Below are 72,089 nucleotides of genomic sequence, written 5' to 3'. Positions count from 1 at the left end.
CGCAGTCTTCATATAACCGGACTACCATTGGTTACATCCATTGATCTAACAGCGTCATCCAAGAAAATAAGCTGTCAAGTGTCAGCTAGTTCTGTACAGGTTATATCCAAGACATCTATATTATCTTGAAGATTTCCTTATCCTTTAAAAATAAAAATGTTTAAAAGACGGCATTAACTTCTTCTTAACCATTTCCAGAAATATTCTATATATTCAGATTGCTAGAACATAGTAAATAAAGCAAAAACATTTTTGCCAGATGTGTGCAAAACAGGCCCTTTACAGTAACTTATGAGAGTTTTTCTTTTTACTTGAAATCCTACAAATCAAGGAGGGATGAGCGCCAATATTTAGAGTAACACCTCTATATTTTATGTCCGCGGATGAGTGTTTTAAGAACACTTTTTGAAGCTGAGGCGCTCATTTGATGAAGAGATTGACAATGTCATACATCACACCAAAGGAAGAGCAAAATGGAGCAAGCCACATTTCTGTGAAGTTTAAACATTTAAAAAGATTTCAAAAACAGGGTTGGGTGTCTCGGGGGTCTAGCTTTGGCATGGTCATTTATCAGCCACAATTAGGGCGCGATAAAGCTGGCCAAGACTTACATGCAGGTGCTGCGTTTTTCACTACATGTGGTTGCGTCATCAATTTAGTTGAATGCGATCATTTATCAGTGCACTTAATTTGTTTGTGTGGACATCTTTCTCCACTAAATAACCGGGAGCGGTTGTAAAAAATGGCTATCTGGACATATACGTATGATTATCGGGTTTTAAAATCAGTGTTCACAGTATCTACGTCCCTATACTTGATGACACTTCCTAGCCCCCAGCACTCTCGATAATTGATTTGAAGATACGATACGGATCTCTCCATAGAGTCCTATAGACAGAGAGGCCTGTTTCTTCTCTATATCTCTTTCTCTCTTAACATGTACTTGATGTTCAAAAATTATCAATTAAACCCACGTCTATCTTACCTGATCTAACGTTACTACTTCATCAAAATCTCATGTCATTAATAAAAAAAGAAGACGCAAAGTGTTACGTTAATTTCAAGTGATAATTTTTACTATGAATGCCGGAGAAAAAAAAGTAAATTAGAATTAAATATGAACCGTCATATTCAGCTGACAAGATATCTAAATCATGCTCATCTGCAGTACACTTGGAGATTTGAACGAACTTTGAACTTTATTATTAACTGCTCAAACAACACGTTTTTATCAGCATTTGTGTACCTGCAATGCTTCACTCTAAATCGCTGGTTGCGCAAACGTACCAGGCAGAATGCGAAACAACCTCCCAGTAACATGAACTCCAAACACTTTGGCCCAACTTATTAATCATACAGTTGAACATCCCGAGATATGATATTGTCAGAGCAGTAAGATTTCATAAATCAAATTTGTGTATTTTTTCTCCCTTCTCAGCGTTGGGTGAGCGGGATTTGGTTTTGTTATATGACCACGTCTAGAATTGGCGACGGTGGAGTGTGTACCGTGTGACAAGACGGAGACATCACTACTAGCTCTCACGTACATCTCAGGGCTGGAGAAACACCGGGGTCAGAGACTGGGGAAGAGCAAGGCCGGGATGCAGTTATTTTTAAGACCCTGCCAGATATTTTACTCTATAGCTGAACTTTAAAAAAAAATCAAATTCCTCCTTAAAAAAAAAGTTACTATCTCTCTATAAAAACCCCAAAATACACAAAGTCTTGTATGTTTTTTTGTTGGTGGTTCAAATCTATGTAGTATACAGCTTTTTAGTGTTGTTGGTGCGTGCACTGTATGCATGTGTGTGGTTCTTTTTACTCTTTGTATGTCTTAATCACCTTGTTTGTGGGTGCAAAGACCAAGAGGTTCACTTTTCGCCTCCATTTTGTAGATTTGTTGGAAAACATTGAGACGTAATTATGCAGTGTATTTCCTAGATAAATTCGGCGCATTCCTACCCTCTCCGTGTCGATGCTGCTACAATTCCAGTGAGCCAAATGGTCATTTGCGTGCTTTCTGATCGCTGGCAATTCAATGCGAAGCAAACCAGATGGCGTTTATTCTCAAAAAAGAGGTACTAGTAAACATGGAGCACGCTAGGTGTCTGCTTGATAATTAGCAAAAATGTTGTTCCGGATGGCATTCGGTGCCAGGTTTTCTTCAACGTGTCATTGCCGTGTACCTAAGCGGCCATGATGTGAATTCGACGGGCCTTGTTGCATGAATCGTCTACGGGTAATTGCCGAAACTTGTAAATCTCTCTTTCACACTTGGAGTTCAACCAATTTATGTAATAGTTGGAAATTTGTCATTCCAAGAACCTACTCTTTAAAACAATACCACATGTAACGGTGCCATCTGGTTTATTTGCCGGTAGAATACTTCTTACGTATTGTGAAAGAAATTATTAATAACTGTGAAAAGCCTATCCTATGCTGTTTGAAGCGCCGAGACCCGCACACGCACGCGACCATTGGAAGCCCAAAAATGCCATTCTCTCAGATACAGAAATTTCCATGGCGACTGAAACAGCAGGTTGTCCGACAAACAATTGTATTAATTAAATATTGTCATCTCCCCAATGTCTTTGCTAATTGCAAACTAGCTGGTTTACCGAAAACAAATACGTTCCCGCAACTCTTCACCATTCTTCTGCTAGAGCCGGTGCAAATTAAAGAACAAAGATGAAAAGAAAAGAGTAAATTAAATGAATGTAAATCCACAAAACGTGTAAGCAGAGAAAGGAAATAATCACGTCGTTTTTTTATTCAGAGAGTTCGAAAAAATTATACCAATTTTTAAAAATTGAAAACATTCGCGAACTAATGCTGAGTTTCATTTATTAAATCTTCATTTATATTTCATCGCCTATTGTGTTTGGATTTCCGAATCTCTAAAATATCCCCATTTCTTTGGATCTTCGATTATATGCTCCTCATCCTATCTATTTTGTTGTTTATGAAGGAATTGATAATGTCTTTGTTCAGATGTGTTTACACTTTCTGAAGAAAAATCTTCTCTATTTATGATAACAAATTACTTCTTTTAAGTTGATGATGTCGGAAATGTACTTGTATCTGCTAAAATATTTTTATAATTTATAAATTATTTATAAATAAAATCCCTTCATGTTTTGCTATCTAGGAACATTTGTCATTTTGGAATATCAAACAACGTTGAAGATAAAATGGCTCGCTCATCAGATATAGAACGTCAAAGATTGCACCAGATATTGATAGAACAATGCAAAACATATGATGGCCCGCTCTGAATTTGACAGCGTTAAATACGATGTCTGTTAGCGATTTGCAAAAAAACCGATTTGGTTGCAAAAAACCCGAAAGCACTTTGCAGATATTGGCATGAAACATGTCATTGTGAACAGGCTAGCCTAACTTATTGGTAGAAACCGATGCCATGCTGATAAATTGTCACATGATGACACTGTCCAGCCGAATTTTGTCCCGCGTGTTTTCAGTACATCTACCCCCTGTCGCCGCGCACGCGCCGATGGACCATCGGTGCCCGAGGCGTTCCGATCAAGGCTCTGGAATCAATTAGGAAGCTTCAATCTACAATCCAATTGTACATAATACAAGATGATGCTTCGTTTTTTCACGATAAACGTATCAACAATCCCCGATTTTCTTCAGAAGATGTTTTTATCAGATTAATGCCTAATCCCGACAGACTCGCATGGTCCGCGATTGAAGCGTTCAGTCGTATGATGAACGACATAGACAAGCCCTATTCAACATAAAACCAATCAAATTATGAACATCTTGGTTTTAGGGGAAAAAACAAAATCTTAACTTGTAGGGGCATAACATGACAAGTTTATGGGATTTTTCATCATACAAACTGTCGATGGCTAGAGGTCACGGGGGATTTATCTAGACAACAAAGAATACTCCATTATAAAAAAAACATGATTTATCATGAGGAGAAACGAAGTTTATAACTTGAAAAATATCAAATATAAGAAATAAATCACATAAAACAAGACAAATGAAGTTAAAATCTTCGTACAATTAGGAGTGAAAGCGTGTAATTGGGTTTAGCACGGGGGTATTGCAGACTTTTACATTCAAATGGGAGTATGTTTGGCCGTATTACCTTATGAAATTAAAAAAAAGAGTTCTTTTTTATCGCGAAATTTAATATCACTCGGAGTTACATCTTCAAAGAAAAACAGTCATAAATAAAGTTGCTAGTCCCTGATTATTGTTTTACAAGGGGTTTCTCTTTCATTTTGTCGCGGTTCATGTTGTTTTTTCCCTGAAGGAATTCACGATAATCTTAATCAAACAGACCGCTTAGCAGATTAAATAAACATAAAAAATTCAACCAAAAAGAGTACTAATTTATTTATGAATTAATCAAAGTCGGTAACAAAATTAAAAGAGTTAATTTTAATTTTAAGTTTGAGATTTAGTAAAAAGATACAAATCGTTTTTACTGCTTTTTTTTTTATCGGTGAAATCAGGCTGTGCGATTTTCTCCTTCAGCATTGAATTTGGTGTTAAACACTTTTACAACAATGTAGTGGAATTAAATTTACACGTGTACTTGTGTATCTCTGGTCCCTTAACAGTGTAATTAAGGTCATATAGATCAAAACTAAAGACTTTTACGACGATTTTACTTTCTTTTATATCTTTGCACTGAAATCCCCACGTCTGAGAAATGTTAGGTCAAAAGAAAACCGCCCATTAATTTAATTAATACCACTTGAGACGACTTGCTTTGAAAAAAAAATTAAAGGATTTTATATTTATTAAAAGAATGATTTCATTATCTGTAATGATACTTCTAAGATATCTAGAAATTACCGATTAATATGTAATAAAATTTAGAATTTATTAAGAATATAATTAATATATTAGATTCATAAAAAATGACAAATTGTTTTTTTTTAATATTAACGAAAATAATTTTTATTTTTTCACTGATTTTAAACATAGAGATCTTTCAATAATTATTCGTGAAAATTTCAATCAAAGAAGACACAATTTTTAAGAAAATGTTAAACGCAATTTTTCAAAAGAATTCTTAAAATTTATTAAGGGAATTTTTATATGAAAAAAAATTTGAATAAATAGAGAAATTATGGCAAACAGTCATGGCTGCCTCCTCTTTGTTTGGATATGTTGGGAGAAGCCTGCATGGTCATAGCCTTGGTCGACAGATGGGGCTATGGGGGTTTGACACACGGAAATCAAACACTACAATTCAACTGCAATTATTGTAGTATTTCTTTGCTGAATTTTGACAACCATATTTGAAAATACGGACACTATCGCTGTTAATAGTGTTAATAGGAGCATTGGGAGTTGGAAAAATTGTCACAACTTTGTCTTCGATAACAAAGGATATTCTGGACCAAAATATGGTTTTCATTTCAATGGGTTCAAAATTTACATGAAATTTCCCGCCCCTTCAGCCGCTGCTAAATCGCTACCCAATAACACATATTCACTGTTAACAATGTCCAAATTAGGAGGAAAATTGGGTCTTTTTAGTTCATTTCCATAAAACAGGACTTTGAAAAATTTGATACTGTGTTTAGCAATATCTTAATCCTTCCAATGAACTAAGGACGACACGCTTCTGGGAATCTTCTGTACGCAGATTTTCCGGATTTCATTGATTTTTTTTAAGTCAAGAGACTGTCAAGAAAAATTATCTGCTTGCTATAAGAATGAATCTTATAGATCAATATGTTTATGTATAAGTTAAAATACAAAAAAATCCCTACCACGCAAACTAATGTATTTCTACATAGAAATAGTCCATCTAACTACATGTTCCAATCTTTTAAATTGGTAAAAATAATATTAATTCTCATCATCAAAGTTATGATAGAAATTAAATAGATTAATTAATTCATCTTTTTATGACCTTGGTGTTAAAATTTAGTTGTCAACATCTTTTTTCATATGTTGAAAATTAAAAATATGTAATATGGTTTGATTTCTCTATTTTTGTTGTATTTTGTTTTTATTGACGGTTTGGTTTTTCTTAAAATAAATCTTACAAGAGTGAATGAAAATGGTTGAATCGACTAAAATAATTCCAAATTACATGTTCCTTGCTTGACATACAGCACACAGAACATATTGGCAGAGTAGAAAGGGTCATATTTTATCTGGTTTTTCCCTGTGAAGGGGGTATATTACCTAAGAATTCTTTTTTGGGGGCTATCATGTTACGACAAAATATTGCTGACCCGCACCATGCTACTATACAAACCCAGTTGTGGGCGAACCACCAAGAGCTTTGGGGGACGCCTCGCTGGTTCCTATTCACCAACCTGTCGATTTATACACCTGCAAAAAATTATCTACCACGTCCATTGAAACTAAGGTGAACAAATTGTAAACGACACGAACGGAAATCTGAACTCTAAATAGTCGAGCCATGTTGGCAAAGGGTTGAAGAGAGACCCTCTGATTTCTGGAAACAAAGGTCGCTACACCGAGGACTTCTATCGGTGTGAACATCGACCGACTCCAAAAGACCTCTTGCGCAAGATACGGGTAGATAAACAAAGATAGCTATAAAAGGTAACAAAAGACCTAATATACCGTACACTTGCAAGGTATGCAAATTAGCTTTACTATATTCGTATTGCAATTTTGAAACGGGATTAAAAGAATTTACAAACATTTAGTCTACTTATTTTCTTCAGACCACAGGTGTATCTCAAAATCTGCTTTTCTTTCATGTACCGGTAACGTATATAGTACTTCACAAAATCTAGAAAACTATACACGTGAACATAAAATTTTCTCTCTATACTGCTCTCTGTCTATCAAAATCATGATGTAACTTTAAAGCATCCTTTGAAATACAACTGTTAACAGCTAAGAGTTCTTAAAAGATCAACAACAGATTAAAACTGTGTATGTTTTCAGTACTTTTATTTTCATATTCAAAGGAACGAATTTATTGCACTATGCCCGTATGAATATTAAAGAGCCCTGTTACAACTCGGCAATATTGTTACGCCAAGTGAGAAGAGAACGTAATGAAATATAGTAACGATTTACATACACAATGGTAACAGAGAAAAATAAATCAATAACAATATACATGTATACTTATAGTAACAATTCGATATACAATTCCGAAAAAAAATATTCATACTTCAATCTATACAAATATACAATGCTCGTATGAACTATTTTCAATCTATCATGTTTCAATCATAATTTTTTAAAGACCTCTATCAAAGACTATTGACTAGAAAGCAACACAAAACATGACAATTATCATTTCAATGTATATCAAAACAAATCATTATACGACAAATAAAAAATCTTAGTTATGTTATATCACCCGTTGTTTTTTCAATGTAGAGATTATAGTGTAAGGCTTTTATTTTTCTAAATGGCTGTGCGGCATCATTTTGCTGCGATCGAGTCCGGTCAACATCCGTTCCATACTTTGCAGTTCACTACTTCTACTTTGAGTGTCAAAAGATGAGGGAATGTTTAGAGACACGGGACTACGATTTTGGGGTGAATGATGACCATATCCATGCGTACGTGGTGAAATCAGGTCAGGGGTACAACCAAGTCCCAAACCGGAAGTGTTTGGGGAGTTTGAACTGGACATTGTTGTTTTTGTGGATGGTAGGGAATAAGGTGTAAATCTTGGACTGGTGCGAGATGTGAACATTGGTCCGATTTGGGTCCCTTGTGCGTGAGGAGGAGAGAAAGAGCTGCTTCCTGTGAATGAACTTCCGGTAGAGTATGCCGGTTGTAAAAGAGTCTGGTTATGTGGGGAGAGGGAACTCAATGAGAGCGACAACGGGTGTGCGGGTGGTAAACTGCTAATGTCACTTTGTCCAGTGCTGAAAAATGGAAGCTGCGAAGAAAAGGGAGAGCTTCCGAACATGTGCCCAAGAGGGAAAGGCATCGAAGACGGTGAAGAAAAAAGCCCGTTGGATGGGTACATGAATGGAAACATTGCGTGTGTGGCGGAGGGTTGAACCACCGTAACATTGGGTGGTTTCGTTGGTTCTTTGCAGATGCTGTCAATGGGGGAAGCACTAGAGGATAAGTCTGGTGATTTCCGGCGATCATCACGGATACTTTCGTCACTACTCTCTCCTTCGTGGTCACTCAGACTCTTGAATGTAGAATTGCTGACGTCGGACCGGTTAAACTCGTCCCCCCGGGTCGGTGACGGTGATTCCTCCCTTTTGCAAACTTTTTCAGTTTCTGTGGGGGATGCTGGTTTCTCGCTGTCGAATAATTTGACCGGGGATTCAGGTCTCTTGGGTGAACTTGGAATTGCAGCACTAATAAGTTCTTGTTCTAGAAGAGAAAAAAATAAATCTTATTAAAATTTGTCAATTTTAAATCAACTTCTAATACTGTTTAAATCATAAAAAAATTATTTGAAGGCGAGAAGTTATTTGGATAACTTAATTACCAGTTTTATTTAGGTTTTTGAGCTGGTTAGCAGACGACACATCGGTATGCATGTCGTCTGTCTCATCGACACAGATCTCTTCGTTGTCTTCGTCGTCACTCTGGGCGTCATCTGAGCGGGATTTGTCTGGAGATACCAACACTGACTGGCCATTTTGTGTGATCACCCTTCTAATGAAGCAGAGAGAAAAATGATTTTAGTTATATATCTTAGCATATTGAAATATTTTGAATTGTTAATTATTGGTTCATTTTTTTGAAAACTGTTAAAGTTGCAATGAAGGCTTACTTCTTTTCTCTTTTGCCTGCGCCAGTATCCCTGAAACCTTTGGCGAAAGGGTTATGGTCAATTTTCAGCTGTGTGATCTGAAATTGAAAATATGAAATTAAAAATTATGAAAGAATTTAGCCATATGGGATATTATGGCTCACAATTCAACAAACAATTCAAATAATCACAATAAGCATTAAATGCAATCAGGCACACCAGAGCCTGGAATTTTCAATCAAATGGGGGACTGATAGCCGATTTGGTGCTTCAGAAAATATACATCTACTGTGTGTTCTAATTAGTTGGTCATTAGGCGCAATCACGGACATGCCTTGTATACGTAGCGCGCACGTGTCGGGCGCCTGGCCGGACCCAAGGAAACACATTGTGATGGGACTGATACCACAAATCGCGTTCGATTTGTTTGAACAAGGTGTCTGCCGATAAGGGTTCTTTGGTCTCTCTTTGTAAGAAATCATGTACACCATCCCCCCAAATGAAGCAGAGCCAAACATTTGTTTCTGTAAGTGATAACATGGCTCTGGTAGGGCTTCGTTAACCGTCTCTGTCACACGCTAATTTCTCGCTAATTAATTGCGATGATGTCCACTCCGAGTCTGGTGTGGTCATCAAAAGAATATTTGGGGGTCTTGGATCTGTGTAATGTAGCGGTTGTCGTGTTTATGATGGCGACCGGAAGATGGCGATAGTTACCTTTTCGTTTTGATACGCTGTGACTGCAAAGAAATCTGTCTCTTTAAAGACAAAAGTCTGGAACGTAGAGTAGGGAAGCTTCAGAATATCGTTGGCCCGGACTAAGTGAAAACGAGGCTGGTACTTGTGCATGGAATTCAGGATCGTCTGCAAAAATAATAAGTCAAAAAATAATAATAAATTGATATAAATATCTATGAAATTTGCTTCTAGGTAAAACTAAACATGATTAGCAAAGCATTGTTATTTCAGTGTTAGATTTTGTCAAAAGCGCATTAATCGGGCGCGATGTGTGATTAATCCCCCTAATGTTGTCGCTGGGAAGACTCTATTTGTTATTTTTTAGTTCACTTTCAATGAATCGAAATTCTCGGGGTGGCGACAAGGAGTATTTGTCCCTTACAAGATATTAAATTGTATTATTACTCAGAGGCGTCAACGTTAGTAGTCCTTTCAGCAGTTGTTCGGTCATTCGCATATATGTGGTAAAATTGGACGTCTCTCTAACACTGTTATCGCAGCTTTATCAAATCTTTGTAATCCGCCCGTCTCAACCCAGGCTAGCAGTTATATCAAATACAAATTAGGGTGTCATTGCCAAGATATTGTCCGTCAACGATATCATGTTAATAAACTCCCAAGCCTTTGATCGAATGGGAAGAGAATTATCCATACGCAGATGCAAATAGTTCGTCTAATTACGACAAGCCCGACACCCCGTCCATTGATTGGAGCGGGGTAGTCTTACAAAAAGCATATGCAAGCCTATGTAAGCGATTATTCTGCATGAATTCAGTCATTCTCCGGTCTTTTCATCTTGTACGATCTGTCACAATTTAAAAGGCGAATTGATTTGAACCCGGCACTGCATATGAGCCGTGTCGAATCCTGCTACCATCCAAACTTTATGCACAACCTTGCAAAAGATTTCCATTACCGATAGAACGTATTTCTCCCGCTGACCAACATCATCGCGACATTTATGGAGGTGGAATTACCGGATTGTTTTCTAGGATCTTTGTAATCTCGCAATCACATTGAGCTCGCTCCAAAAGCGCGATTTTCCCTACTCTTATTTGGTCTTAAGTGACGATACTCGGAATTATCAGGGAAACTCATTTGCTAAAGTTAACGGGTCTTTTGTATATAAATGACGTGTTTAAGGAAATTTGATTGGGCTTCTGACAATATGTAAATGGTAGAATTAACAGTAGCATGCAATGTTCGATTACATGTACTAGAGAGTCTTTTAACGTTTACACCATTGCTCTACGTTGATTCACAATATGAGGAAAGAAGAGTGGAAAATATTTTTTTTATATTAAACAGATGGATGGATATAGTAATTTAGAATCAAAAATAGAAATAGAATACATGTGTTACATTAAAGTTTTAAAATTCAGAGAATTTAAAACTATCTATAACAATTTAAATTCAAAATAAATTCGAAGACTATTTTAATACAAGATTAAAAAGTGGGCTTGCATCAATTTCTATTTCCGTGCATTTGAAGATTTTTTTCACAAGAAAGTTTCATTAAGAAAATCTTCTCAGGAAGCGCAATTTCTGCCTAATTTATACGGTTATTGCAAAAGCACATGCCTACAAATTCAATAAAGCTAAAGATTGTCTACAACATGAAAGGTGTATATTAAATTAATCCACCCCTTTGTGTTCCCAGGACCAAATTTCTTTTATCGTCCTTATGAGTACCGCGGGTTGTAAATAGATTTTGATTGCTGAGCGCATCCCTCCCTTTCGGGACTCGTTTGACCGCCATGGTGAACTTGGGTGTAGTATCCCTCCATTGTTCTAGGTGACTATACCACACGTAGGGCCGATCTATTTGCGGCATTTTTGTAACTGAATTATATGTAATATACTAACAAATCTTGCCCAGGTGCCAAATAGACCCTGATTGCGAAAACCGTTCCTAATCGAATTTCCTACGCTCAAATTAACAAATTATTCTTATGGGATCAAAGTATATTGTACTTACAAAGCCGTGCTTGTCCGAAATGTTATTGGTCAGTTTCAGCTTATGGAAGGAGACCACTTTCTGCATCCATTGTTCCCCCGTGCTTGGGGAGTCGGGGTGGATATACATTCTTTTGGGCATTTCTGGGTCGGCTTTTCCTGCCACCACCCAGCGGCTGTTGTGAAATTTGTATCTACAGTCATCAACGGGGACGATGTCCATCAACAGAATATATTTTGCTCTTTTGTCCAATCCGGAAACTCGGACTTTGAATGGGGGAAACATGCGTCTGTAAATAAACAAAAAATATATATACTATTTACTTTAGTTGATATATAAACATTTTAGAAATCAATGATAAAACATGTGATATATTTCAAACTAGATATATAATAGTAAGTAAAATAATATTTTTAATATTATACTAGTACTTCTCTTAGATATTTATTGAAGCAGATATTCTAAATATTTTTGTTTGTTCAATATTGTGACAGTATTCATAAAAGTACTTATTTTGAATTTGTAGATATTATTTAAATAATATTTTTTGTATAAATGTTTTCTCTGTGACTCTTTCGTTTACTGTAATGGATACATGTATAATATGAAAAATCTGCGACTTTTTTCACAGGGGATTTCGTTTTAATTATTTATAAAAAATAATCAATGTAATCGCATATTAATAATATAGACGAGATTTATGGTGCTGTAGTGAAATGAAGTGCCATTAACACTGGTTGCAGAAAGGAAATGATATGCTAATTATGCTCCTTAGTTTAGATATACCAAGTACATGTCAAAACTCCCCCCGCTGTTAAATAAGAGGCTGAGAGAGACATATCGTACGTTTATGATACGGTGTGATCGGTTGGCAATAATAGCGAGGATTATTTTACAGTCATATGGCCCTTCAGTCAAGAACTTGTCATCAATGTATCTTAAGTAAGAAATTAACTCGGGAGCGCATCCTTAATCCTACCCGGGCGCGATCTCCGATAAATCATAAACCCCATCCTCACCCCTAGCTCGATAAGAAATGACCACGGCTGGTACTAGTTACGACAGTATTCTGTGGGGTGACACTAAGCACAGTATCGTAAAATATTAACGAGATTAAGTATCACAGATCCTGTTTTTAAATGTGATTGTGCATTAAGCTTTTCATAGGATGAACGCTAATGTAAATTGATATGTATACTTTATTTTTCTGTGTCCATTAACCCTACCCATTTGCTGACATCAGATAAAATATAGATCAATCGACTTTTTCCATATTTGTTCATTCAATTTAAAGTTAAATAGAATACAACTAATGAAAAAATAAAGAATGCATACAATAAAAAAAATACTTTGCTTGGCTTTAATTTTCAAAAGAATTTAAAAAGCAAAACATGTTATTTAAATACTGGCTTGTTTTCATCATATGTTTTAATACGTATTTATGATTTTTACCTTATTTGATTTTTTGTTTTTGTATTTCACTGTTATTGTTTATTTATATTTCATTTTAAATATACAAGGAATTGTATTTCACGTGTAATATAATATATGCCCAGATATAAAATTAGAATTATATGATTTTGAAATAGAAATCTCATGAAATAAGATATGTATATGAATAAAGGAAGGAATAAATTTTTGAATTAATTAATAAAAACGAAAATTTGATGAAATGGTACATTGTAGATATGTAAATAAACAAACGAAAAATAAATAAATAAATAAATAAATAAATAAATAAATAAATAAATAAATAAATAAATAAATAAATAAATAAATAAATAAATAAATAAATAAAATAAAATCAATTTGTCAGATGCAAATTCAAACTAACAATAACTAATACAACAGATCAGGTTATACTAATTATAAGCTCTATATATAGATATTACTAATTCTATAAATGTTATACCTTCCAGATTTGGTGATGACCATTTCGGTGCCGATTTTGTGGAACTGGTCCCACAGGTCTTTGCCTTCTAACTCCACTTTTGGGTCGTCATGGACTTCAGTCTCTGGGGGTTCCATACCTCTGAGATGGCGAGACCCCAGAGAGTGCAGCATATCTGCACCCAGGGGATTGCGGCCCAGCTTTGGGAGGAGGGAGGCTGCATATCCCGGGGACTGCAGGGCTATGTTGGAGAGATATTGTTGTTGGGCCAGGAGTGACCCATAGTCCGAGGGTCGGTGCAGGAAAAACGGATTGTAGGCCATGGGTAGATTATCCGTGGTACTTCCTTGAAAAATCATGGAGAATTCTTAAGAAGTTTCTTTTTCACTTTCTCTTATGTCACTCAGTTTGTATTCAAAATCACAAGCATAAGTCCGTCATCACACAGATACGTCCAATTCAGAGAATGCACGATGAGCTTTCGTGTGTGGTATTTCAGTGGAAATATATCTGTATCATTAATTGCTACTAAACAATCATTTAAAAACACGAACTTGATAACATGTTATAAAGCTCGATACTTATACCACTGTTTTCGCTACATTGAATTTCAGGTGCAATGTTTTTCACTTGCTGATTTTTCATTGGTCGATAAACCTGCATGTTTCACCCCTCATTAAAAGTAGGCGGGGCGTAGTGCGATCTCGCGATAGCAGCACAGCGCCGCGTGAGATTACATTGTTTCTTTTGACAGGTGAAGAAAGCAAGAGAAACATGTATGCCACGCCCCCCTGTCGCGCTGGTCAACATACCGGAAAGCGAAAAAAATCACAACTTTCTATATTTCGTTTGGTTTGTTGTGTATCTATGTTATTGTTTGTTTACTGAAATAACCTAAATACATGTAAATATTATATCGGGAATCGTTTTCTCTCCATAGCATTATCGAGAGCATGAAACGAAAAAGAAATTTTTGCAACAATAACAAAATAAATATTTTACAAACAATTTATTTTTAATTTAACATATTTGTTGAAGATATTTGGTAATATTTGGTGTTTTGTATTTTGAAATTTTAAATATTTACATGCATGTACACCCACGATTTTTCTTCTTTTTAATTTTGACACATGAATTAGGAAACAAAATGCACAACTGTTAATGAAAATGCATGATCAATGTAGAAAAACTTGCAAATTTTTTATTTAATATATCATTTTTTTATTTTCAAAAAAAAAATGAAAAAAAGGATGGGATTAGACCACAGAAGGGGCAAGTTATCGTCGCGACATTATTAATCTTGGACGTATCCAGACTCGCCGTCATTTATAACTGTTACTTTTTAACCGTGGACATGCTCCAGACTTGAGCGAGACATGGAGATTTGCAGTATACTCTTCTCCCGATCAACCGGGCAATATTCCCTCATTAAAATCAATATTTCTCCGACCACATCAAAATATAAGTGTACAAAAATCAAGTTTGATACCAGGAGGTGGGGACTCATATTAAGCCCCGCATGTCAAAATTCCAACTCTTGTCAAGTGAGTTAAAAGCCCGAACCGCCTGGCGCCGAACGGCGTTAATTTAAATCCGTTTACAAAAAAAGATCTATGTCTGCTCATTCAAACTATAAAAAGTAACACTTTCCTTGCTCGCTTTTACTCGCGATAATCCATTATTAATTCACCTTTAATCGAGTGAGTTATCTGCATTTAAGAAGTTTTCTGTATAAAAAAGCGACAACCCTCAGATTATTGTGCTTTGCAGTAGTCCTTTATTAATCAAACGTATTGTTGACTTTATAATTAACAATTTAACAAAGGTGCAAATACTTTTAGCTTATCGTCGCCAGGATTTGGGTTTTTTTCCTCCCTGCTTTGGTTTTGGCTTTTATTTTCAGACTTCTTGTTTTGAGTTCGGTGCTGGGTAGCAGACTTTGATAATTGATAACCTTGTGTATAATAAACACTAGCGTTGACCACGGACCTATATCAGGCTCAGTCAGCCTAATGAAATCTAAATGTCTAATTGATACCCGCTACGTAATTCAGGAATATATTTTATAACCCGGATTGCTTTTCCACCAGACATTCTAGTGACAGAAATGTCACTTAGCAAATTTTTATTACCTTTTTCTAAATTTGTAGTCTATTTGAATTTATTACATACAACTAAATCTAAATGACTATATAAAGTCAATCAATGATTTTTTTTTTATTTTACCATTTTCCATAGACACAATTTGAAAAGTTTAATATAAAAATATTAATTAAGTGAAAATGAGAAATTTCGAATTTAATCTATAGTTAATATATATAGATAAATTAATCTTAAAAACACAAAAAAACTGTGGGGGTGGGATATGTAACCCTTTTTTGAACTGACACGTCCAGAAATTGCAATCGACATGCGATAATTTACATATCCGTGTAATATAAAGACTATTAACGCAATCGTATGATCTGGAAACCCGAGTTAAGGGCTTAATTTCCAGGAACCAAATAAAGACTGTGGGTGTAAATGACGGACAATCAGACCCCATTTCCCGGCATCATTTTGCCAGGTTTTGCGGGGATTCAGCACCGTGGGCTGACTGGCGGGTGACTAGCCTCACCAAGTTACCTGCAAACCCGAAAATGACTTCCCACCTCATTATAAAGGGCTTACTCCCGCGCAATCGCCAGCCGTAAAAGAAAATTACTTCATGGTAATTTGTGAAAATATCATGTAAATTTTGCCCTGAATTACTTTTCCAATAACCCGATTTACAGAAATATATGTGTCTGTTACTGCTGTTAAATTATTAATTTATTTAATATGCAATGATGGCCCATTTCTGGAACTGCATGAATACCCCCTCCCCCACAGACACACATGTACACTGTACAATTATTATTCACATTTTGTTACATAGATAGAAAAAAGAATGAAATTCTATAGCAATCGCATACTTGTCAAACATCCTTGACTATTAACATTGAACTATGCATTCACAAAATACAATTGAGCTAAATAGAATCAATATTTTATTCTGATACATAATCTAAGTATATTTTAAAAGAGCATAAACCCTAAATTGCCTAATCATTGGGGCAATCAAGAGATGATCCCTTAATTACTTTTCTACAAATCCCCTGTCATGTTTTTGTACATGTTTTGGCACATGAATTATGGAGACAATTGAGAGGAATTCTACATGTAAATTTTCGAACTAACGATCTAGAAAATATTTTTCTCACGATAGATAATTTAACCATGATTTATTTACCACCTCATAATCCATTTAATTCGTTCCCCCATTGTTCCCAGCACCAATAGAGAAAGGTGTTATTACTCGCGGGTTAATCATGTTGTTTTAACACCAATCATTATATATTTGCCATCACTGTCCATAATGACCCTTCATGCTGTTGACAGTTTGACCCCCTCGGCTACAAATAAATTTCAATTTATTTAAAGAATTTCATTTTGACAGCAATGTGAAATTCTGAACGTAAAAAAAATTAACATGTACATAATGTATTCAACTAAAGAGAGATAACTTGAATATAAATTATTTTTTCCCCTAAAATTTGAAAACATTCAAATGATGACGAGTTCAAATAAATATTTAGATTCAGGATTGATTCACAGCAGTAAAACTTCCAATTTATTTATTTTTTGAATCATTAATTTCTTATAAAATTTTAGAAAAATATAAACATTAATAAATCCACGAAAAAATTACATGGGCAACGATTATTCCCATTTCCCAAATGTATATTTTATTAAATTCATAAAACCAGTGTCACCTTAAAATGAAACAAAGAACTATTGTATGATGCTTTCTCACCATCAATATTTTCTTGAACTTTTATCATCCTTTTTCCTAAATGTAGTGAACTCTTGTTAAGTTTTTATTACTATATTTTAGAATGTATGTTACAGACGAATATTATCTAAAATATAATGAAGTTTTATATGATAACTTTAAGAGAGTAAACTTGATTTATTCTTTAAAAAAAATGAACATAAATTATTTAAAGGTTAGAGATGAAAATACCCCACAGTATTCAAAATAACATTTGGAATTATATGAAAATTAATACATTCAGAGGATGTGAAAAAATATGAAGAAATACTTTTGCCAAAAATATGTAATATTAGGATGTGATAATTTAGGGATTATCCGAGCGATAAACGACCGTACGCGAAATTCTCACCGGGAAGACCAATTATCACCATAATGGCTAATCCTTGACACTCAGAGTAATCCCTGGAAAGTTTGATTTGTAGAAACATTTCTGGAACACTAAATATATATGTACTCAATATACGCATAGCATTGATTAGTTTTTGATTTTTTTCTTTTGTGATTAAAAAGAAAACATTTGAAATATAACATATAGAATTAGAACTTTATTATCTTCTTTCTAAAATGCTTCTCTTACATGTATATTGCCATGGTTTAAACCGAATGATCTTCATTATTCACAGAAAGGATTAAGCCCCCCCCCCCCCCAAAAAAAAAAAAAATAAAAAATAAATAAATAAATATGAAAATGTAAACGAAAACGTCGTATAATTTCTTCTATTAAATGTTTTCTATTTTCGAAAGAATGAACAATGTAGTTGCTCTATTCAGCACCGTAGCTGGGATAAATGCGTTGATGAGGTCAAAAAAATACTTCTTTAAATGAATGAAGCCGGATCCATATTGCTGAAGACAAAGCAGTTGCCCAGATTAGGGACACTCCAAGTGTTGCCTTATTTATCAAGGCGTCTATGCAAACAGAGTCGCGCGCAAAGGTGGAAATATATTACACACTGACCACTTAATATATAAGTAAAAAATAAACGAGCGCAAGATTCAACGCCCAGTTTTCTGGACATCTCAAGAAACATGGGGTCAAACCACAAAATAAAACACCCAACTTCAACTTAAAGTATACTAGTATATTGTTATATCTATTTTTTATAAGAAGTATGGCATACGGAAACATTGACAGATCTGTTAAAAAATGGTGAGGAAGGGGGGGGGGGGGGGGTAATAGTGGTTTGAAGATGATTCTTTCTTCATATATGACAGTCAGTTCAAGATTGATAAAAAAATATAATCTATAACGCCAGACGAGAGAAGAGTGTCATCGAGATTACGAAAACAAGATTTTCATATTAGATTTCTTCCCAGTAAAATTGGCTGTATGTCTGTGGAATAAGACACCTTTAGACATGGAAGCGTTTTCTCCTACAGTTTAATCCTTTGTTAAGCTTTCAACACCTAAAAAAGGCGCGCGTACACAAACATTTATCTCTGCGGCTACCGCATGGATATAAGCGACTTGTCTCGCGAGACGTGAATACAGAAAAACGAGTGTTCGATAAGTAGCGACTGAGAGTCTCCGAACGTGTTGAAAACAAGCCAGTGATAAAAACATTAAAAATCGCAATCGAAACAACACACGGAAAATTACCGTGATTATTACGCACAGTGATGTTCAAACTTAAGACATGTAAAAGCGATGAAAACCAATACAATGGTTGATACAAAGTGAAAACTCCAATCATTGATAATTAAAATCTTATCGATGTCGCCATCGACTATCCGTAGGGGGGCCCGGGGTTCGACCACTGTATGGCGAAATAGTAGTACCACCCGGACGGACAAAGTAGTTTACAAATGACAGCATGATTTATTTGTTAACCGGTTTCCCCTTATAAAAATAAGCCCTGATGTGGGACTTTTTACACACGTTTTTGGTTTCGCGTGTTTTCCCATGGCATTTTGATTTATTTGCTTTAATAATTACCGTAAAGTTAAAGAACGAGTTATTCAAGAATTTAATTATTTTTGTAATCTGTTGAACAAATAGCCTACTAATATTTTTAATGAAAATATCCTCTAACTTCTTTCCAGCAATTAAGTACGTGAACAGCGTATATCTAATTTTCATTTCAAGACAATAGATTAAAATTTTGTTGTCAATAGAAAAAACGTCTAGGTAGTTAATTGGGCACCTTGCCGAATACCAACAACCAACAAAAAAGTAAAAATCACATGCATAGTGGGTTTTTATTCCAAGTAAAACACAATCTAACAAATGGTATACATTTCCATTGAAAAAAAATTACTCTGGACATCTACATGAAGATCGTACACGTGTACAGATACATGTAAAAGCAATAAAATTATACGACTGGATACCCATATTACCTCCAGTATAAACAAGAAAGGGAAATAAAAGAGCTAAAAAATACATGTAATGCTGTACGTGACACATTGCAATATATCTTTAATAAGGCTAGACTCCAGGGCTAGCGAAAATGTAAGAGCCCCAATGTTATGCGTTTCTTAAAATTTATTATGTACATAAACCACATCGAGGACATGCCCATTACGTGATAAGCTGAAATGCCACCTAGTGAAACCTTACAGACAATGCATCATTTCAGATCTTTCCAAGGTTTATTATCTAATCAATATTAAAAAAATCTTTCGCTGCATTAAAAAGAAATTACAAATTATGGAGATAATTAAGCCTGTTTCTATTTGGACTAATTTTCTATCTCCCGGTGCAAAAGAGCTGCAGAAGATGTCATGCAATCTCACTCCTTGTGCTAAGAGGAGATAAAATGCCTACACGTAATCAGCAAGAAATGATCTTTTTACGGGTAATGAGCTAATGAAAGGTTTAAAAAGTCTCACCAGGTTATGTTTGGCTTCTGTGACAAAGATACGTAAAAATTCTGGATCATTACGAACAAAGAATAAATGTCAGGACCATTGATGACGTCATTTCTGTTAATGAACGGACTGAAACAAAGAGATGAAGATAAACTCTAATCAAAAGTACATTAAGACACCAGTTCTCTGAAGTGTTAAAATAGTTATTGTTTGTTCGTTCGAAAAATTAATTCATATACATGTATGACCGTTATATTAATATGCATTTGTGCAATTAATATTTGAATTCGATATTTGATTTTTGTAATACTGTACTTGGCATCACCCTTTGAAAGGATTATGTTATATACCTCTATTATTTACATGTATTTGCTTATCCAACCCCTTTTCCCTGATATTTTCCAAATTGTTTAGTTGTTCATGTGTTTATTCCCTCAAGAAAAGCCTATAAAAATCTCGTGGATATGCATCACGAACTTTCTTTTCATTCTTGGTTGTTTCCTGAATATTATATAAGGGGAAATTCTTCTGTAAATAACAATATTCCAAAAAATAATAAACATGGACAATATAAGTGTAATAAAAATGCATTAGTTCTTACAATCTGTCAGAGAAGATCAACAAAAGCCGAGACTGTTAACAAACAAAATAGGTTTAGAAGTATTAATTATGTCCTAAGTATGATGTCCAAATTGATATTTTATCACGGAAAATGACCGTTACACGAGATTTCTACAACGGACATCCGTCTGCAACCTCGTGTTAACATGTCTCGCTACATCTCGCGAGAGCTTTTATCCTAGACGTGACTTTTTGTCACTCCTATGGTCAGCCATGTTCCCTGTGACGTATCCGACGCGAAACACGACCTTTGACAACTGCATATGATTGCATGTTAATGAGGACAAAGGTCGGCCCTTTGTAGTGCGCTACCTGCTAAGAGACTTCACACCTTTTGCTCATCCAGTTGTCATTCGGTGATCCGCTCCCTGTAAAGTAGAGTGACGGTGTTTCAGAGTAACGCTTGCTTTTTTTGGTCAGGTTGTTTTGTAATGGTAAATTAATAATCTCGGCTTGTGACTGTATTGTCGGTTATTCAATAAACATTAACATAATTAATGGCAATAATGAGCGGTACTTTTGATGTAACCGGCCGTTTTGTTGTTCATAATCACTAAACAAGAATTTGTGGGCAAAAAGACAGACAATATTGCATAACGGTAAACATTTCCTTATTCTTTTTGCGACATTTTGTGTTTAAGCATGTCGGAATCAGTTTTATTGTGCAAAATGACAAGTGTATTCGATTTCGAAATGCAATTTACATTAAGTCTTATTATTTGGTAAACATTGATTGAAAGATCACCAAATTTTTGAAAATATACCGATTTAAAAAATTACAAATGATTTCCTAATTAAACAAAATTTTAAAGATATTTTGCGCATGGTAGCTCACGTGCCATTTCTTTTTTGCGTACAACTTATGAATACGGGTTTGTAGAAATTGTTGTTCCTAAGCTTCATACGCCAAATGACAAAAGAAATCGAAATTTTCTAGAAGGTAGTTTGATTCCTGATTACGTATACATGGAAATGGTTGTTACACCCAAAGAAGATGAAATCATAATTAAAGATTGTTTACACTTGAACCATTGTACAGGGTGGTAGGTGGAAAATCCCACTGAATTTTAATCTTTTCCTCATGACTAAAGTGTCTAAAATCTATGAAGCCTTCTTCTCTATGAATTACATCAATGCAATTTAAACATTAGTTACGGCCACCGGATTCTCACTCGACTCCATTAGGGACCTCTTACAGGGTGACAACCTTTAAATTTCCGAGATGGATAATGCATCAGTCTGTATTCTATCCAAGTCGGGTTTTTCAGATGTTGTGAAGGGTTTGTCTCCAGTGACACCAAGATGGAGAGACCAGGAGATAGCTTTGAATTAGTCCCGGCTGAGGCGTAAATTCTGGTCCTGATTTACATTCTCTTCATTGCCAGAATTCTATGGGTCGTCACGAAAAGAGAGGTGCCAGTCAATTTACACCGGCAACTTGAGAAAATGTATCAATTAACCAATACATTACTAACCACGATTTCATTCCGAGGTTCTGGACAAATTTACAACTACATGCAATCTCTCGAGACGACGGGTACGAGCCGGGGCCACTTAGATCCGTTACGAATACCGCTTAAGTACTTGAAGATAATTCTGCGAGATTGATGGATATTTGTTTTGTGTAGGATCTGTGTATAAAGTACCAAGGAAAACCGTTAGTCTCCATCTCAAGAGAGTATTGTCGGTGACGAAAGCAATTTAGGTTTGTTTGGTGAAATCGCCCAAGCTTATGGCGAATTCCGTAAATAACACAGATCTGCTATCTCTTTATTTGGTTATAAATCTATCGATAGAATGCCGCTTTGAAATATTGCCCAAGAAAAATGAAGAAAACTTGATTTTCATAAATTGACTTGCATCATAAACATGACAGTTAGAAGCGAAGTCAGACACAAGATTGGAAGCGTCACGAGTAGATGGTCCACAATTGGAGGCATTCATTCTCGTGTAGCAGTCGATCTCCGGTGCGATTTACAAAGAATTGTTCTTGATTGTTGTCTTGAAATATTACTCAGGGTTTGGCAGAGTTGTAGGTAACCTTCACAGAATATGCACATGCATTGATAATTTGCATTTTATAACGCAGTGGATTAGGTATTGCAATTTACATCGTACATGTTATTAAACAAGTTCCAGTTGGGAAGTAACCAAAAAACCCAACAAAAACCAACAACAACAAAAACAACACTTTTTAAATGAACGAAAACAAAGCAACAACATACAATGGTAACGACAACAAATTATTACATAAATAAGTACCAAACTGCACGTATATCTATATAAAACTCGCTTTATTGTCTAAATATTAATTGTATGCAAAGTCCTCACTACATGTGATTAAAAATAATCTTGTACTAAAGATAAAGAGAAGGCAAGCTAGATACGTAAATAGAAAAATCACAAGTCTAAATCTGACAAAATCCTGCAGAGATCTGAAAATCTGACGACAATAGTACAAAATTTATGACAAAACAAATAAAGAGATCGCATTTCGCCTCGCAAATCGACATATTATGCAAAATTAATTACACCATGCAAAACGCAGATAAATTTTCGTTTCGTTATGCAACTATATTTTAAGAAATTGGCAAATTGAATCCAGCTTTCTCCGCCTGGGGAGTGTTCCATTCACGGGAGCATTCATTGTTTTAAACAAGTTTGGTGCGTGGACTAAACAGATTTGTTATCAAATTACTGAAAACTCTTTATTCTTTTTCCAGCTTTTCCGTTTCAAATCTGCATCAATGATGCACGAGGTTTTACGGGAGTACAATGATAGTCGACAAACACCTTGGTGAAGTTGATGAATTAGTGACAAACCTTTTTTCGCTACGTAAGAATGCCATTGTTTTTAGACTGTTTGCCATGGCATTGCAAGACCAGGATGTAAAAAATCTTATTGTCTGTATAGCTTTGTCTGCATCTCCTCTCAATCACGAATCCTGCTAAATTTACGGCGTGAGTAGCGCGTATTATTACATTCATTTACAAGGCAAATGCACTGTATATGTATTCAAGAGTTTCATTTTGATTCCCCAGGCGGAATCGAAAAAAAAATTATTCAATAGGAACTTTGAAATGAAATTATTATAAGCATATCATATTTTTATGTCTTTGTAATTTTGTAGATTGAAAATATGGTTAAAAGTTGCTGTGGTAGATTACCCAAACACTGCATGGTATATAAATTTCCATTTATAGAAGGTTATGCAAATCGTTCAATATTATTGCGTTTAAAAGAGAAAATAAATCATGGTCAATTTTTTTTCTTCGATGGTGTGATGTTGGGGTTGGAAAAAATCTTACATATTATGCAAAAGCTACTAAATATAATACCAACACAATAACAGATAAACAGGGCTTTGGTGTAAATGTAGATGTATTAATATAAAAAATGAAAAAAGTAAAAGAAAAGACAATAAGCATTAAATTCAAACTTATATCTATACACATAAACATATTGTTTGATTTTGTGCATGTCCTCTGTCAAGGGAATACATTTTAAAGGGTTGATTTTTGTTAAAAAAGAAAAAAACATGTGAAATAATAACTAAAGATTTCCTAGTAAAAAGACAAGAGTAAAAATATCACTAATATAACAAAACATGAATTTCATATATGAAAAAAAAAATATGTGAAATACATGTACTGTTAATATATAATATGAATAACATGAAAATATATACAGTAAAAATGACAGTAAACTAAGGGAAAAATTATTCGCCATTTTGCAATTCGTAAAAATTAGCTTTGTCCAGATTTGCGAAGTCACGTTCCAAATGATCAGAACGCCACAGAACAAATTTATTTCATATCTTCGGTGATGTATGGGGCCTGATGTTGGTCAGGGAACAAGTTTGTGTTGTAAACAAACTAAACTTTTGTTCGTTTCTGTGTGTTTTCATACGAACGCACCGGCTCGTGTGAATGGAAAGACAACGATAAAGTTGTCAAAAATATGTCATCACGAAGTTTTGGACGATTGAAATGACAGGCACCACAACCAGCGACAGGGGAAGTAAATATCTTAAGCGGCGGGAACATAGCCTGATGAACGGCCTTTATGAGATTTTAAACATGGTTCACCCCAATTTTAACATCTCTACTTCTGCAAATAACGGGGTTTCCTTCCTCCTCATTGTGATTCTAAACAAGTCATGTCGTCTGCTTTTCAGATCTAAAAGGTCACCGAGGTGCTTAGGTAAAAAACCCGAAAATTACGGTAAAAATTAAAATGATCGAAGGTAACTTGGTACAGGACAGGTTTCGATGACAAGGAGTTGTACAAAATAATCGGCGTTACTGTTGTTGAAACTGTTGAATTGTCTGAACTAGGATCCATGGTTCTAACAAACTCATCAAATTCATGAAATCTCTTGTTCAAACAAGTGCAACTTGGAGGGTACCTGTGTATGACAATGTCAGAGAGAGAGAGAGAGAGAGAGAGAGAGAGAGAGAGAGAGAGAGAGGGAGAGAGAGAGAGAGAGAGAGAGAGAGAGAGAGAGAGAGAGAGAGAGAGAGAGAGAGGGGCCAACAATTTAAAAGATGAACTAACACATTTATATATTTTGTCGTCGGCTGCATCTGTGTTTTTAAACAAAATCAATTACATTTTCTTACACAACAACAAGCTTGCATCTAACATTTTCATCTCTGCATTTTTTTTTATTTAGTTTACCAAAATAAAGCCACTAATTTAAAAAAATATAAAATGATTTGTTGCTTTAAAAAAAAAAGAGATGAGTTAAAAAGGAGAAATTCTTATTAGTGGTATTCATAAAATACATCATCCAATTTATTTTTTTCTACGTCTTTCTTTCGGTCACATAATTCCATCATTTTTAGAGATTTATGATGGCTCCTAAATGGTGATAATTAGATGATTTTAGAGATATTTCCAAAGATAACATCAAATAAGCGAAATGTTTTAAGAAAATGTCGCATCTCGTGGCCATTATCTCCCAGCATCAGAAGAAAAATTTAATCGACGCCGAGAAATAGAGCGAGTTTGGCGAGATTACCCGCTAAATTGATACTCTGCGCCTGAAATTTCCACTGCACTGGGTATTGTGTCACGTGACAAAGGCTCGTTAGTCGAAAAAAATGATGCAAGGAGCGGGGTTTTATAGGAATTAAATTGAAGTAGAAAGTATCTTCTCTCTAAAATGTGACTTCATTGTCCATTTGTAAGTCAATTTTGTGCTTTTGTTTTGGACAAGAAGCCGTAATTGATACATCATAAAGCGAAGGCTGACTTATGATGTACGATTGTCGTAATAATGTAAATGTCGTTAAGCCTAATGATCTCCCTTGATAGGGAAGTCTTTAATGAATCGGGGAAAGTTTAGGTATTACAAGAACAATAATGAAACGGTATTCCTTCAAACAAAAACACTATCTGAATGAGCTTGTTGCCGATCAATCATTCTTGCTTTATTCAATGTTTCCACTTATTTTCAATGCATCAGTCATTATATGACAAAGCGTGTTTCCCAGAAAATTCCGCGTTAACATTCTAACTGCCATGAAAAAAAAATACTACAAGTTATGAAATCAATTCTCTTTTCTTTCTTACCTGTTTCTAAGAAGATTATCTAAAGTAAATGAACACCTAAAAATGAAGAACCAAAAGAAGAATCATAGAAAAATAGAAAGAGAGAGAGAGAGAGAGAGAGAGAGAGAGAGAGAGAGAGAGAGAGAGAGAGAGAGAAAGACTAGAAAACCAAACATGCCATAAACAACTTTCAAAAATAATTATGCATAAGAATGATATCAATTTATCTCTAAATTGATGGAACAAGAGCTAGAAAACATCTGAGTATTGTTTGAGAAGAAGCCAGTATTTTTGGTCTTATTAAAGAAGATGAAAGACAGGATTAATCAAATAGAAGGAACTAATATTCTGATTAATTTTTTGTGTATAAACTAAAAAAAAAGTTCTAATTCATGATGAAGCATATTTGTATTTCGAAAAGAAAGCCCCCCCCCCCAAAAAAAAAAAATAAAATAAAAAAATAAAATAAGGAATTATGCTAGTATCATACAACAAAATATATATTCAAGTATTACTAATAATATATGCTAAAAAGTAATAGTTTAAGCGAAAAGGAATTCCTCTACACTGAGTAATGTACTGTGTGGTTATGTAACAAAGACTACAAGAGGCTGGGTGGTGCGTGGTCCACAACCCCCGTCCCCCCCATAAATCTGACAGATAGGGGTGACACTGAGACACGCTATCTGGCCGCCGATCCCTCACCGGACACTGAGCGCCCCAGAAACACGAAGTCCGTGTGTCCTTGTTTATTTTTTTGAAAATAACAATTTATCAACACTCGTAAAACATGACATATCATATGCGTTTTATGGCCCGGCCGATGATGTTATATATCCATAAAATCTCAAAACGCATTTGCCGATGTTGTGTGACACCGCATCGTCGTGAGTTGAGACGAACGCTGACAAAATGGACGGGTTTTTACTCCGGAATACAGATGAGGCTGATTAAAGATAAAATACATGTTGCTGGTGTCACTAGTTGGAGTAATGGTGAGGGCCCGGAACACACACAATAGGCTTACACGGTTATGTAAAGTAATTTTTATATGTTGAGGAAATGTTGGCAGAGATTGTAGAGAAAAATAATAAATAGTTGAAAAAATGTTTTAAAATATAAATATGAAATAATAAAAATAGATCAAACAAACAAACAAACAAACAAATAAATAAATAAATAAATAAATTTGATTTTACCTTAGAGATAATAACTGTAAAATATATTTTGTTACTTGTTTTTTATGATAAAACTTTTTATCATAAATGGCATTTTGATTATAGTATTACAACTAAAAATGGAAATGAATTTTTGAGGATCTCTTTCGTGAATAAAAAATTTAAATATGGCATTTTTATTCACAGCGTTTAAGTTACATTTTAAATTTTGAAATTCGTGAATTTAAAGAACGTTAAGATTATTCATCTGAAATATAATGTATAAACTTTGATAAAATCAATGTAATCTGCAGCGAATAAGATGGGGGTGTGTGTAAAATTATTCACATAAAGATACATAAATATATATTCGTCATAACAGAAATGCAGTTCATTACTAAGAAATATGCGACCAATGTGTGTAAAACAGTTGTAACTATGCCATAAATTATCAAATTGTCGTGAGTGTAAATATTGTGTGTAGTTTTTTGTTGTTTTCTATAAATCAGGCCTATGACACGCGGGGTGCGTTCGGTTTGACCAGGTCGGTGGAGCGCTTAGATACAGGGCGATATCGCCATCACGGTGCCACGACCATCAACTATAGGAGCTACTTACTGGTCCAGGGGAAAGACCTTTCTTACCCACTGAAAAAAATATAACAGAGACAATGAACTTGACAGGTCTGCACCAGTTTTCCCGTAAAATATCGGAGGTAAACCACAGCTTTGGTTTTTTTTCTCTAGTTACAACCAACATAATTGCTAGAAAATTATATCAAAGCTTAAATTATTCATAAATTGATTTAGAAACACGAAAAATGTTTATTTTAAATTATCTACCGATTCAGTAGTTTTACACTTTGACAAGGACCAGGAAAGACAACTCTGTCTAATAATAATTTATTTTATGATTTGATTATTTTAACTGCGCATCAAGAAATTTCCATAAGAGATACATGTATGATGTATGTTCTTGCCAAAAAAAAAAAGAAAAAAGAAAAAAAAAGGCAAAATCATACTTCTAATATGAATTTTGATTTTTACACCTACATTTTCATCCGTATTTCATAACTCAACAAATATTTCATATTTTAAGAATCATTATCATCAGGGTGGAAGTAAGATATTCTGTAAAAACGCTGTAAATGCTTGCTTTGGTCTGTAATAAAGCCATAAACAGCTCTCATTCTCTTCACCATTTTACCTTAATAAGCCAGAAACGGCTCTTATAACGGAAATCAGTCTGTGGCGGGTTTTCCGTTCGCATTAGCGAGTTTTGCGTACAGGGTAATTACATCGATGATGAGTGGCGAGGAATTGAAGACAGAATCTTTGAAAACTACCTACTTTTCTGAGGAAATTGACGGGTATCTGAGAACATGATGAATTGAAGATTGTGGACTGTCAAAGCTAGGATTTTGACGGATAGATGCGGCGTCTAATAAGCCATGTTCATTACCAGACAACTCGGCATCCGAACCAATAACTATCATGTTATTTTTCACCTGTGTGGATTAAAATGGTGATTTGCAATGGTATTTTCGTCTCCCGTTTCAACCAATGATCCGATTAGAAGTATTGGGGATATTATCAATTTGTAAAAGTCATTAGTCTGTACTCAAAATACAGTACTCCCCGGTCAGTATCTCCGCGAGTTCAACAGTTTCTTGGTGCTTGGTGCCTACCTATGTGTACACCTGTCTCCTGCTTAACCCACGCCAACAGTACCGACCGTGATCAAACCTGACATTAATAAGACTCAGAAGCATGACTTTACTGTTTTTGGTATCACATTTTAATAAGCATACATGTACGTGTATTTAAGAAAATATTTTTTTCCAAGAAAGTTAAAATAACAACCATGTACTTAATGATATAGACATGTATATTCACTAAGACTACACATGTAGCTCCTCTTCCATACACTCATGACAACAAATTGATTACCAAACATGTCCCTTTATATGCTATCACACAGGAAATAAAGTCTAACTTGTAACTGAAGTCATAACAGATTATATCTTTATATTTCGTATAATTTGAGATAACATAAATAATTTAAAATCAATGCAGACCAGCGTCATAAGATTACACGTGAAGTATAAATTTGTTTTTATTTTTTAAATCACCCTTATAAATATTTTTTAAAAATTTGAACACTGCCGCAATAAGCAAACAGTGGGAAATTTTTCACAAAACAACAAATGGCCCTATTTTCCACTCCAAAGCATCGTCCCCACCAGCCATATGAAAGTGACGTCATACGTAGTCAACGTCCAGTCATGACGGTGTCACTATACAGCTGACTTCTGGTTCCGGGTCGCTAACTTGAGTCCGGAGACTCGTTGCTGGTGCTGAACATTGGGTCCATGACGTGTTCCCGGGTCAGGCCGATACTGGACCCCGAGGACGTACTCAGGTTCTCATTGCTCCCCACAAACACATCTGTCAAAACACAAAAATCGGAATATTAAATCGCCATTCAAACGGACGAGATGAAGGAGAAGTTATGTTATAGCGTTTCAGCAGCTCATTATTCTACAGTTTAGTATTTTTTTTATGACAGTAGAAATATTCTTTCATAATTTCGTTTTACGACCCCTTCGGTAATGAAAGAAAAGTCTCATATCATAATGAAATGTCGCATACATCCTGGTAAAATTACGTGATCATAAAAACTGCTTCTTTGTCCCCATTTTTAATTTTGAGACGACCAACTGTCCTTAAGGGGCGGGTGAAACAATGTTTTGGAGAATACCCTCCTTAAGGGAGTAAAAAAATACCTTCCCCGGTCAGAGCCGGTGGCCATTAAACGAATGGCAGGCAACAATCTGACCTACGAAGCGCCAATGTTTTCTCCCCTGTTTCTTTTGTTACGAACGGCAATTAAAATGAAACCTTAATGACGAAGATTGACAAAGATGTTGATTACAAACTTCATCTCAGGTAACCGGTTCTTCCCTTCTTGTGTTCATTACCTGAGAGTCAGCTAAATAGGCTGTTAATCCTGAGCTCGTTATTGATGTACCCACCGAGTATACGGATAATGGAGTAGGGGGGCTCGAATTATCATGGCATTAAATAAACCACACACGGAATTAAGCCCAGAAGAATTGGACGCCATCAGATCACGGGGATGACTGATCAGGCGTCATTAAAAGATAGAGGTGAGTCGCTTAACATCTCTGGGCATCTTAAAAACCAGTCTATGTCTTTGATAACCGATTCCTCCTCTCTTTGCTTTGTTAATTATAAAAGAGTTTTAATGACTCTGCAGCGGACAGAAGCAGCTGAGGCCGCCTGGCGGCCTTTAGCGATACCAAGACGGATGAAAATACATAGCTCTCGTTCTAAAAAGCAACACCGTTTCCCACTGCTGTTAATGACCAAAAAAAAAAGACTGCAAAATATAAAACTCTGACGTGTTGCCTAAGAAACAGAAATGTTTCAAGGGTTTGTCTCAAGTACTGAAGGAACTAGTTGAAAGGACTATATATGGTTTGAGCCTAAAATGGCCCCCTAAAATGAACATTGTCATTTTACTGTAATTCTTTGTTTTATTTGTACAAATATACATTTGAAGTTTTTTCATAAATTTCATTTTGATTTTAGTGCCCACAATTTAGAAATATGACATCATAATGTTTACCCTTTCCCGCCATTTTTTCATTTTTAGCATAAAATGGCTTGTTTTGAGGCAGTTTTTCTTTAAGGAAACATTAAGCGACTACTTGAACAAACAAAATATTTTCACCAAAGATGTATCTTTCCAATACTTATAAGTGACAAAAAGTTCGTTCTTGTTCAAAGAGTCGCTCTATATTTCCCATTCGAAAAAAAGATAAGAAAAATGTCAATTTTTGGTTGATTTTGATTCAATTATAAAAATACCATCACTTCTGACGTCATATACTGCCAGTGAGTGCATATAAATCAAATAAATAGGTGAAAAACATATATCATGTCAACTCTTTTATAAAATAACACAACAAATTAATGTACCTGAATCATTTTAAAAATAGCGAATTTTGGGGGCCAAATTTGACTAAAATCATATATAGTTCTTTCAACAGATTCAGTTGATTTGACTATTATAAAGACCGTGAACAATAACGAAAACATCAATCAACTAAAAAAATAAACAGATAGTTACTAAAACAACAATATGAAGCAACTCAAAGTAGGATATTAAGGAAAATAACAGCCAACAACAACCAGCAGCAGCAACAACAACAACAACAACAACCAAGACTTACTCAAATAGAAACCAGAAACTTGAAAATCAACAACCAAAACCTGGGAAGAAATAAACAACAAAAAATAACATCAACCAAGACTTAGAACAACAAACACCTGAAACAATGAACACCAACAACCAATAAATGGAATAAAACAACAACAATACAGATGTAAATACAACATACACCCAAGCTAAGTGCAACAAACACCAGAAACTAGAAAAATTAACAACCTACAAAAAACAACCTAGAATCAAGACAACATCACAGACCAAGAACAACAACAAACAGAAAAAAGTTGACTAATTACCAAACTTTAAAACAGGAACAACAATCAACAACATCAACAACTTAGAACAACAATATCCAGAAACAAGAAACTCCATCAAAAAAAACTAGATTAAGACAACAACAATGAATCACAACAACCAAGACTAAGAACACCCCCCCCCCCCCCCCCCCCCCCCCGAAACTTGAAAATCCAAAAGCAAAAACTAGGACCACAGTCAGCAACTTCTAGTAAAGTAAAACAACAACACCAAGTTAATCCACTGTTCCCTAGGATTTTGCAATCTTTTTTTGACAGTAAATGTATATGGCATGAAGTAATTCTACTACAGTAATTTGGTTTAATCATTCATATTTGATACTCTTGAAAATAATACCCTGTAGTTATTATAAATACATGTAGGAAACTGGTTTTAAATAGAAACTTCGAATCATTATCCTCCTTTCTTTTTAAAAATTCCCATTCCATTATGATGATTTTAATATATGGTACTTACCAAAAAATCTCAAATAAGATAATAAGTTTTGAAACAAAAGAAATTCTAGTACAGAAATATAACATATATTTGAATTTTAGTCTCTCAAACATTGATACAGTTGACTTTTACTATCTTGGACACTGATTCCCAACTGACAGTTCATGTAACCAAGAATATATCAAATTGAGTTTGAAACAAGTCCCTATTCTAAATTTGTTGGATCATGGTTTTTTGCTTATTCGAGGGGATGTAATTTTGTGAATGCATGGGTTTTCAGTTTCAATAAAAAAGTAACTGACAATGTTCATTATTTGTTTTTGCTGAGGATGTAAAATGGCGGGTCAGGGCTACTCTTGATAACCACAAATTCTAATGCTTCCACAGTAACTTATTTTATTGATAAAATCATTGGCCACGAATTTAATATCCATGAAATTTTGATTTTTTTTTTTATGAAAACCAGAAAAATTGATGAAACCACAATACTGCAAATGAATGTGAGCTTTGTTTCACAACATACCATGTGATATACAGGAGGGTCCTCCTTCCTTCATGGGGGATTCCAACATGGCTTCTGCCAAATTTTCTTTCATCTTTTCATCAAATTCTTCACTTCCTCTTGGTTGCTTAGCAACAGTTGATTCTGCCCAACTGCTGTACACATCACATAAGTTTGGTGACTGGTCAAAACTACCTGGAAGCAAAATCAAATTAAATTTAGATTTACTAGGCAGGCACAATTGTTCACACAAATCTTCTTTTTTTACAGTCTCCTCCAACATTTTATGTACAGTAAAAATTATCCTTGATCTTGTACAGTCTTGTATTTTAAATCCAATAATCTTTCCTTTTATATCATTTTATAAATGCCTTAATTGGCACTAACCTGCTTCAATCAGTAAGGGAGTGGAGTTTTTTCCTGGAGATGAGGTAGAGTCACTTCCTGTCCGTCTGTACGCAGGACGAGCATTAGGCATGGCTACTGGACTCGATCGAGCTGGCTGTATCCTACAGATACATGTATTCCACATAACTTAAAAAATTCCTTCTATAAATTTTTTCCTTTCAAAATCCCAAACTTACAAATCACCAAACTATAAGATTTTAAGGTAAAGGTCCATACCCCACTTGATAAATAAAATGCGTACAGATTTTTTTCATATTTTTCAAACATATATATGAGAATATGTTCTTATCAAATTTTACTCAGTTGGCTGGTCCATCGGTATCATTAAAGCTATGGCCGTGGCTAAAAATAGAACCGATTGCGGAAAACGGCGCTTTTTTCAAACATAATGAATCTAAGCCTAAGCCTGAAATATTACTTTCACAGAATAATTTTTTGACTTGTATCCTATGTAAAATGAAGGAATTATCATTTCAAAACAAATAATTTTTTGTTCACTTGCTTATTTATTAAAATATAGATAAATCTGCTAACAAATGAGATAAAATGATTTAAATTTTCAAAGCGAATTTAAGCTCTTGTAATTTTTTTTACGTACAGAATTCTCTGAAATATTGATATTATTTACCCCCTAACGTCCTTAATCAATTGGAAATAAAATTACCCAAAGGACCGGCCTTTTCAGGATCACAATGGGCGTATTTTTGGTAAAAAACATTAAAATATATATTTTGAAAAAGATCCCTAGAAATAAAATTGTGCATAGGTTTATTATTTCATCACTCTAAAAAAATATGTTTAGTTTATTGTTAAATAGAAAACATGATTTAAACAAACTGTTGATTAATCTGTATTATTTAAATCGCAAAAGATGGTTTCTTTTGGAATCTTTAAGTATAATGGATCGAGATCGGTATTTAGAAATTGCAGTCACACACGTGGATAATGCTAACTACCTGATATGCTTTTAAGACAAACCTCTATTCAACCTTTTTTTAACTGGTTTAAAGACTGTTCTTAAAATGAAATAACTTTTCTTCAGCGTATGGTTTTAATTCTAAAAACATTTTTTGTGTGGAATATATATATATATATGCTCGTTGCTAAGCAAAAAGGATAAAGATGATATCGGTCAAATTATTTCCCCTTGTGTATTTATCTCCCTTATGCACTGGAATAGATCTCGGTCAGGATTTCATTTTGGGTGTTTATGGACTTTCGGGGATTAATGTTCAAATATTTGGATTAAATTCAACCTTATAATGCATTGATGTTTATGCAGGAAAACAGTAAGAGGTCTATATTTTCAAAACGAGTACGCAATCGACACAACCCAGTCAAGTTTTCATTTCGCTGATTAATAGGCCTAATTGATTGCAGTTGTCAGTATTTTGAATAGCTTTGTTTTGAATCAATTTCTAGGTCAGCTTGATTTCAGAACAAATTAGACCCAGCCTCGTTAAATTACACCTTTTAACGCTAGCTCTCACTTAGATCGGGCACGGACAAGACGTAATAACGCGTGAATTACGTCAGACGTTGTTTTGTGACGTATGGATAATTACCTTAATACAATTTTTGATCATTTCATTAGAAGGACGAAATTCTCACTTGAGACTTTCTAAGTCGACTTCATCGGAGGTGATGTCCATATTGGACAGGTTGACCTCGGGACTCTGGGATAGGAGCGCGGAGGACTGGGAGGACAGGACCGTGGTGTTCTGTACATTCTGATAGGTCTTGAACGAAAACTGGGGGCCCATCCACAGGCGACGATGAGGCCCCATGTGGGTAATTATCTCCACCTACAATGAAATAAAAAAATTGTGCAGTTGAGGTACAAAGATTCTAGCACTTGTATCCATTTGACCACCATTAAAACTTTTTGGGAATTGCAAATGGAGTCCAAATATTTAACTCAAGACCAGTTTACAATGAAATTCTATTGAAATTTTATATCCTTAGTATTTACCTTAATATTGTCATGATTATCATATTTGCATGAAGTATGTGTGGTACATGCAGATTCTCACTTTTGATCATTCATCAAGTGTCTATTAATTTATAATATATGCACCTGTGAGAGCCACTCCTCCTGATCAACCCCTTTCTTTTGTTCTGATGTAAGACTATCCCTGGAGTCCTGTCTGATGACTGGCAACAAGTCTCCTCCATCTGAAAACCCACACAGACATCAAACGTTGTACATAGAACAGAGAGAGAAAAACTTAAAAAGACTTGTGAGGAGAAATTAAATTGATCATCCAATATGTTTTTTTACATTCTATAGTCAGATAATGTATACACCCGTAGTAAAATGAGATGTGCATGTACCAAGGAAACCCTCTCTATCTTACACCAGTACTAATAATGTGGAAAAAATGTGTCCAGCATATAGGGTCTAGTACTTATATTAACATGTAACTTCTAATGCAAGTTCTTTCATTGTTGTTGTTGTGAAAGATGGCATTTGCTGTGACTGTATCTCAAACGGTTTATTAAAATAGAGACTACAGAAATAAACAATCACTTTCAAAACTTATAATGAGTATACACTATATGTAGAATCAAATGAATATTCACATCAAGTCAAACAATTGCCATGCTCCTTCCTGTTTTGTTAATAAATAAATCAGCCATCGGAAATAGGTAGTTCCCTTATTATAGCTTTAGTAACATCATTAATATGTTCTGCTACAAACATTTTTACATAACGGTAGATTGTTCTTTGTTTTGAATACACGGAATACTCTAACAGTAAAAAGAAATGATTGTAATTTCAAATGCATTTGCTTGTATATATTTTCTACTATTTGCAATTAGGAAATGAGGTTTGTGACCAAAAGACTGGACACTGTTGATTACCTGAATGTGAGGAACTAGGTCGCTGAGACATAACCGTGTCAGAGGCAAGGATGAGGGGGTTGTTGTTGACTAGAGGGGGGCGGACTTCATCTGAGGTTTTTGACCTGAATAAAAAAGATTATGATCAAAGTTCCCCTATCCCATGTAATATAAATGCAAACTACTGATTTCAAAAATACTTGAATGCTATAAAAATGCAATTACATGCACAATGATGCACAATGCAGCTTTATCATACTCCAACATTAGATATGAAGAGATGTTTAAATATACAAAGGTGTGTGCTTGAATGGCTGTAAATTGTTTGAACTTGATTGCTTTACAGCTAAAGGATGTTTACCTTTCAAAAAACAATTACTAGGTACTACCGGTACTCAATAGTCTGACATTATTTATTCTATCCCAATATGACTCACTGTGTGAAAAATACTTTTTGAAAAGCTGAAAATTTAATAAAAATAAAATTGTCTGAAATAGAATATATTTGACTCTTATGGGGAATCCTAAATAGATAAGACAAACTTGCCTCTGTAAATGCCACTGGGTATAACCAGTGATGGTTAAGTCCAGAGGGGTTCCGTCGGTCACTTTCTCTGAGAGTTGCTTGGACTTTGGGTCCAGTATATACTCCACTAGGGTCCCTGTCTGACTCATCAGGAACAGGGAGTCCGCTACTCTCTTACCCTCTACAAACAATTCTACAGTTTAATACATTATACAGCTGTAAATACTTTACTTTACAATTTAATTTATTCAACTCGCTGTAGTTTAACTTATGATCCAGTAAACATATTACATTTAGTACTTATGGTCTTTGAGGGAATTTTTTAAAAATGTTACATATATATAAGATTTTATTCAATCTGATTTAAATCAGCAGCACCATTTTTTCTTCCAGTGATCTTGAACTTGCACAAATGACCAAAGCTCAAGGTCAGATCAATAGCGGTTGCATATCAGAACAGCTGATTTTAATCAGATTGGATTTTATTAAGTGCATTTTTTAAAATTCACATCCATGACATTTGGTCATGTGCCGTTCTTTACTAGAAGCTGTGTCCCTATAAACTTAAATTGATTGATAACATAAAAAATGAAATATGTCTACAGTATCACTAATACAATTACAAGTACATGTATATATACAACATGACAATGTAAAAATTTGTTACTAAATATAAGCAATGAATTTAAAATGAAAATACTTGTGCATCTATAAATTTACAAACAACAGCTGTGCATGACACAAAAATTATGTAGTGAGTTACCTCGTTTATCCACAGCCAGACTTGGTGTGCCTCCCACCCACACTCTGGGGGTGGAGAAACAGGCCGTGACCAGGATCCAGTTGTCAGAAGCTGTGTGTGAAGGGCTCCCAGTCTTACTGCTGCCCCGCCCAGCCATCAGGGGCTGCTTGATCTGGGCCAGGGGGTACACTGTTATGGGGTGTGGGTATGGGGGGAGACGGGGGTTTCCTATGCTGTTGTTCAGGGCATTGTGTCTCAGCAAACTTGGGTAATTGTCATATTGCCCTAAAGAAAATGCACTTCATATTATTGTGAGTTTTTGTGACAATGATGCTTAGGTTGTCAACTTCATTAGTTAAGTATTTGATACATTTTTTTTCACTGTGAAGAATAAAATAAAGATGAGAACAGAACATACCCCCAGTAGATGTTGGACTGCCGGAGGCATTCAGCACCGGACTATTCCTACCAGCCCCATGATCCATATCGTCAAGTCCAGCACTCTTGTGGAAACGACTGGCCCGGTTCACAATCCGTGGACTACAGTGAGTCCTGGTGTTGACAGAGCCTGAAAATGTAAAGAAAGGCTATAGAAGACCATATGATGAAGACCTTAACAAACATTGGTTTCACTAAGTGAAGCATTCCCTCAAAGAAAAACATATCAGTTAAGGTCAAGTCAGATGTTGTGGCAGACAGACAGAAAGACATAAAGAGACATACAGACAGGCAAATGAACCAAAAACTATGTTGAAAGATATTTAATCTCAGGAAGACCCAGACATAAAACATACATGATACATGTACTTGGAAACTCATGCACATGTACATAAATAAACATCAAAATTCCTGCAATTTGTGAGGAGTATCAATGGTTCTCAAGTATTTTAATAATTAAAGCTAAATACATTTACTGTATTCTTTTGATGATGCATATAAATAATACCGGTAATAAAAATATTATTCATGTGCTCATTAAATCTTATTATTTTACCTCCATATGGGGTAATGGGGAATAGATGAGTAGTCCCCCTGTGAGAGCTAACAGTCACCCATCTACTGTCATGGCTGAAACACATGTCAATCACCTGTCAAAAAGAAGAATACAAAGTTAGACATCAAAGTTTGTACATGTAATCATTATTATAATGTGGCTTTGTATAATACAACTTTCTCAAAAACTGTAATTTGTTTAAAATTCTTTGCAAATAGTTCATCAGTGAGCTAAAATACAAGTTATGTCAGATTTGGTTTATGGAGGGAAAAATAACAAACTTTCAATGCATTTTGTCAATTAATTCATATAAAATCAATTTGATTTTAGTTTGCAAAGAAATAAAACTTGCTTTTCAGAGTTTAGTTTATGAATGATTTTAATCTTCAAAAAAGAAATAATAATTAAGGAGATGTATACAGAGAAAGATGATCAATCCCCTCCCCCCACCTTAGCAGTGGTCTCCCCTCTGTGCAGTGTATACAGGTGGTGGATGGCCCCCAGGGATGAGGCACAAGGATGAGCCATGATCCGGAACACATGGAAGTTATGACCTAGTTTACAGGCGGTCAGTAGTAGAGTTCCTGATGTGTCAAAGGTCATACAAGACACTGGTTCATTGGCGTGGGCATGGAAATGGGCAATCAGTCCCTCTGCATCATTGTCCTCACTCACACTGAACTAAAACCGAGACAGAGACGATATCACCATACATGATGTGAACAGCAAATCTGAGAAGTCCTATCGAAAGGGGGATAAATCTTGCAAGACAAAGACAATAGCAGTATCTATATGCAGTGAATCAAATGTTTCCCATGGAAAGATGAATAAATCTTGCAGAGATTTCAAATAAAACAAAGCTGCCTATGAGAGATATCTTATGAATTTCTTCTATAGAATACAAATGACTAAATCAATGACACAAATAATAAATAAAGTTGGCCTTTCATATTTCACTTATAAAAAATTGGTATTTCATATTTCACTTATCAACAAACCAATGTCTCAGTAAGGGCTTTTTTTTTAATAATGTATTTGCGTTTGGGTTTTTTCTAACGAAAATGTTGCACAGAAAAAAAAAATTTGTTGATAATAAAATACTTTTATGCCAGACAAATATATTTCATTTGCTATATAAATTACTTACATGATCCCCTGGCACTGTCTGTGTATCAATGACTGAGATAATGCCCGGCCTGTGACCGTTGTCCAAGGGTGGGGAGTCTGCTTTCTTAGGGGCAGAGGGAGTTTTTGCCCCCGTCACACTGTGGACCATGGCCTCTCCAAACATTGTCAAACCTTTAAATGCACCCTTGGAAAAAGAACAGGCAATTTTGAACAATGAAATTAGTTAATTAACAATATTAAACTAGAAAATTAGTTCATTAACAATATTTAACTATGGAATTAGTTAATTAACAATATCAAACTATGAAATTTGTTAATTAACAATATTAAACAGTGAAATTAGTTAATTAACAATATTAAACTATGAAATGTCTTGCTTTTCAAAATGTGTTAAAAGGCAAATCTGAAATTATTGCTTTGTACTTGCACATATACCGGTATATTATCATACAAGTTCTTTCAGAAGAGTAGTGTACCTTGGCAGCACTGATGACTGTAGCGGCGTAAGACTGTGACCCGTCCCCTGACATCCCCCCACACGACTGGTGTATAGGAACAAGCTGTAACACAACCAAACTCATCTTTATAAGGCTGATACAAGTACATCCCAATGAGAATAAAAATCTAAAAGTAAATATTCTTCCTTATGCCACCTTATGTTTGAAAAGATAAAACATTTACTTGAAATGAATCATTCAATCATATGTATGTAAAGTATTATTTATTTATCACATTAAAATATTATCAGAAACAAATTTAATTGATTTCAAAACAGCAAAGTGTATTTGTACACATTATACATAACTAACATGTAATTGACCATGCATTAGAATACTTTGGTATTTTAAAATACAATTCTCAGAGTTTTCTACTTACTCGCTTGTCTGCGTAGGCCAACCATCTTGTTCCAAGTGCAATGGGGTTAATAATGGGCCCAGAGTTGGGAAAACAGTCTGGAATACAATCATTAGCATGTAATTATTTCTGAAGTGCAGCATCCCTAATAACTTTTTTCTTTCAATTCTTACAGAATACCATAATGGAATATACTATTCAACATGAACAACTTTGTTAAAGAACAATTACTTCATGAGAATGTGCAAGTTTTTTTCATATCAAAAGGATATTGGATAGTTTATATTATTCATATTATTCCATCATAACAAACACAACAATATCAATTATCAAATCATACTAAACGCACTAAAAAAACACATGTATTGTAAGAGCTTTGAGTATATACAGTACTCACTCATGACCCAGAATAGTTGTCTCAAAGAACATGAGTCAAACACACTCAGCTTTTCTTGAAACACCACCACAATCACTCTGAAAACATACAATTTTATTACTCTTTGAAAATATATAATAGCAAATACTAGCATAATATAGTATGTAATTACATGTTACGGTGTATAAATTATTGCTTGTGTGTTATTATTCCAATTCTTATGACAATTCTTTGTAAATACCTGTACATCCTACTTTTATTGTTTATATACTGCTGTTTATGAACATAACTTTCGACAGTATTTATTTCTTAATACTAGAACACAACTAAAAGTACTTTTCCCTTGTCGATGACATGACTGACCTCTTATTGCACTCTATATTCAGCACAGAGTGAGTCTTAAAGCTAACACTGTGCACCTCATCCCCAGTCCTCAGGGAAATGAACTTCACGGAGCAGTAAGGCTGTCCAGCACTGAAAGAAAGAAGTCAATGTAATCATAGAGTAATTTTTAAGAGGATAACTCATGCTACTCTCTCTCTCTCTCTCTCTCTCTCTCTCTCTCTCTCTCTCTCTCTCTATTGCTAATTAAGTTTAAGCACAGACAAAAAATGGAGTAAGGTAACAGTACATGTACTGGTAAAAGGACATGTATTAAGGTCAGACGACACGTTCCTCAACTTTATATAACTTTTTCCAGGAATTTGTTAATGGTTTACTACTACTTTGACAAGCTTTCTTGCAAAAAATTAGGATACCTTACCAGGCATTTCTGCAAAATACTAGAGTTTGCAATTTCCTACATAATCTTCTTGAAATACACTTGAATTGCTGATATAAAAACAAATAAATATACAGCACAGCAAAATTCACTTTTTTGTTATTCAATATCGGCCGGGGCCGGGCTTAGAACTCACGACTACTAGAACCTATGCTTCTGCCAGTGAGCGGCCACGCCTCTAACCACTCGGCCATCTAGACATACGTCCATACCCATGTAAATTCTAAACATTTTAAAAATAATTATAAAAGTAATAATTTTTTGGGAACTCTTCATTACGAGGAGATAGAAAAAAGATGCTCGAGGAACGTGTCATATGACCTTAAGTGTGTATTAAATAGAATTTCTGATTTTTTATTGAGTATCAAATTTCTGATTTCCTGTTGAGTATCAACAGCTGATCAGTGCATCTTACCTGGTACCAACAGTGTATCTTACCTGGTGCTAACAGTGTATCTTACCTGGTACTAATAGTGTATCTTACCTGGTACTAACAGTGTATCTTACCTGGTACTAACAGTGTATCTTACCTGGTACTATCACACAGTGCTGCTAGTGGTCTCTTGTAATGGTACTGATCAGGATTCTCAAACACTGTAACACACATGTATACAACATCTCAGTAAAATCACAGAAACAAAGACCAAAAGATACTGGCTGCAGTTTACAAAGGAACCTACAATTTGAACAAATGATAATTGCAACTTATTCAATAGCTAAAAAATGTTTCATCTTCAGTTAAAAATACATATCGAGATTAAAATAGTTTATCTGTCTCAAGTTTAGCCCATGGACTCACCTTGAGTTGGAGTGGGTAGGACTCTGAAGATTCTGATTGGTCCTTGTCTTAGTGACAGTACTTCCTGTGCTTCTCCATTGGTCTGTGGAACAAATAACAGGTGATGAAAAAATTGGCATTGCATACATTTAACAAAACACAGGGGACAGTTTTAATTTTACATGTAAACTGTTATAAAGAATTGAGATTCAAGAGAAACTAAATAACCTTGTAGAAGTTTAAAGCTTTTTTCATACAAGTATGGTTGACTTGGCTACTGTACAACATGTTTTATATAAAATGCTGATTTGTTACATATTGTTTACAACAAGACAAAGTTTCTTACTGCTATATTCCAGACTTGAACTCCATTTCCGTAACCTAGTATTAACAGCAGTGGTACACCTTTACTTTCATTTGTGTTGAGGTCAGGGTTGGAAGCCACATCTAAAATTAATATGTTAATGACTTAATCTCAGCATTTAATGAATAAAATAATGTTGAAAAAAAAACCTCAGTCAAATCTTATTCCTTTGCAAATCATCTTCATGTGAATAATTCCTTGTTCTTCACCACATTTTTCACAAGGAATGATGATAAATTGCTTCAATATATAATATGCCTCTTATATAATATAGAATTGAAAGAAAAAAATGTCATATGATAATTTCTACTCAGAAATAAATATAAAGATTTTTTGAAGCACAATAGCCATATCATGTATCTGTAATCAAGCCTTACTTGCATCCCTATCAACATAAGACACAGTTATCCGATAATACCAGTGTCTTGGGCTGAAACAATGAGATCAACACTTTCCTATTTATTACCCATTATAACCAGTAAGTGTAATTTACATACCATTGATATCTGACTTGGCGAACTGGACCCATTGAATCCTCTCCTTGTCCTCAGGTTTACTGTTCCCAGTGTAGGCCTATATAAACAGAACAAGTTTTTATCATTCAATACACAGTAACATGCATGGCCGGATACTTACAGGTGTTCACTTCTTTTACTAGGATACCAATGAGTGATCACATCTTTTACTCGCTCACGGGATATGCATGGGTGATCATAATTTTACTCAGATACCCATAGCTAATAATGTCTTCTAAGATGTGATCACTAGTGGGCATTGGACGATGAGTAATATGTACCCACGTGTTTTTCTCCTGTTTAATAATATATACATGTACTTTTCCTTCTGTTTTACTCAACTGTATGAGTCCCCAAAATCTTAACCCCTGCAATCACAATCTCAGAGCACTCTCTTTCTTTTATTACATAATACAAATGTATTTTATACTGTCAGTGTAAATTATAAAATTTGTTAAACCTGATATGATATCATTGCACTTTAGCTTCTTTCAAATATAACTTCAAAACATTAACTCATTTTAAAATGACAGAAGTGTAAGCATGAAAGGTTAAAATGGAATTTCCACACTGAGTGGCAGACATGTTTTTAAGGAGATTCATTTTGTTGAAATAATTACACATAAATACAGTAAATGATTAATATTTTTTTGTGCACTGATAGCCATGTAAATTCAAGCGATTGTGACTTTCTAGACCCTATGAAACCTTACCTGTGGTACCACATCTGATATGAAATCTACAACACTCTCCATCACACTCTTCTCACTACAACATAAAAATATAGCAATCATTCATGCAAATCTACTATTTTCATTCTGTAGTGCAACAATTGAAGTACAGACACGTAAATCTTGTAAAAATTTAAAATATACAATTGTGCACTCAATGTTTCTTGATTTGTCATGAGCGATCCCAAATAATTAACGCCATTCTTTCCCTATGGGAGAGCAACCTTATTTTTGTTCTGATGTGATGTAGAGGTTTCCTCACCAGTCCAAATTATGTTCATCTCTATGCATTGACCATGTTAACAGATACAGTCAAACTTTGTTATCTCGATCTAGGTGGGGGGTGTGAGATATCAGAATATTCGAGATATTGACAGTAAAATACTTCAAAAATGGGTGGTTGGGACTTAAAAATCACTTCGACATATCCTTTGTATTCGATATATCGGTGTTCGTGATATCGAAGTTTAACTGTATATGTAGATTGATCAACATGAAATTGAAAATCATGATTGGATGAATAACAGGATATTTTATGATTAAATTTGAATGTATGTAAAAATAAATATACAACTTCATATCAAAGAGAATGAGTCCTTTCTTCAGATTTGTCAACAATCATTTCTACCCTCTCCTCAAAACTCACGAGATGTTCAGAATTTAATTAGGGTACATGTACATTTCATTCATCTCAATGCATGTAATAAATATTGCAATTTCAATAATCATGATAATTTACCCTCATAGAAATGACAAAGACACATATTAAGAAGGATAAAAATTTAAAACAATATTTTTCGAACATTTCCTTAAGCCTAATCAGATCAAGGACAGAAATAAAATGTTATTCCTATCTCTGATCAATTTGTATAGAATTTTTGAACCACTGTCACCACCAAAAATACACAAACAGACAATTTAAAATGGCGTTTACCTGAAAGCCTGTGGTCTTATGACATTGTGGCTTAATTTCATATTTCTCTTTGGAGAATCTGCAGCCATTGCTATAGATTTTACCCCATAAATTGCAAGAAAAACTTGTTACACTTACAGATGACGTCACGTTTGTTTTGGATTGTCCGCGAAGCGATTGACTGAAGAGTTCTACTTCCGGTTGCAAGTTGCAAGTGGCGGATCTAATGTATCAGTTGGCGTAGAAATATAATTAAAAACACATGTTTGAAACTTCTAAAAGGATGATAAGCTTTCTTATATTTTTATTTTCCCAGAGAACGTCAAAAATAATTTGAGACTTCAAACAAAACAAAACCTAATATTTTATCTCAATCAATGCATACACCCCACCCCACTCATCCCACCCCTCAAGTCTCAAATATGAGAAAGGGAGCCCATTCGCCTCATGAGTAGGCTTTGAAATGATTTCACTGTATATTTAAGATCGTTTTTGACAATGGCAATGTTGTTAACAATATGAGCAATATAGACTTCCTCGTGGCCCAGATGATAGTTTTTTTTAAACAGTTATATCATTTATACAAAAAAAAAAAAAAAAAATCATAATGATATGAAAAGTATGAATGAGTCCTAAATATAAATTGATTTATTTTCAAGTCAAAAAGTCATTTTTACTTAAAGAATAGAAACCCGATTAGGTAAATATTTCCTGTTATCAATATTATTAATTGATATCAAACAATATTCGAATTCTGTTTTTTTTTTCCATTATAAAAAAAATTTCATATCAGTTTATTTAATGTAAAAAAATTGTATATTTGTTTTACACAAAAAAAATAGTCAAATGACTAGCACAGTATTCTATACATACATTGTATAAATAATTTGCATCATATGTTGTAGAACCACAGAACACTAATCGAAATGAGGAAATTTTAACCAGTTCTAAAAGAAGGAAGTGAACGTTAGATAATGTGCACGTGCCTAATCATTTTTAAGTTGCCACAAGTTGAAAGTCTATCAATGGTGCCACAAGTTGAAAGTCTATCAATGGTGCTAAAGTTCAATAAGCACTTAATCCACGCCAATACGTACTCTCTACAATTCCAAACTGAAATGGAGTGTGCAATGTTCAAAGATATTTTAAAACAAAATTTCAGATCCAAACGCTACCCCCCACCCCCCCCCCCAAACCAGCTGTTGAACTTCGTCTTTTTTTTGGGACAAAATATTGCATATAGGGTACCCCTATTGTATGGATAACTCCTCTTACAGTTTTCAAGAGTTGTTCTTTTGGCAAATATTGCATATAGGGCAACAAAACAAAACAAAAGCAAACAAACAGACTAACTAATATACATGTATTAATGAGAGAACGATGATTGTATATAAATAGCATCTTTTCTATTCCAATAAGAAAAAATGGGTTAGTAAAAGGGATATTCTTCCGTTTTCACAATTTATGGTTCATTTTTATGTTGTTTGAATTAAATAGTTTTCAAAGTGATCTCCTAAAACGAATTTTTGGGGAAGAAAACATCGATTCAATTTCAAGAGTCGGATTTTATAATTTATTATTGTTCGGGTCCCGGAAATAGAACTTTTATTGACGTTGGCCCGATCTAAGAATACGTATCATTGATTTTTAACAGGAAAAAAATCACCCAAAACTCACAGAAATTTTTTTCGCAAACAAAAGCTAGTTTCCGAGCGCTAGAGAAAAAAAATCAATTTATTTCTCAACTTATTAATCGGACTCTGCATGAAAAACCAAGAATTTCAATTATTAAAAAACAGCAAAAATTTCACAAGTTCATGTATAGCTTGAGTTTCAGTTTGATTATTTATCTACCTATGTCATACGATATCACATATTTTAGGACATTTTACGCGTTATAAACCGCGAAGCAAATGAAGTACTTTTTTATAGCTGTATTACAATATTATAATAGAACAAAACAGACAATTATTATTGTATTTCTATACGTAGTAATGTATTTATATATATGCGTTTTACAAGTTAATCTATGACAGATACTCGTACAAAGTGTAACATGAATTCGCTGTACATTGTAGGAATAACAAGGTTAACTTATTGTTTCTATGTACATCATTGCAATCTACAAAACAAATTTTATCACTGTTACATATATTAGCATTACATATTAACAGTTTGAACATTGTGTGCATGAGCATACTAGAGAAAAATACATCAGAGACATTTAAAATAATGCACAATACCACGTATGAATTGATAACAAATTAAAAGGCTTGCCCCCACCAAATATTTCATAAACAATAACATTAAAAGTATAGAGTTTATGATATTTTCAAGGCCATAAAAGTTTGGAGCATAAAGTTTATTGTTATACTTTCATGTTAAATACTGAAATCTGATTGGTTAAGACGCAGTTAATAATATTTTCTATTACCCTCAGCGTTAGCAACGCACTTAGCAACGGGTAACATTAAAAAATCTTACATGCGCAAAAATTATGCGCGTACGGTTCGCTGTAGAATTCACGTTATTCCTATATAAAAGCAGTAAAATTTCTTAAAAATTAAGACATTCAGTATAACAAAATAAATAAATTTATATATTATAAACATGATAACTGTCAATAGGAATATAATTTAGGAACATACATTTTTCTTTCCATTTTACGTAAGTCTTTCAAAATTTTACAACACAGAATGTATATAATACAATCATGTATAGTGAAATTATATGTACATGCACATGTATTTGTTTCCACTATTTTTTATATACATTTACATGTATAGATAGAATCAAATGCCAGATCAAACAGACTGAGGATAACTAATTAACCCTATAGTTTGAGTGTATGAGTGTATAGATGCAAAAATGTAGCTCTACAGGAAAATCAGGGTTAAAACTGCAATTTTCGCACGCTAGTTTGGTCATTATACATGCATCATACTTATCTAATTTCAAAAAAAAATATTCCGCAATATCATTTGATGCCAATTTTTTAAAGGCGTTTTACTATGAATTTATCTCTTTATTTGACTCAGATTTTCTCTAAAATATCCTCATCAACTCCAGATGGTGAAGTACATGTATGTTAAATCCACGCACCGTATGACCCGTCGAGAATCGCCATTTAAAAAAAAATATATCTGTAAAACAAACCACATTCAATGGAACTGAAATGAATTTCAGAGGCAAAGTTAGTTACTACGTCAGTCGTAAAATATCCAAAGAAAAACTCGCATAACAAAGCGATCAGAAATAGACTTAACAAGAAAGTGCGCAGCAATGTTACGTTTATAAAATATCCAGAATGTAAGATAACTTGGTCACCATTTGCAACAAACGTAAACGAAAACAAATATGTATGAGAAGAAAAAAATAAATAAAAAAAATTCTTCGTATGAATTATGATTATCATAACTCACAGCTATGGTCATATTTATACATGCTGATATACCAGGCAAACAGCTATATTTACTCTGTATAGTTTTCAAACGGAAGGCGACATTTTTCGTATATATATTTATCCTTGAAGTCTGCTTGGAGCTTCATTAGAACTAATTTCTTAGTTATTGACAATTCACTGTCTGATTTACACATCTTCCTCGTTCCGCGTGATTTTGTGACGTCATTGGTGACCTCGTTCTGATTAGGCTGATCTAATTTATCAGCTGCATACAATGGATTGGTTGTGAGATTCGCCGATGGATCTTTGTCTTCTTTTTCTTTATTACTCTCTGTTAAACCATCGTTGTCATCCAAAAGTGTTAGGTACAAAGGGGTAATAAGGCTCTCTAGATCTCTGATCTTTTTCCTGTCAACAGATATAAAAAACCAAACTTCTTATAGACAAAACGACGTATTAAAGTAATACTTACGTATTACTGTGCAATCTTTAAAGCAATTAAGGGTTAGTTTTAAAAAAGTTAAAGAATGTTAATGAAATGAAATGTGCATATACTGGTTGGCTTTTATTTCAACAAGAACATGCAAAAACACCTACTACTATTTAAAACCTTTGACGGAATATATTTGTAAAATGTATGCGTGTGTTATTTCTGTGAAACATCGTTATTTTCAAATTTTCCAAAAAAGTCTAGCATTTTATATAACGCAGAATATAATAGTCTTAACGCCAAAAAGAAATCGAACACTCGTCCTCCTATACCTATATATGGAGAGAGAGAGAGAGAGAGAGAGAGAGAGAGAGAGAGAGAGAGAGAGAGAGAGAGAGTTTAAAACATAAATGGTAGTAAGGGACCCGGCTATTTTATATTTATTGTTGACTCTGTCCCCTTTGTTCCCGGAATTATGAAATCAATATCGATTAAATGAACAGATACAGTATATTTTTGTAGAACTTCAAGGATGTAAATGTATTTATGCAATGGAGTTTCCTGTGAAATTTTCTACATGGAACCAGCACGGAATTAAGTTTATCATAAACGCCCTTGGGAATTTATTATCACAGTTGTGTATCATATGATTCTATCAAAACAACTGTCATGTGACAAATCGACGTGGGCACGATATGGAGCCTCCTCTATCCAAGGACATCGACGAAATATAGATTTTTTAAGTCCTTCAGCATGCTTATGTTACAACAAGAGTTAAAACATCAACTTGATCTAATTCCTGTAACAACTAAAACCGTTATAAAAATCTTGAAAATTGATGAATCTATTTTTGTGTTTCACATGCTAATCCGTCTCAAGGAAACTACACAATGACACCACAAACTGACAAAACTGATGCATATGATAGAATTAGTATAACTGTATACCTTGTACTTGGTTCTAAATAACTGTAGGGTGGTGACTACTTACCGCGCCAGTCGGACTAACCAGAGGAGAGAGCCAATGATAAACACACACAGGACGGCCATAGCTCCCACCGACACCTTCAACACCATGATGTCCTGTTGTTGATTTAAAATCAGAATACTTAGAATAATATCGCCATCATTTAGTTCTTGATTTCTTCAGTATACAAGATTATTTTTGCCCCGTGTATTTTTCGCCCTTCTACACTTGCAAACAGTTTCGTCGCATCTTGAATTCGCCCAAACAGAATTGTGTTTTTACAGATAAAATTTGAGTCATCCGAATTCGCTCAGTCTTAAATTTGCCCGCTAACAACGAGGGCGAAAGGGGCGAAAATAAAACGAGGGCGAATATTTCCCTGTTTACGGTATCTTTCAGCTAGCACAGATATGCTGATTAACATGTACATTGTACTGTTTTACTGTAAAAATCCCTATCTCAAGTACAAAACATGAGGACAATTTGGTTCTCTAGGTGTAATCAAAATGAATACAATCGAGCACAAAGTAAACTCTAATCTTCCTTTTGCAAAATAACATGATACCAAAGACATGTGTATATGGTAAAAGGAAGTGATTGACAATTACCTGACATAAGTCCGTACCATTTTGACACTGTTCCATGCTCATGGTCCAAAAATCACGAGGACAATGTCAGTTATATATGTATCTGAAATTGAAAAGTTAGAATTCAAACGATTTAGAAACGACCTTTTACCACACAATTGTCAACATGGAGGGTTTTCTACATGCTTCTTAAAGGATGCCACGTTCTTCATAATGTCAAAATTGACCACAATCCGTCTAATTTGTACGTCTGGTTCTTTGGTCTTTGAAAATTACATTCTCAAGAAACCTGTTGGGCTCCTTTATTTACTACTGATATGTCTAATAATTCATTCTAAAAAACAAAGTAAGCATCATTTCACATCGTGTCAGATAATAATAATGTCAGTGCAAAGATGGTGGTGTTGTATCCGTCTAGGGCTCTATATCTTAAAAATTTGTCAAAGTGTGTCTCTTCTGACAGGTGACATACAAACCTATAGGAAACAATTTTTTAAAGTGAAAAACGGTAATAAGGATGAGTGGCACGTCCGGTTGTTGTATTCCTGATAACAATTGGACAACGGATGTAACAACCTTCAACCAGTACTGAAAAAACAATACGTTTTTTCCTAGACTTCCACACTTTTGACAAATTGGTGAAATTACCCATCGCGATATATTCCAACAAGGCAGTAAAGAGACTTTGCTTAACTAGAAAAGATCATGGAGAGTGTAAAATCATCCACCAGACTTTTTTCGCAGAAGATAGCATGCTCTATACATGATAAATTCCGATGAAAACTTTATGATCTTACAAATAGATCTACAGTTTGAGGAAAAAAATACCTAAAAACAAAACAGAATTTACCGATTTACAGATTACATCAATCCATCTAAATGAGAGGTATTGCGGATCACTTGGAAACGAAAAATATACCAACTACACATTACACGTACATAATGTACTAACACTTACACTGACTTCAGATAGACATCGCGAAAAAAGAAAATTATTGGAATAGTCTGCTGTCACCTTGTAGAAAAGTCTCATAGAACAACCATATGGAATCTTTCACGATTCTTTGCAGTGACGAAGAATGAAACACAACAATATCAACTTCGTACAGAGAAAGCTAGTTACTCTACCGATCAAGTCGAAACACCATATTTTAGAATAATTTACATGTCTAGGATTCCTATACAGCAAACAATATTGATAAGCTAAACGCTAGAAAGCATCCAATACAAAGAGGCAAGGTTTTTGGCGAACAACTACTACACCAAAAGCAGCACCAGCGAAATTACTTAGGTTCTAGAATGGCCTTCCTTACGGTACAAGACTGTAAGTTAATGATGACATACGAAATCTAGCATGCGTTCATAGACATACAAGCGAGAAAATGAATATACCTCCACCCACTATGCACAACACACAGTCACTATCACAGTCTTGTCATACCGTTCTGCTAATCAGACCCCTACAGTTTTTCCTGCCTTCCTTAAATTTAATATTTCGCAATTTACCCGAACACCTGCCTCTGCCAAAAACTAAAGAAGTCTTCAGAGCAGTAATTGTTTCCATTTTGCTTTTAACCTCCGTTCGCTACCCTGCAAAATACTATAAATGTACTCAACTGAATAAATACGACAATGCAAGCACTGTACTCTATTTGCTGTCTATATGTAGGAAGTAGAACCTTCCAAATCAGAACACTGACACCTTAAGACAAATCCTTGAAACCTTTTATCAGGCTACTGGCAAGCTGAGGCCATACCGTCTCTTGTTGAATATCAAATTCAATGAGGTTAAAGCAAACGTTTTTAGAATTTGCAGTTTACTTAACTTTAGGCTTGTGGAATATGAGTGCAAAGGACATATATTCTGAACTGATTTTGAATCCTAATGAACTTTGTTTACAACTATCGTAATGTTATCGTAATGTTATCCAGGTAGTCATTTAATCTAAATCCGTTGGAGAATTTCCGACAAAAGGGTATTTTTCCTAAAAGCATATATTTTTCCGCATGTTAAAAAAATAAGAATGACAATTGAAATACAAAAGTGATTATTAGCTCATTAAGAAGTTGTCTATCATATGGCCGGATTGGTTCTTTGGAAGCTGCTTCTTACATATTTTGTTCATACAACTAATCCCATTGCTGATCATGATATTCGACTAAATGGTCGTACCTACTACACACTTATCCTATAATCAAGACTTTACAGTATATACATGTAGTGTTCGTTTGACACAACAAAACAAAATATTAGTTTACAGGAATGCTTTTTCATCCAATATGGTTACGAGTGGTGATACAATTCATTGCACGCCATTTGCAATGTGAATTATTTGTTGAAATCTTATACAGAGTAGTCCAGTGGAGCTCAAATATAAAATAGGTTTTATTAACTAGATTATTGGACAGTAACGCGCATATAAAATAATGGGTAAATAAAGGAATATTGGAAAAATAACTTCACTTTTAAATTGAAAATAAAGTGTTATATCTCGCTTTGTATGTTTTACAAATCTATCAAGTTTAGACTATATCTTTAGACACCATGATGATATGATATGCCACACAAAGAAACCAAAAATCTACTTACTGGAGACGATTTGAATCATCTGAATCTCCCTAATAACCTTAAACCTTGTTATTTCATGGACATTTTGTATCTGAATGATCTTTCCAACCAGAACCACATTTCAAGTATTAAATTCTGCCAGTCACGTAATTAAAACATTTCCTGAATATTTCATAAAATGAAGATCAGTCAAAAAGTTCTCTATAGTTTATATAATTTACAATGAGTATGAAATCGTGCAATTTTTTTTATGAAAAGGAATGGATCTCAATTGAGGAAAAAGGGTAAACACTATATTTTGTGTCACATGGAAATAATTCAACACCAGGAACTATTTTTGAACAGAAAATTCAGATGTTTTATGTAGTGCAGTACCAAACACTGTTTATTACCTCCAGAGTAAAGTTTCAAAGAAGCTGTACACAAATCTACAAAATATTTAGTAATATTGTAACTTTAATCTTTGTAGAGGCGTTCGGCAGAGATACAATTTCGTAGATAGATGCTGAAAAGTCCCTTATGTAATACATTTGTAATACTCCTATACTTTTTAAGCTCTCATAAAGCGAATGTCTCTTTTTTTCGAGCTCTTCTTTAGAACGACTCGGCTAATTTTAATTAAAACTTGGCTTAAGCATTCTTAGTTGCATGTAATGCGATTCTTATTTACTACAATACAACTCAACATAATTTGTAAAGGGGAGATTAAAAAACCTTTTATTGTAAACAAGATGAATTTCTACTGCCCAGAACCGCAATATTTACTTTTAGGCATGATTGATTTCTAGTAGTTTATAGCATGAATAAAATTAGTCAAACAATGGTTTTCTTTGAGACCTCCTGACGAACAAGCAATAATGCTTGATTTCACTCTGCCCCTGCCCAAACAATAATGTGGTGTAGAGAGACACAGCGCTCAACAAGATGATATGGATCGTGTTTAAACTCTTCTTCTAATGAACAACAAAGAAACGATTCATAATATCTTTATTCAAACATCATTATAATGGTTCAAACTGTGAACCACAGACCAATACTATTACTGTAGTTTCATCAATATTCGATGAATACCAATTTTCGTGGATTTCGTTATTAAGTTGATCCATGAATTAAGTGTTCATTGAAGTGCAATTTCTAACATCTTGATTTGATAGGGTCATTGGCCACGATTTTACGTTTCCTTGAAGCTGTGATTTTCACTTTATCCACGAAAATTGATACCCTTGAATATTAATGAAATCACAGTAAACAATAGTACTACACCCGATAGAAGGGTGCAAACATTTTGATCCAAAAAGAACCAGTTAACTCATTTAGACTATCCTGGTAAATGAAATTGTTTGATAATGTAAATGTAAACTCATGACAAGACTTTGTCACCTTGGAAACTCGATTTGTGGCATGTACACCCCAAAATGCAATCAAAACACATGAAAACAACTTTAAAATCTGCAATAATAATATTAAAATACAGTAATATCTTTTTCAAGGTTGTTGAAAAGATATTTATTTGGGAAAAGCCTAAAAACGAGAAACCCAAGTAACACAAATTATAGTATTAATTTCCAACATTACAATGGTCTAAAATATAACTTTGATTTTTCTGCCAATTTAGACAGTACCTCAATTGCAGATTGATATTTTACATGAACGTTTTAAGAAATACTAAGGTCAAGGCAATTTATTGGAAAACAGATTCATTTCAATGGTAAAAACAAATTCTTGATTGCATATTTCTGAAAATCTGTGAGAGTCCATGTATAGTTTCCACTATGCAGTCAATTAATTAAAAGTTGACATACATGTATTACATACATGTATTAATCGACATTATTCAGGTAATCTTTTGTAGCTCATAAACTCCATTTGGGTCGTTATTTACCAGCATAGAACCGTTACTTTTACTTTCAAGTGACGTCATATTACATCCCGCGTCATCTTGTTCAACTCCAGAGTTTTCCATAACCATACAATCTGTTTCGTACACGGAATTAGTATATTGTTTTGTATTTGGATGGCAGAGGAACTGGTTTGAAATTTCCTGATAGTTCTTATCGTCTTCGGAAGGACTTATTTCTGTTCTACAATGTTCATCGTTTAATTCTGGGCACCTGTCATTAAGTTTCTGTAGTATTTTCAGCAGCAAATATCTTTCCTTCCTGCAAACACAAAGTATTGTCTTGTTACAGTTGTTTGTGTGTCACGTGTGTCGCTCACCTTTTCATTATTATGCCTACCACCCTGGACATACATATGAATATATCACAGAATGATAAAGATCAATTATGCACAGAAGAATGATTTATTACATATAACTACATGTTATTAATATCAATAATCTACTTGATAAAAAAGAGCTATGCTTACTTTTGCTGAATAATATTTAACAGCAGCAGAAAAACGACCAACAAAGCAAAGAAAATAAGGATCACTGTAAGGCCCTGTATCCAGAATTTTACTGAAATATAGAAAGACTATATCGATAACCTTGAGATAAAGAGCCCTGGATAAAAGGGAAGAAAACTTCGTAATTTTAAATGAAAATATTTAGGTATTTTTTTAACCGAAAATTTAGTTTATGGCTATAAAATAACATCCATCAAATACTTAATGTTGATCTGATGGGTAATTTGTTGGGCCACAGCCTCCATAGGTTAAGTTAATTATACAAACAATTCAACGTTTGAAATACAAGAAATTAGTGTGAGATTAAACGATAAATAAATAATGTAAAAATAAACATAAACGATGGATAATACGACTCCCGTTAGTATCTAATCATATGACTGAATACAAGAAGTCAATATTATATTCCAAGTTTTACAGAGAAACACACATGCTAGTAATCTACCTGGATTTCCTGTTTCTCTGTCTGTCACATTATTCATTAAATTCTGCATGGTTGCAATTCGATTGTCCTCGAATGGTGTATTTTTTATCGTAGATAAGGATCCTGTGAACTGTAGATCTGAAGCTTGACTACTATATCCTATATTGTGCTCAGACCTTGAACTCAAAGTCCAATTGCAACATTGAATTGAAAAGCTCCCTGAGAGGAAATGTAATATATGTTTGATAGATAGTTTAAAGATATTCTCTTCTTTTATTAAAATCGTATGTGATATACATGATTTCCTGATACCGTATATAGTAAGCTTAAAAATTGTTTTAATCGTTAAAATTTATTCAGGACATCTACCTTTACTGACGATTTTCATCATAGCCAAGCTTGATTTTGATCCATTTTCTGTTGTTATTATCAGGTTGTCTGCTTGAACTGGAATATCAACTCCGTATAAACTTACGTCCGTGTTTTGATGCTCTTAAAAATAAATCCATTTAATTACATAAATATGAGCCTGAATGTTTTCCAAAAAATATTTTTCTAAAACTAAGCATGAAAACCAGGTCTGTTTCGCCCGGTCTGAAAATAGTTGTGATGGACGACCTGTGAGCTACAGTTCCGTACGTGTTAAAACGTTGCAATTTAGAGGAAAAATTGCGCTATACGCTAGTTTTGGACTGATTAATCTTGTTTCCATACATTCACACACATTTTGTGTAAAAAATTATTACCACGAAATTTTTCAGGCATATACAACTAACATCGTTTCTTTACTTGCCTCAGACTTTCTTTAATCACGCTAACAACTCTCGGAAAATGAAGTACATGTATGTTAAATTCACGTGCAGATCGCCATTTTATCATGTGAACAAACTACACTACCTCACCAGGGGCTGTAGATGGTAGTTCAAAAATATCAGAGGCAAGTAAAGTGACGATATCTATAGTAAAATGTCTGAATGTCTTTGTTGGAATCAAATATTTGTACAGAATTTTTGTGGAAATATGGTTAATCAGTCCATAACCAGCGCATTTTTTTGTGCGCCGAAAATTGCAACTTTTTAACATGTACGGAACTGTAGCTCCCGGGTTGTCCATCTGATTTTTTTTTTGACCGGGAGGTACAGACCAGCAGCTAATATACTGTAAATTCCTTATATTACGCGAGTACTTAATTTCGCGATCACACTGGTTTGCATCAAATCGCGAGAATATAAAATCGCGTACGTGAAACTTTTCTTTTTATGTCTTTTAGTTTTCAACTCTCAGAAAATAATGGCGAGATTTTAAAATCCGCGAAGGATGCTTCTCGCGATTTTACGCGGATATTAATTCCTGGCGTTTAATTAGGAATCTACAGTATACTGTCTACTATTCGTAGTTTTTTCTTTTTACCAAAACTGTTGCTATCATTAGATTGAATCAGAAGTTTGACAGACATTGTTTGTAATATCTCAACACGAGTAACAGATCCAGTAATGTTACAGGTACAGTCTGCGTCCAAAACCCTCAAATACACAGGTTGATTAAAATGCCTTATCTCATTTTCCGTCAAACACATGTCCATGATCTGAGAATCTACAAAATCACACAACAGTATGAACACAAAATAGGAACAACTTCTTGGAATATACTAGTACATGTACCGTACATTAAAACTCATCATATTTAGTAGACATACCTTGAACACATTCATAGTCAATACTCTGTCGAAAAGTTGTTTTCTGTAACTCGGGTCGTAGTGAGGCATTACAAAACTTCTTCAGAGCCGCTTCAGCCTCCAGAAAATATTTTTTGGTCAAGTAACACTCTTTTCGTCCATTGCATATATCAACGGCCGAGTCCAAAATGTGGTAGTTTTTAAGATTGATATTGTTAGTTGGTAGTTCGACACCACAGTAAACGCCATCACTGGCGCTACACCCGAGGGCTGGGAACTTCAGTCCGTTAAAACCATCCTCAATCACGTGCCGTTTAATATAAATAGTTTGATTGGTGGGACAGAGGATGTGGTAGGTATTCCAATCAGACGTTTTTGTACATGGAGAGTTTACCAGTACACCTGAATTCAAACACAAATCGTTCATTTTAAAATGAAATTAATTGATTCATTACTTCAGAATTGTTGTTAGTCTAAAATAAGGACAGTATGACCTTTAAGATAGCAGACACAAATGTAATTGATTTGCATATGATTTTGTTCATCAGAACGAAAGGGAAGCAAACGAAACACGTCTCTTCATCTAGTTATTGATGGTCAACATTATGCTTTTCTCTGTTTTAGATTACCCATTGCATCTGGAGTGAACTGTAAAACCACACAGAAAAGGATCAAACGCTCTTTCATCGGATTTAACATTGGTGTAAATAAACTGTAAAATAAAAAAAAATCCCTTTATATATATATATATAGATATAGATAGATATATATATATATATATATATATATATATATATATATATATATATATATATATATATATATATATATATATATATATATATATATATATATAATGTCAATATGTTATATGATATATAAACTGTAATAATACAAAAAAAACTAGCAGTACATCTCCTTCAATCAGTTTCGTTAATAGAGATTTTGTAGTTTATTAAAAGATTACAATAATTTGACGGATAACATTCTTTAAATGGTAACATCTGAAGATAAATGTGATACATATAAGTTTTTGAAATATCTGTTATATAGCATTACTCTATAAACAGCTTACCTAAACCGGATTTTCATTACAACACGGGACAACATGTTCCCAAGCTCAGTTTAATGAATTTCCTTGAAAATCACATAAATACTCTGATGTTAAAGCTTAGTTATTTTTAATATGAAACACACGTTCAAGGATATTTATCATTTAGGACAAGTACACGCATCCCTTTTGACAATATCATGAAAGGTTTTCAAGAAGTATTATTTTGTGAAAATATGATTTTATGAAACGAGGAAGTTGTCTTTCTCTTGATATATAATGATAAAATATATTATAGAGAATTACTAATTCTACACGCGGATCTAAAATGTTTTCTAGGGGGAGGGGTTCCAAAGTATTATATATATTTTATATTGTGGTTGGTATTTTAATATGAAAATTAAATAAGTTTGATTTTTTAAAAGTTATCCAGGGTTTTAGAAATTATGCACTTTAAAAATTTAGTTGAAAGTGTGTTAATTTTGGGACCAAGTAAATGCACCGCGAAAAAAAAATATTTCCATCAAGTTTAAATACTCATTTTTGGATGTCGTCGGTCCTAAAACACCGAGACTAACGCTAACGCACGGTATTCAATTTATTTCCACAGCCTTGCATGGTGTATTTTAGGTCTAAGATGATCCAAAAATAAGCAATCGATGCTTATTTATATATATTGATGTTTATTTGTATAAAGTATTTGTGTATCGTCACTTTAAAGCAATTATAAACGCTCTTAATCAGGGATATGAAACATAAAATTATGGAACAGCCATTGTAACAATTTATTTAGTACGCTTCCACGACTAATAGTATAGTGCCAGAAACTTTGTCGAGAACAGTTTTTTTTATCAACGAATAGACATGATTTAACAATAGTATTATTTTTGATCAGTGCACATCAGTCTGTAATATCAAATGTTTCATTTAATCTTTTTATAATTGATGTACACAAAACGCGTGATGACGTTTATTTTTGTCATCATGCGCTTTTTCAAAGAAAATTGGACGTCACAGATTTCCAAAGCAAACATAAGAAAAAGTATATACTGAACAGAAATATATGATATTGATATCGTCGATTTTTTTGCCGAATAGGTGTTTGGAATTGAGTGATTGGGGGTAATATACCCCTCTTTCCTTTAATTAACGTGCTGGTATTTGAAGTCTATTTTTAGTTTATACCTCCCCATTTTGTTAGTGCAAATCGGATAAACTTTCGACCTCTCATAAAATTCATACATGTATCTAAAATATCTCAACACGTGACAATGATCAAAGAAGTTTATAGGACAATCTGCGTTCAAATTTTTCAAAATGTTTGTCATATTTTCAGTCGTAAACATGTCTATGATCGGACAACAATATGAACACAACCAACACTTGTGATATACCATATATTAACTTTTGAATTATCAAATTATTTTTAAGATATCACATTCAGCTTAACAGTGTTTTGATAACGAATCATTGTATCTAAATATTATTTTTTTTTCAAAGTGCATTGACTTGGTCCAAGAATTATGCACTTTCAACAAAAGTTTCATAGTGCATAATTTTTAAAGGTGCGTTGTAACAATGCACGGACGTAGAGGGTTGGAACCCTCCCCTCTACCCACCCCCACCCGCCCAACTAAAAACATTTCTGGATCCGCGCCTGGGACAAGTTATTCTTCTATCGGGATAAATTTTACTCATACATCAAGAGAAAGACAACTTCCTCATTTCCTTTTAATAATTTTCAAATAAATTTCAGAATATTAGAACTTAAAAACTTTCTCGTTTCATAAAATCATGCTTTCACAAAATAACACTTCTTGGAAACCTTTCATGATATTTTCAAAAAGGATACATGTACTTGTCATTAATGATTGTGTTTTCATATCAAAAATAAACAAGCTTGAACATTAAAATATTTATGTGATTACCAAGGAAATTCATTCAATTGAGCTTGGGAACATGTCGCCCCGCTTTGTAATGAAAATCCAGTTTAGGTAAGCTGTGATGCTCTATAATAGTTATTAAAAAATATACATGTCTTCATATTATTATCTTGAAAAATTAACATTTAAAGAATGTTAGGCCAGCATTTTTTTATTTTTAGGTTTACAAACTCGGCGCTCGGTTTTCTGAGTTTTTAGAAAAAAAATAAAATTACAAAAAAGATCTCTTTTTTTTCCCCGACAGCAAATTTTTCCTAGTAGGAAAAGTGTATCGTCATTGTTATCACAGAGGCATAAAATCTGCTCTTTTTGTGTCATGATAGCCTAAAAATTTCTTACGCATCTTTTTCTCGTGCTACATTCTTCAGAGAAGCTTCTACAAACACTCTGCTGTAAGTTTCATACTTTGAAGTTTTACCGACAGTGTTGACCAGTGGCTAGACGAAATAGTCACACCTCACTGAACATGGCTTCGATAGTTACCTGTGCAGCTGTTTTCAAGTACATCACTGTAAAATTATTCCCTTTCTTTTTTGTGTTGAATTGGCATATGTATTCATTGGCCTTTTTAAAAAATTATTTTACAGAGAGAGAGAGAGAGAGAGAGAGAGAGAGAGAGAGAGAGAGAGAGAGAGAGAGAGATGTATTAGAGATAAATTTCTGCAGTAACTATTCTCATGAACACATTTTAAAGTGACCTGCCTAGTGAATTAAAAAAAATCATATTATTGTTTGTGCATTTTCCGTTATTTTCAATAAAAATTTACCATTGCATAATTAATTGCATAGTTGTACTTTGTACATGGAAATTCAACAGGATAATTAAAATACATGCACACATATAGTTGCAGTGATTTTATAGAGTCTGTTCACATTCACAATGTTATGTTTGAGTTTTCTCACATATAAACACTCAAACCAATTTTGTAAATAAAATGTGAGAGATCAATGAAGTTGAATATTTTTTAACTGCAGAAAACATGAAAGTAATAAATATTTTGTATATTAATAATTATAGATGTACATAAAATTTAGGGTTTTTTCTTAATGAAATGTTGACATGTCCGACAATAGTCTGACTAGTAACTTTGAATCTTGGGCTAGTAACTTTGTGGCCAAATTTTGTAATTGCACACCCCTGACATTGCTATATATGTACATGTAATATCAAAACGGTATGTCTAATATTTTATTGTACTATTTCAGTGATATGTTACACAGATGACATACTTTTCACATGCTACACTTGATGCAGTTACACACTACTATCATGAAGTTGTCATTCATTATATTATTAGAATAAAGATGATGTCATAAAAGTTTTTTTTCTCCTACAGAACTTTACAATTTTGTGGTTCGTAAACCTAAAAATAAAAAAATTGTAGGTCAAAAGAGATTTTTATTTTTTTTTATTTCCTCCTCCTACGGAACTTTATCATTTTGTTGTTTGTAAACCTAAAAATAAAAAAATGCTGGCCTTATCCATCCAGGTTTGTTATCTTAAAATGAAACACCTAATCTTTATGATGAAACTGATTGAAAGGAAGTATAGTGCTATTTTGGTGTACTATTACGGTTAATGTAACATATGATATACATGTATTGACATAATACGTATGTAAATAAATGGGTGTTTTTCTTTTTATTTTACAGTTTATTTACACCTATGTTAAATACGATGAAAGGGCGGTCGATCCTTTGCTGTGTGGTATTACAGTTCATTCCGCACACAATCGGTAATCTGTAACAGAGTAAAGCATAATTCAAACCACCAATCGTAAGATGGAGAAACGTGTTTTGGTTTGCTTCCCTTGCGTTCGAATGAACAAAATTATATGCAAATCATTTACATTTTGTTTACTATCTTAAAGGTCATACTGTCCTTATTTTACTTTAACAACAATCCTGAAGTAAATTTGTAATTTAATGTGCGTATCATTTGATTTCATTTTTAAATATGTTTGAATTCAGGTGTACTGGTAAACTCTCCATGTACAAAAACGTCTGATTGGAATACCTACCACATCCTCTGTCCCACCAATCAAACTATTTATATTAAACGGCACGTGATTGAGGATGGTTTTAACGGACTGAAGTTCCCAGCCCTCGGGTGTAGCGCCAGTGATGGCGTTTACTGTGGTGTCGAACTACCAACTAACAATATCAATCTTAAAAACTACCACATTTTGGACTCGGCCGTTGATATATGCAATGGACGAAAAGAGTGTTACCTGACCAAAAAATATTTTCTGGAGGCTGAAGCGGCTCTGAAGAAGTTTTGTAATGCCTCACTACGACCCGAGTTACAGAAAACAACTTTTCGACAGAGTATTGACTATGAATGTATTCAAGGTATGTCTACTAAATATGATGAGTTTTAATGTACGGTACATGTACTAGTATATTCCAAGAAGTTGTTCCTATTTTGTGTTCATACTGTTGTGTGATTTTGTAGATTCTCAGATCATGGGCATGTGTTTGACGGAAAATGAGATAAGGCATTTTAATCAACCTGTGTATTTGAGGGTTTTGGACGCAGACTGTACCTGTAACATTACTGGATCTGTTACTCGTGTTGAGATATTACAAACAATGTCTGTCAAACTTCTGATTCAATCTAATGATATCAACATTTTTGGTAAAAAGAAAAATCTACGAATAGTAGACAGTATACTGTAGATTCCTAATTAAACGCCAGGAATTAATATCCGCGTAAAATCGCGAGAAGCATCCTTCGCGGATTTTAAAATCTCGCCATTATTTTCTGAGAGTTGAAAACTAAAAGACATAAGAAGGAAAGTTCCACGTTCGCGATTTTATATTCTCGCGATTTGATACTGTGTGATCGCGAATTTAAGTACTCGCGTAATTTAAGGAATTTACAGTATATTAGCTGCTGGTCTGTACCTCCCGGTCAGAAAAAAATTCAGATGGACAACCTGGGAGCTACAGTTCCGTACATGTTAAAAAGTTGCAATTTACGGCGCACAAAAAATGAGGGTTTTGGACGCCGACTGTACCTGTAACATTACTGGATCTGTTACTCGTGTTGAGATATCACAGACAATGTCTGCTAAACTTCTGATTCAATCGAATAATATCAACATTTTTGGTAATAAGAAAAATCTATGAATAGATGAGAGTAAATATTAGCTGTTGGTCTGTAGCTCCCGGTCAAAAAAATTTCAGATGGAGAATATGGGAACTAAAGTTCCGTACGTGTTAAAAAGTTGCAATGGTTTTTGATTGATTAACCATATTTCCACACAAATTCTGTACAAATATTTGGTTCCGGAAGATACATTTTACTATTGATATCTTCACTTTACTTGCCTCTGATATTTTTCAACTACCATCACCAGCCCATGGTGAAGTAGTGTAGTTTGATTACATGTCGAAACGGCGATCAGCACGTGAACTTAACATACTTCCTTTTCCGAGGTTGGTTAGCGTGATTAGAAAAGAAAGTCTGAAGCAAGTAACGAAACGATATCACTGGTAAATTGCCTGAAGAATGTCATGGTAATAATTTTCACGCAGAATTTGTGTTGATGTATGGAAATAAGATTAATCAGCCAAAAACTAGCGCAATTTTTCCTCTAAATTGCAACGTTTTAACACATACGGAACTGTAGCTCACATGTCGTCCATCACAACTATTTTCAGACTGGGAGCTACAGATCTGCAGCTAAGTATATCTGAGAAACAGAACTGATTTACATGCTTAGTTTTAGGAAAATATTTCTTACAAAGCATTCAGGCTCATACTAGTATTTATGTAATTAAATTGATTTATTTTTAAGAGCATCAAAACACGGACGTAAGTTTATACGGAGTTGATATTCCAGTTCAAGCAGACAACCTGATAATAACAACAGAAAATGGATCAAAATCAAGCTTGGCTATGATGAAAATCGTCAGTAAAGGTAGATGTGCTGAATAAATTTTAACGACTGAAACATTTTTTAAGCTTGCCATATATCAGGAAAGCATGTATATCACTTACAATCTTTATAAAACAAATGAATAAATATCTGTAAACTATCTATCAAACATATATTACATTTCCTCTCAGGGAGCTTTTCAATTCAATGTCGCAATTGGACTTTGAGTTCAAGGTCTGAGCACAATATAGGATATAGACGTCAAGCTTTAGATCTACCGTTCACAGGATCCTTATCTACGATAAAAAATACACCAATTGCAACCATGCGAAATTTTATGAATAATGTCACAAACAAAGAATCGGGAAATCGAGGTAGATTACCTAAAATGGGTGAGTTTTTCTGTAGAACTTTGAATATTGACTTCTTGTGTTCAGTCATATGATTAGATACTTACGGGAGTCCTATCATCGATCGTTTATGATTGTTTTTACATTATTTCATTATTTTTTATTCTTGCAGTAATTTTCTGTATTTCAAACATTGAATTGTTTGTATAATTAACTTAACCTAGGGAGGCTGTGTCCCAACATATTACCCATCAAATCAACATTAAGTCATTTTTGGTAAAAAAAAAAATCATTTAAAATTTCGAAGTTTTCTTTCACTTCATCTATGATTTTACCTTTTGAAAATGCGTAAAGTAATATTGCTTATTTAAAAACTAATAATTACTGATACACCAAGAAAATTTACCTTAATTACTGATCTATTGCAGAATGGATTTTAAATATTCTTTGCTTGCAAATGTATCGTACATAAAGCGATATTTTAAATTAGATAGTGTCATTTTCTTACCATTTTTTTTCAATCCTTATAAAAATATATACCTTACCTCACCTCACAATATAGGGATATAACACCAAAGTGCTAAAACCGGTAATTAAGCTTGTCAATTTTTTGGGAAAATGTACTTTAATATTTTTATAATATTGAAACTAATTATCTAGTTAATTACTTGTATTGTCATTTGTTTAACCCTAAGTCAAAACTAAGTATATACTTGCTTCGCTGAAGAAACCAAGACACAATATGAGCTTAACATTTCCAATTTTATTTTCCGTTTTTTAATGTTCATGAGAGTTGATGTGGGTATTTTTAATGCTTCATCAAAATTTGAAAGTCAAATATTGCGTAACAAGCAAGATACAGGGTTCAGAATTCTTTGTTTTGTAAGCAAAACTCGAGTCTTGTTATTGTTTACGTATGTGTTGTGTTGGTATAAGTTCAATCAAAGGATGTTTTTTTGTTGATAATAGTAGTTATGAACACATTTAATCAGTTTTTATTGTTTGCCAAGATTCATTTTGTCCAAAAAATGGTATTTTCGTGTTTTACATTATTTGCAATCTATTAAAAACTATAGCCTTGTGTACATAACAATGAAGTCTAGCATCCGCATTTCGTTTGTAAATCGACGTCTAACATTTGCATTTTAGTGTATCGTTTAAAATGCACATGTTTACCATTTTATACATAAAAGATAATATTTTGATGTCAAATTGTGTTTCTTTAGAGGGTTATCTTTACGATTTTGGTCGAATCATATTTTTCTATTTTTATTGTTTGAAATGCATTAGCAATGCATTTCTAATGATCAACCAAAATTTGAGTGTCAGACGAAGAGTTATAAGCAAGATACAGAGCTCCCAATTCTTTGTTATATATGTTAACAAGGCTCTTGTCCTGTTTTTGTTTACATTGGTTCAATATACCAGTTAAAATTCTTTTCAACCCGAATTTTATATATGCTCATTCTTTTTAAGCAAAGATAAACAGTTATTAGTGTTTGGTACATTCATTTTAAGGTCAACAACTGGAATTTTTACTTAAACATTCAAAATGTAAACAGAAGCATGACCTGGGATTTTGAAGAATTGTTAACTCTCTGTCTTTCTCTCTTTCTCTCTCTCTCTCTCTCTCTCTCTCTCTCTCTCTCTCTCTCTCTCTCTGTATAATTATTACCGAGGACTGGCTATAGAATTTTGGCTGACCTAGAAATGCCTTACTGAAGCACTGTAAACATCAAAATCGAAAAGTATTTTTGTTGACCAAAATTGTGCCAATGCCTTTTAGAAAGAACAATCATTATATTTAGACAATTTGTTATTCTTGTTCAACAAATGTGTTATACACACATTTAATAATTGGTACAGTTCTCGGTACCCTTAATTCAAACAGAAAAAAACAGGTAATTATGACATTTGATTCAATGACCGCGAATATTAATACAACTTCGTGCTTGGCGCATAGTGTACTGATTCTCAATTCAATTTACATAGTTTTTTTGTTTTATTTGTAGAGAGTTCCGATGTTGCAATAACGCATGGTGGTGTTTTAAGTTGGATACAGACCTTTTTGATAATATTCCTTTTTGTCTTTGCTTTTTTTATTTACTACAAAAAGAGGTAATTTTCTTTTAAGTTTTGAAGATTCAAGTCAAAGAATTATCGCTGTTGTTTTTAGAGGCAAATTAAGAAATATTGATACTCCTATAGTTTATACAAACAGGTTTTATTCAAAGATTGTAAATGCACATATATGCATTATGAACATTTCATTTTATACATGTACTATATTATAGGACTGCAGGTCATAGTTCAGTCAAAATAGAAATTAAAGACAAACAGGAGAAACTGATGGTTGTTTTTCATCCTAAAAATGAGAAGAAGACGAGTATTGAGATCCATCAAGCGAACTGTATGTGTGCCAGCAACAATGAACGCAATGAGACGGCCTCTCCATACACACCTCTACAAATTGTAAACGAAGTCGAGAGTAATATTCATACAAGTACCAATAATGACTATCTTGACGTTATTTAAGCATTTTATATTCATCATAGTTTTGAGATTTAATCTTCTGCTCAAACAATATATAGTGAATTTGTGTTTGTAGACCAGCAGGACTGCTCAATGCGATATGTTATTGTTTTGTGTTTTATTTGTAATTGATATTTTGGAGAGTGTGTATATTGTAGATAGTTGATTACATTAATGGCACAATTATCATTTTCGATGATGAGACAAGTTGTAACCGTTACAAGAGATTGCTGTAGAAAAATCAATAATGTTCATATGTAAATATAACATACCCCACCGTATATCAGTTTTTTTTTCGCGTGTCACAAACTTCGGGAAAATGGGGAAATCTGTAACATTTTTATTGTGCGTCATTCATTTTTTGCGATTTAAAAAGTTTGTTATAGAAAATGATACAGGATATAATTTCTGCGTATTCAATTGTCTATGGTTTAAAAGAGATCGCGAAAAAAGCGAAAATTAGATCATCGCGAAAATTACCGGACATACGGTACTTTAATTTAATCATCGGTCTATCCGTGTATATATGTGGTCATTTTTTTTAAAAATTAACTCATCTTTCAATCTCTATATAATTATGAGGATCGGATTCTAAATAACTTTTAAACCACCCTACATGTTTAAAATAAAAAAAAAAAACATGACAAGAAAATTTTTAGGTAGTATCATCATAGTATTGAAATCTTATCTCTAACTTCTGAAAAGAGTTCTCAGTGCAATGCTATATGATATTTGAACTCCCAACTTTAATCAAACAGAAGACATATTTTTTTGTGGTTTGTCGAGTATTTTTATGTGGTTTTGTTCTTTTTTGTTTACTGTAGTAGGCCAGGCTTCTGATTTTTTCTACTGTGATAAAATAAAGGATTAGCATATCCCTAATAGAAAATTCCCTAAATATTGTTTTGGAATGAATACATACACCTTTCATTATAGGCCTATATATCAAGTAAATATATTCGCCCTTATGCAAAACCAAGTCAAATAAAGAAAAGGGAAAATTATCTTTTATAGGATTTATGTATCCCAAACTAAATGAAATTCAAAGCCACCTAATATATGGAACATCTATCGATATTAATGTGGATCGAAGTACATTATAATTGAAAAAGTTTCACTGGTTTAGAATTTTCTTTCACAATATTTTACAAAAAAATACGTTTAAAATATTTGGAAAGGTAAATTAAATTTTTAAAAATTTCCACCAGGATTCGAACTCATGATTTACATATCGGTTGTGAACCCTCTAATCCACTGCGCTACGTCGTAAGATTACAATGATTGGAAAGAAACTATTTATAAAATTATACTTGATTTCATTGTTTATTAAATAATATTTCGATAAATAATACAACACAAAATGAAGGTTTCTCATACCACCCTACATGTACATGTTAATAATGAATTTTCCAATTATCAACTTAAATCTATTCATTTCGCACACATTCAAAAGAGCGGTCCCCATACAATTTGCCCCAGTTCAAATCAGCCAGTACCGGAAATACATGCTTCCAGATTTTCTTTTTTGTGTATATACTGCATCATCAAAAAATGGTGAATAGAGCCACCATAAACATTGTAATGCATTTACCCATTCAAAACACGCATATGTAAAGCTTACTCTTGGATGTCCAAACGATTGACAAATCTCTCATCACAAAATGTTCCAACAAGACTTTTCGCATATCAGATAGCTTGATCAAATCAGATGAAAACTCTGCACGTCTGATGATCAAATCAGATAGAAACTCTATCATCATACAAGGGGATCTACTGTCAGAAGATTGAAAAGCATTATTTAATTACGGACTTACAGATTACTTCAATTTATCTATTCATGCCAAATATACCGTTCACTGACCTTAGATGGATATGTCAAAAAAGAAAAATAGTCTGATTTAGTAAGTCTATCAACTAAATCAAAGCATAAGTGCTACTGTACACCCCTTGGCCAGTACTGCATAAAGTCTGACCTGTATAAAATACACTAACAGTCAACAATGTTGAAAAACTAGAGCTATGAAAATTAAATACGGAACTGCGAGGTTTCTGGTAGGCATCTACAAGACTAAAACAACACCAGACTTACCTTCCTTATAGCAAAATCTGTACGTAAGTGTTGACATACGTAACCTAGTATGGACTCTTAGACATACCAGCGACGTCATAAATGTACCTCCACTCACTATGTACAAGACACAAACTTTCTCCGACTTGCTCATATGCAGAGTAGACCTCTTTAGATACACTGCCATCATTCAAGTATAAAACTAAGAAACTACGTCACAAGTTCCCTTGATTAACACCTTGCCAATATAAAAACAATTCAGAGGTCTTTAAGGCAGTAATTGTTTCCATCACCTATGTGCATCAGTCGCCGTTTTATCATGCTTTCTTAACCTTTTCTCTCTTACTTGCACTATTACTTTACACTACCGAACCAATGCTGAACTGCAAGTACTGTACTTTATATGTAAGAAACAAAAAGCATCTACAACTACAGATAAATCCTTGAATTTTTTTATCGTTACTGAAAAGCTGAGGCAATAATATGAATTGTAAATTGAGATTAAAAAAAAAGGTCAATAACTCATTCAGCAACAGCTGATCATGATTATGCCATATGTGGTGTTTTGAAAACTGCATCTTAGATAACAAGTACATACAACAAATCTTGATTAAGACATTCGACTTAATAACCGTTCTTAAGACACAATTCTTATATTCGCGAATTCGTATAGTGTACGTTCAACACACCAAAACAAAAAAAATTAGTAGACAACATTGCATTTTCATGCAATATGGTTACAATTAACATTGCACGCCATTTGCGATGTATATTTGCTAGAAACGTATACAGAATAGTCGAGTGGAGCTCAGGTTAAAAACAATTTACCATGTAGTGTTTTGCGCCGGGTGGTCTATGAATCTATCAAGTTTTCACGCTTTAACAACATGCGATTATGAGAGGCTAATCAAAGAAATAATACAAAATACTTACTGCTGACGATATGAATCACATGAATCTTCTAAATAAGATTAAAAACGTGTTTTCAAGCTTTAATTTGTGATATTACTATGAAAGCATCATAAGCCTGATATGGTGTTTGTTTGAAAAGTGGCATAGAATAAAAAAGTAAGGCCCTGGTCTAAAGTTAGAAAACATTGGATAATACATTACAAAATTGATTCGTAGTATTACCACAGACAGGGTTACTAAAAATGTAAAGATTTAGTCATACACACCCATGTTGGAATCCAATCCAATCCAATCTGGTCGCGGAGGCCTCTTTCTGTAGTTTTACTCAAATTATTGATAAAGGGATGCGTGCTTGAATTTTGCATAACGCTGACCTGGAAAATTGCATTTTCTGTTGTAAAATATGATGACGTGTCCTTTATATCTTGGCTTTTGAAACTTGAACAATCCTTTGGTAATTCTGTAGTACTATTTTTAATGTTTTGCTCATGGCTTGATCCAAAAGTGTTTTCCTTATAAAATTGACTTGAATTCGATCTATCTATCTATCTATCTATCTATCTATCTATCTATCTATCTATCTATCTATCTATCTATCTATCTATCTTTAATCAAGCTCTTCGTGATGTATATGATTTCCTTGCATATAGTTGTATATTGAACTGTTTCATATTATTTAAAAGCTGAAGACTTTTATCATAGCCAATACTTGTCTTTGATCCATTCCGTTATTTTATTATCAGATTGTCTGTTTGATCAGGAATATCAATTGGATACAAATTTAGTGTCTTGTTGCTCATGTCAAAAAGTAAAATGATAAATCATTTCCAAGTTTCAACTTAAGTACTTACAAAAGAATACGACACTGAAAGTTTTCTAATGAAGAATTAATCAAAACGAAAAACTCCCCAATTTCAGTAGATTTTATGCCAAAAATGATGTTATCATTGGAATCAGTAGTTTGACAGATATTGTCTGCAATATCTCAACACGCATAACTGTTCCAGTAAGGTTACAGGAACAATCTGCATCCGAAGCCTTCAGATACAAGGGTTGATCAAAATATTTGCTCTTGTTTTCCGTCAAACAAATTTCCATGATCCGAGAATCTACAACATCGCAGAACAATATAAACACTACGTAGAAACCAAATCATGGGCAATACATGTACCGTACATCAAAATTCAGCATAAATACATACCTTGAATGCATTCACAGTTCATGCTCTGTCGAATTGATTCCTGTAATTAGGGTCGTAGTGAGGCATTACAAAACTTCTTCAAAGCCGTTTCAGCTTCCTAAAAATATTGTTTGGGCAGAGTACACTCATGTTTACCATTGCATGTGTTATAATTATCGGTTGATTCCAAAATGTGGTAGTTTTTATGACTGATTTTGTTTTTAGTTGGTAGTTCGACACTAAAGTAAACAGCATAACGGACGCTACAAACGAAGGCAGGGAAGTTCAACTTGGTAAAACATCCTCAATAACATGCTTTGCGATATAAATCGTGTGATTGGTGGGACAGCTGATGTGGTAGTTACTCCAATCCGACGTTTTCTGACATGGAGAGTTCATCAGTACACCTGAATTCAAATACAAATCAGTCATTTTAAAATGGAATTAAGTAACATGCACTTTAAGTTACATGTATTATGAAATGTTTTTAGCTAAACATTAAGACGGTATAAGATAATATACATAAATTTAAATAATCTACCTATGATTTTGTTCACCAGAGCACAAAGGACTCAAACTGATACATGTACGTCCATCTTTGCAGTTGATAGTCAAAATTATACTTTACTCCGTTACATATTAACAATTATATCCGGAATGAACTGTGATACCATCCAGTAATTAATCAAACAACGCTTCATACTATTTAACAGTGGTGTAAAAAACCAGCAAAATAATACAAACTTCTTTTTATTCACATAAATATCATATTTAATATATGGTCACGACTTTGGTCAACTTCAATTTTTTCTTCTTCTATTTTTATTACTTATAATGCTTAAAGAAAGCATTTCTAGTGACCAGGTGAAATTGAGAATCAGTCGCAGAGTTATGAGCAAGATACCAGGCTCACAAGTCTTTGTCATGCAAACAAGACTCGTGCCCTG

At 33.8% G+C, this 72,089-nt stretch overlaps 5 protein-coding genes and 1 pseudogene across 7 annotated transcripts; 1 reads left to right on the top strand and 5 right to left on the bottom strand.

Moving 5' to 3' along the window:
• Nucleotides 1-6,910: 6,910 nt before the first annotated feature.
• LOC128187849 (T-box transcription factor TBX2b-like) lies at nt 6,911-13,891 on the bottom strand. Its single transcript, XM_052858481.1, has 6 exons — nt 13,321-13,891; nt 11,430-11,697; nt 9,431-9,577; nt 8,735-8,811; nt 8,447-8,616; nt 6,911-8,328 (listed from the first exon to the last, which is right to left on the bottom strand). Exons 1-6 carry the CDS (start codon nt 13,656-13,658, stop codon nt 7,385-7,387), a joined length of 1,944 nt encoding a protein of 647 aa, XP_052714441.1. The 5' UTR covers nt 13,659-13,891; the 3' UTR covers nt 6,911-7,384.
• Nucleotides 13,892-29,075: 15,184 nt separating this feature from the next.
• LOC128189211 (BCAS3 microtubule associated cell migration factor-like) lies at nt 29,076-44,940 on the bottom strand. The gene is made up of 22 exons (XM_052860729.1): nt 44,784-44,940; nt 43,832-43,886; nt 43,101-43,176; nt 42,586-42,686; nt 42,261-42,342; nt 41,992-42,055; nt 41,044-41,154; nt 40,702-40,778; nt 40,326-40,402; nt 39,926-40,009; nt 39,469-39,633; nt 38,772-39,002; nt 38,322-38,415; nt 37,746-37,895; nt 37,349-37,612; nt 36,607-36,766; nt 36,081-36,184; nt 35,293-35,390; nt 34,827-35,020; nt 33,195-33,316; nt 32,829-33,002; nt 29,076-29,748 (listed from the first exon to the last, which is right to left on the bottom strand). The coding sequence occupies exons 1-22, from the start codon at nt 44,849-44,851 to the stop codon at nt 29,627-29,629; spliced, it is 2,673 nt and encodes an 890-aa protein (XP_052716689.1). The 5' UTR covers nt 44,852-44,940; the 3' UTR covers nt 29,076-29,626.
• A 1,042-nt stretch (nt 44,941-45,982) lies between these two features.
• Nucleotides 45,983-52,969, bottom strand: LOC128186807 (uncharacterized). Its single transcript, XM_052856711.1, has 4 exons — nt 52,739-52,969; nt 50,170-50,251; nt 49,586-49,677; nt 45,983-48,573 (listed from the first exon to the last, which is right to left on the bottom strand). The coding sequence occupies exons 2-4, from the start codon at nt 50,209-50,211 to the stop codon at nt 48,234-48,236; spliced, it is 474 nt and encodes a 157-aa protein (XP_052712671.1). The 5' UTR covers nt 50,212-50,251; nt 52,739-52,969; the 3' UTR covers nt 45,983-48,233.
• Nucleotides 52,970-54,383: 1,414 nt separating this feature from the next.
• Nucleotides 54,384-58,392, bottom strand: LOC128189129 (uncharacterized). 3 transcript variants are annotated; one of them, XM_052860603.1, is made up of 8 exons: nt 58,298-58,392; nt 57,852-57,934; nt 57,244-57,624; nt 56,958-57,140; nt 55,917-56,039; nt 55,569-55,766; nt 55,085-55,175; nt 54,384-54,876 (listed from the first exon to the last, which is right to left on the bottom strand). In XM_052860603.1, exons 1-8 carry the CDS (start codon nt 58,330-58,332, stop codon nt 54,552-54,554), a joined length of 1,419 nt encoding a protein of 472 aa, XP_052716563.1. In that variant the 5' UTR covers nt 58,333-58,392; the 3' UTR covers nt 54,384-54,551. The 3 variants fall into 3 exon arrangements, with proteins under 3 accessions (XP_052716563.1, XP_052716565.1, XP_052716564.1); XM_052860605.1 differs by lacking the exon at nt 56,958-57,140; XM_052860604.1 differs by lacking the exon at nt 58,298-58,392 and having other exon boundaries at nt 57,717-57,934.
• A 1,818-nt stretch (nt 58,393-60,210) lies between these two features.
• LOC128189770 (uncharacterized) lies at nt 60,211-67,830 on the top strand. The gene is made up of 8 exons (XM_052861520.1): nt 60,211-60,267; nt 61,870-61,952; nt 62,188-62,568; nt 62,672-62,854; nt 64,020-64,142; nt 64,292-64,492; nt 66,463-66,568; nt 66,745-67,830. The coding sequence occupies exons 1-8, from the start codon at nt 60,233-60,235 to the stop codon at nt 66,983-66,985; spliced, it is 1,353 nt and encodes a 450-aa protein (XP_052717480.1). The 5' UTR covers nt 60,211-60,232; the 3' UTR covers nt 66,986-67,830.
• A 2,073-nt stretch (nt 67,831-69,903) lies between these two features.
• On the bottom strand, nt 69,904-71,574 carry LOC128187552 (uncharacterized; annotated as a pseudogene).
• Nucleotides 71,575-72,089: the final 515 nt, after the last annotated feature.

The sequence above is a fragment of the Crassostrea angulata genome, chromosome 6 (assembly GCF_025612915.1).
Source record: "Crassostrea angulata isolate pt1a10 chromosome 6, ASM2561291v2, whole genome shotgun sequence".
Classification (NCBI taxonomy): domain Eukaryota; kingdom Metazoa; phylum Mollusca; class Bivalvia; order Ostreida; family Ostreidae; genus Magallana; species Magallana angulata.
This window is presented reverse-complemented; position numbering and strand designations above follow the sequence as displayed.

Bases quoted from the DNA above. Each gene is read 5' to 3' on its own strand.
- LOC128187849 (XM_052858481.1), bottom strand. From the start codon at position 13,658: ATGATTTTTCAAGGAAGTACCACGGATAATCTACCCATGGCCTACAAT. The intron at 11,698-13,320 runs GTATAACATTTA...GTTTATTTACAG, and splicing joins GTCATCACCAAATCTGGAAG to ACGCATGTTTCCCCCATTCA. The intron at 8,329-8,446 runs GTAATTAAGTTA...TTTCTCTTCTAG, and splicing joins CAAAAACCTAAATAAAACTG to AACAAGAACTTATTAGTGCT.
- LOC128189211 (XM_052860729.1), bottom strand. From the start codon at position 44,851: ATGGCTGCAGATTCTCCAAAGAGAAATATGAAATTAAGCCACAATGTC. The intron at 39,634-39,925 runs GTACACTACTCT...TCTTTTTCCAAG, and splicing joins CAGTCATCAGTGCTGCCAAG to GGTGCATTTAAAGGTTTGAC. The intron at 39,003-39,468 runs GTAAGTAATTTA...TCTCGGTTTTAG, and splicing joins AGACAGTGCCAGGGGATCAT to TTCAGTGTGAGTGAGGACAA.
- LOC128186807 (XM_052856711.1), bottom strand. From the start codon at position 50,211: ATGAGCATGGAACAGTGTCAAAATGGTACGGACTTATGTCAG. The intron at 49,678-50,169 runs GTAATTGTCAAT...AATCAACAACAG, and splicing joins ATGGTACGGACTTATGTCAG to GACATCATGGTGTTGAAGGT. The intron at 48,574-49,585 runs GTAAGTAGTCAC...ATCTGTTGACAG, and splicing joins TGGTTAGTCCGACTGGCGCG to GAAAAAGATCAGAGATCTAG.
- LOC128189129 (XM_052860603.1), bottom strand. From the start codon at position 58,332: ATGTTGTCCCGTGTTGTAATGAAAATCCGGTTTAG. The intron at 57,141-57,243 runs GTATGTCTACTA...GTGATTTTGTAG, and splicing joins TGACTATGAATGTGTTCAAG to ATTCTCAGATCATGGACATG. The intron at 55,176-55,568 runs GTAGATTACTAG...TCTATATTTCAG, and splicing joins CAGAGAAACAGGAAATCCAG to TAAAATTCTGGATACAGGGC.
- LOC128189770 (XM_052861520.1), top strand. From the start codon at position 60,233: ATGTCGCCCCGCTTTGTAATGAAAATCCAGTTTAG. The intron at 60,268-61,869 runs GTAAGCTGTGAT...TTTATTTTACAG, and splicing joins GTAATGAAAATCCAGTTTAG to TTTATTTACACCTATGTTAA. The intron at 64,143-64,291 runs GTAGATGTGCTG...ATTTCCTCTCAG, and splicing joins GATGAAAATCGTCAGTAAAG to GGAGCTTTTCAATTCAATGT.